This window comes from Talpa europaea (assembly GCF_964194135.1).
Source record: "Talpa europaea genome assembly, chromosome: 3".
Lineage (NCBI taxonomy): Eukaryota > Metazoa > Chordata > Mammalia > Eulipotyphla > Talpidae > Talpa > Talpa europaea.
Window position 1 is genome coordinate 22,069,594 of NC_140069.1, and position 72,089 is coordinate 22,141,682.

A 72,089-nucleotide genomic window follows, 5' to 3' on the forward strand; every position below is an offset into this window, starting at 1 on the left:
TCACTCTTCGATAGTTTAATAAACTTAAGTTTGCAGGCCTCAATTTGTTTTAGTTGACAAAACGAGTTGATTGGATCATGCAATTTTTCTTCTTTCTTCTTAACATGATGGATTACATTGGCTGATTTTTAAATGTTGAAGCTGTCTTGCACTTCTGGAATAAACATCACTTTGTCATAGAAACAACCCAAATATTTTTCCACTGTGAATGGATTATATAGACTGTGGTATGTCCTACAAAGAAATACAACTTAGCAATATAAAGGAACAAACAACTGGCAAATGCAAAGATATTGATGGGTCCAAAGGCCAATATGCTGAATGACAGACAGAAGCCAATCTCAAAGAATACTATATTGCATGAGTGTAACTATTAGGGGAGTAGTGAGAGTTTCTTTGTGATATAAAGTTCTATATTATGATTGTGGTGATGGGAACATGAATCCATACATGCAACACTTCATAAAGAGAACAAGAGGGCAAGTAAAAGTTGTAAAATCCCAACAAAGTTCTTGATAATATTGTCCCAATGTCAATTTCATGGTTTGACAATGTACTGTGGTTAATAATAGGGAGAAGCTGGTACATAAGGACTCTACTGTTCTTGCAACTTCTTGTGAGTTTTGAAACTCATTTAAAATAAAATGCTATTAAAAATATGCAAGTAGGAAATAGAGGGGCCTGAACTCAGGAAAATGAATTAAGAAAGGTTCCGGGCAGATGGAACAAGTACCAAATTTGTGGAGGCAAAACAACTCCATGGAATTTACATGTGGCTAAAATCAGAAATCAAGGGGAAGAATTCAGGGATAGTTTACAAGGAAACTTGAGTCCTGTCTTCCTGATTCTGATACTGTAATCACAACAGACAGGTCTAGGGCAATAAATGGGAAACACCTGAAGAGTTTTAATAAGATGGATAAACTGGCATTAACAGTGATGTTTAGTCACCTTCTAACTACAATGGAGAACAGACTGGGGAGGGGTGAGTGGAGAAAAACTAGGAGGAGTAAAGATGCAGAAATCTGAATACTGTTACTGTTAATGGTAACAGACTGGGTGGTGATGGCAATAAAACCGAAGAAAATAGACAGATTTGAATTGTCTAATAGAGCATAAAAGAACATGGTCATAGAGATTAAAAATATCCATTATATTAGTGACATGAAACTATACTATCAAAGGAAAAATGAGAGGGGGGATGCCATGCTGGAGCAATTTAAAGAATGGGGGGAAAAGAGATGAAGACTTTAGATAACTAAAGAATTTTGGCTACTGGGGAGGGCAAGAGACAAATGAGGGAGAGTAATAGGGTAGGAAAGGATCTTTTAAAAAGTGGTATTGAACTGTGCACACTTTAGAGTTAATAGAAGAATCTAACTGAAATGAAAAAGAAGAGATAAGAAAAGAAATAGTGTAAATGTGAAGAAAGAGATGTTGTGAAGTTTGGGGGCAAGATGCTCCGCAGTAGAAGGGAGCATGGCAAATTCATGGAATTGAACTATAACTAAAGTACAAAGAATGAGGGGGACAGTGATGGAAAATGGCTTGGGAAAGTGCAGGACTATTTTCATCTATTATAAAAGGTAAAGTGGTGAAGTTGAGCATAAGAATGTCTGATACTGGTTAATTTTACATGTTAACTCCTTTTTTCTCTAAGAAATATTAAATGAGCTACATTTGTTTGAAAAGGATTGCTTTAAAAAAGTACACAGAAAACTGGGTATCTTAAACAACAGAAATTTATTTCATCACAGTTATGGAGGCCAGAAGTCCAAGTTCAAGACGTCAGCTGAGTTGATTTCTTCTAAAAATCATTCCTTGGCTTGCAGATGGAATCTTCTCTTTCCATGGGCTTCCCTCCATGTGTCTGTGTGCTTATCTCTTCTTAGAAGGATATTTACCATAACAGACTAGGGCCCATCAATAGGACCTAATTTTACCGTAGTTACCTCTTTAAAATTTCTATCTCTAAGGACAGAGGAGTGGATCAGAAAAATGTAGTGTCTGTATAAAATGGAATATTCCTCAGCTTAAAAAAAAAGGATGAACTTCTGCCATATGCAACAACATGGATGGAACTGGAGAGATTAATGCTGAGGAAAATAAGTCAGCAGGAGAAAGACAAATACAGGATGGTCTCACTTATATATAGAATATAGAGAAACATAACAAGAGGTCAGTCAAAACCAATCCAATAATAAACTCTTAAAATCCGCCTACAAAACAGAGGCAACTGGAGGGGGGAGGTGATGTGGAGGGCATAAAGAGGGAGGGGCCCAATCGAACAAGGTGGAGGATTGCTGGGGCACTGGTGGTGGGCAGGGTGTGGCAATACATTTGTAGAAGTTTGAACTATAAACCCAGGAGCAGATAAACATATAAACCTATTGAAATTTTACCTCAATAAATATAATTTGGGGGAAAAAAATTCTCTCTCCAAATCAAGTCATATTGTAAAGTACTAAGGGTCAGGACTTTAAGATGTGAACTTGCAGAAGATACAATTCAGCTTGTAACGAGGTTAGTTGCCAAGAGAGAGAAAAGAGAATGCATCAGAGGTTCAGAGTGAAAGAAACCTGAAATAGTTTTTAAAAATATCCATAGTTTGAAACAGTTCTCACATTGATTATAAGTGAACATCCTAAATAGGTAATTAAAAGTGAATATAATTAAAAATGAAATTCTGAAATTATTTCATTTGAAAATTGTTTTACAAGTCAGATTAACCTGAATTTTGATTCCTGATTTGCAAATGTCCCTTATATATATCTGCTCTCATTTTCGTCACTCAAAAATGGGAACATTCACAGAATACACATATGCCTCAGAAGTGTACCAGAATGAGCACTGACATGTGAAACTGATGTCCTGGTCCGACTCCCTGCTCTGTCACTGAAGAGTTTACTTTCTTAGAACTTCTATTCCTCATCTTAAAATGTGAGTACAAGTTCGTAAGAAAGAAATGGAAGAAAGAGCAGCTATATAGGCCATTGTCTGCCACAATAGGATTATCAGTATATTTCAACTGACATTTATACATCATATGAACAACATACTTAAATAAAAAATTCTTGGTAAGACGGTATTAAAATTAGAAAAAAACAAAGGGAAACTAAGAAGACTGAGAGTTACAGGAGACACTAAGTTACACAATACAATCACTAAAGTAAACATTATTGTAATGATCAATGGGAGAAGGTTAGAGGAAAGAAAGGTAGTGGAATAATATGTGCACACTACATTTTCTTTATAGCAAACAAATCTGAAATGGCTGATTATGCAGAAAATGCAACTGCTAAGAATTATGTCTTATAGGAACATACTCATATCAACTTATTACTCATGTCAGAACAAAATGAAAAAGACTGTAACATGAAAGAATTAGACTAGTTATGGAGATTAACAGAATTATTCAAAGGCTAAAAAGCTAATGGTTTCTTTCTAAAAATACCCATGATTCACATTTGTCCCATTCTAGTAATGACAGGTACACATGAGTTTCTATAGAATGTGGAAATACTTACACACATATACATATAATTGTACATATACAGAGTATGAAATATGCAATTTGTATATATTAAATTACAAACCAATACTAACAAAAATATTTGCCCTGAATTGCCTATTTTTAAAATTGATTTCTGTCTGAATAGTTTTAACTCTTAACTTCTATTTTATTAACACACACAAAATATTATTCAAGGTAGTATAATGGCCATTTACTATAAAAAGAGAAAAAGGAAAAAATTTAAATATTAAGTAATGAGATATGAGTTAAAAAATTTTGCTACTAAGATTAGATTTTATTTTTCCCTAAAATAACTCAGCCACTGAAACACTTTAATCTCTATTCTGTGATCTCTAAATATTCTACATAGTATACAGTTAAAGATTCAATAAATAAAACTTTCATAGAGGCTAAATTTGCTATTGCATACATGAACCTTAAAGCATTTTACAGGGAAAAATCTGTTATGTCTTATAGCAAAAAAAAAAAGAAAAGATACTTCTAAACTGTCAAGAATGACAAATTTTAAGCAAGATTTATCAGAATAACATTGCTGCACATAAAAAGCCCACCTGAATGAAGAACAAAAATCAACCTGACACTGTAAACAGTCAAAATAACTTGCCAGCATTTTGCTTTCTATTATTTATGTATTCTATTAATTGTGTATGCTATGTATTTCCTATCACAAATCAAATAAAATAGGAATTGCGTTCTAAAGCAATATACTCATTATTTGAGTATAACAAAGAATATAACTTAATATACAAGTTTAATAAATCATCATGGTTTATTTAACAAGGTTAATTCTACATCAGATTGCGGTTTAAAAGCAGTTATATATGTGTGATATGAAGAGAATTACGTACAAACAGTAAGAGGCTTCTTAAACCTTTCTTCCACAGATTTTCCCCACTTTACTGCTTATTGGTAAAAAAGCATTTTAGGTTTATATAAACACATTTATTACAACTGCCTTCTTAACAGAAAATTAGTATATAAATAGCTGGGCATTTAGTAAATAAGTCAAAGGCCAATTAAGTTCAAGTTCACAGCTCAGAAAGAGTTTATGAAACCTTAAGACTGGGTGATCTGCAGTGTTTCCAACATGTCTTCAACTGCCTTAAGAGAGTACTTAGATTCCTTCTTACTCCCACCTGCAAACTAATTTTTAAAAAATCCAGTTAGGCTCAATTTCAGTGACACGTTCAAAAATCACAATTCTACACCCTTCACATTGCTTAATGAGACTTAATATATGTATTTTATCACTTGCATGAAATCAAATGTGTTCTTTTTCTTCAGGAACAAAATTTGGGTTTTAAGAACATTTTCATTAAGATTTCATCTTCAGTTGACAAGTACAAAGATTTCACAGCATAACTGGTCAGTTTAAAATATTTAAATGGTATAAAACATCTAAAAAGCATACTTATTTTAAAAACCACCCTCTTCATACCAGAAAACTATATGAAATTAAAAATAGAATTTATAAAAGAAATTCAGTTTATATTTATATAGGAATGTGAACCATTTCATCTGGCATCTAAAAAACTTGACAATCTCAAACAAAGATAAACTAAAATGTACTTTTTTATTAAATGTTTTAAAATTGCAGGCTATCTGTAAAATTAGTGAGTTATAATTTTGCAAAATTTTTAGATTTATTATTTAACCAGATAATGTTTCTGCGGTAAAGAGCTGTCAAAAAGTATGTTACATATTAAAATGAGGTAAGGTAAACATGTTTTAAAATATGCATTTCTAATATTTAGTAATTTACTCCATAAAAACAAATATTCACTAGGGTGTTATCAGTGATAACAAAATATAATGCATTAAATACTATCTTTGTATATTTAAAGACAAACTCACAGCATATTAAACACAATATACTACATGTTGTTTGTGAGGGAAACACTGTTGAAGACCCCATGATTTCAAAATGAGTTTTCTACCTTGACTGACAATTTTTTTTCCATTTATCAGTTTTATTTAACACCACAGACTTTCTTGATATCTAGGCAAACATTCCTTGTGGAGGTAGTGCAAGGGTTATTTTATCTCTATTACCCATTTTTCCCCTGCATGAAGTATTGATCAACATTTGCTATGAGCAAAATATAGTACTTTCAAGTTAACATCTAAGCCCTCAATACACTGTCCTGTGACTGATCTTTCCTTCAAACACCAATGCTATCTTAAGTACTTAGTGCTTGATTTATGATGTGTTCTTTCTCTTTTGTAATTAACTTAATTTGGAAAACTTCTGGTGACCTGTTGAGAAAGATTAAGAGATCAAGCACAGGTAACATCATAGAAGCAATAGGCTTCAAGAATTGCTAACCTGCCTCTGACCTCTCTGGCGGAAGATTAACATTATGAGTCCCCTACTTCCTAAACTATTAGGTTCTGTGGTTCAATACTGATTTGATAGAGTAAATAAAGGGGATTTCTAAAGGGAAAGAAAAAACTTCTAATAAGAATCTAAATCACTTCGGCTTTAACAGGTCATTACTAATATAAGAAGTCAAATATTAAATATACAAGTCATAATGGCCAAACCTGTAACAGCAACACCATATTTAAAACTGCCTTTTCACAATTTCTGTTGGTGAGTATAGGATGTGAGGAGTTCTTATTGCTCCTACTGTTCAGTTGATAGTTTCACATATACTGCCTATTCCAAAGTAAACAGGAATGTTCCTAATCAGATACTTATAGGTGCAACTCTAAGAAAAAGCTTTGATGGATTGGGGGAGGGAGTACAAAACAGGACACTTCATAGTAACACTTACTCTAATTTTTAAATATCAAAAAAGAGAAATTTCTGTAGAGTTGAATTCATAGTATGCATTTTAAAATACAGCACTTTCCTTGGTATGTGCTGAGACATAATAGAAATAGTAAATATATATTGTGATTTTAACAACTAATTTAAAAAAAAAATCACCAAGATTTTGTCAGCACTACTGACAATCTGTGCAATTTAGAATAAACCAAACAAACTTATTCATGTCAGAACAAATAAAAGGAAAGCTGGAAATATATATCTATCACTTCAAATTCTGCCTGATATGCAATTATTTTGTCTATTCTAGAATTATATGGCAATTTAACTGACTGAGCTGGAATCCTATTTTCCCCTCAAATCATGATTTAATTTTCTATTTCCCACAAGGAGAGTAACAGAATCACCTTCGCAATCATATATAACATATGGATCACTAGCACATATGAATTTGACAGTACACCAAAGAAGCACTTATCTGGAAAATTATTGTGAGTAGGTTCATATTAAAGTTTTTCATGAGCATTAATCAAACTTGCCTGCCTCTACTGAACATGCTAAACCAATTATTTAATTGAAGAGCAAGGAGCAGCCACATCTTGTTTCATTATTAAGTAGAAAAAAAGAAAAGCAGTTCTTAAAATTTCATTTTCTCTAATTTAAAAATATCTAGAAAAACATTACAATGAAGAATAATTATATTTTATACTGTGTATATGACTAGACATGAGCCATGAAGTTCCCAATTAATTCTGAGAGATTTATCAAATTACTAAAATGTCAATCTCTGAAAGTTATATCTTCCACATTAATCACAAATTCTGCAGTTTTCTTTTCATACAGTTAAAATTTTACTTAAACTTTTCTTTATAATTCCCAGTAGGAGCTTAAAGAAAACTCAGTAATAAGAATACTCAAATAATAAAAAATTGCTAACCAAATTCAAGTATCAGTGATTTATCCAATGTGACAAATGGAAGAAGTTAGGCTAAAATCTGCTTTTTTAATTTGTGGAATATAGTATCGGTAGACAAAATAAATGAATACAATGGAATGGTGGATAGCTGAATCTTAGAAAGATACTAAATGAAAAAAGCCAGCACAAAAGAGAACATATGATCTTATTTACACAAAGTTCTTCTACAGGGAAAACTAATTGATTGAGATAAAAACCAATTTGTAGTGTGGAGTGTGGCTGACTACAAAGTAGCAGAAGGGAACTTTCTGGGATGATAGAAAAACTGTATCTTGAATGAGGTGGTGGTGAGAAAAAAGTAAACATTTGTCAAAACTCAAAAAGTACACTTAAAATGTGTACACATTTTTGTATGCAAATTATACATCAATAATCAGATAAAGGCTCAATAAACAAAAAGAGAAGAATATGAATTAAGGAGGTATGCAACAGTATAATAAACTCCAAATGACCACATATTTCTCCTCCCACTGAAAGGTAAAGTACTGCATCCCCTGAATCTGGGTTTACCAAGTGACTTGCTGTGCTCAATGATGTATTTGCAACAGATGATACAACCAGACTTGTGCATTAGTTTGTTTCTGCTCTTGAAACACTGAGACAAATACATGAATTAAGTACAAGTTAGCCTGCCAAATGAGAAAAGCAAGCCCTGTACCTTCAGCTGATAGTCAACCATCAAAAATTTAAGTAAGATGATCAAACACTAGCATGTCAGAAATTTTAATGAGCCCAGCTGAGATTTAGCAGAATTACTCAACTGAGCCCAAGTCTAATGGCCTACCTATAGAATCATAAGCAAATATATAACTATGATAAACCATTAAGTGAACAAAAGGTAATGGACACAAATATTTATGGAAATTGACTCACAGAAAGAGAACCCAGAACCTACATAGAAAAAGCACTGAATACAAAATCTTCAAAAGCACCAAGAAATTTTTTTTTTAAAGATTTATTTATTTATTTATACAAGCACTGGGTACAGTCTGAAGCACGGAAGGGTGAGAGAATTCACCAGAGCCAGAGCAGGGAGCAGAGCAGGCAGAAGGACAGAAGTACACTGCTGAGGGGAGCAGCGGGCGGCAGGAGAGGTCTGCACGCCATGTGGGACCCTCCTCCAGTGGCCGGGGAGCAGCCGGGGATCGAACCGGCGCTGCAGAGGCTGCGGGCAGCTTTGCAACCCAGCGCTCAACCACTGCGCCACCGGGGAGGCCCATCACCAAGAAATTTTTATTTAAAATTTGTTACTGGTGTCTAGAGGCAAAAATAAATTTTGTTTTATGTGATTCTCAGTTGAAAAGTACTGAATGTGACATAGGCAACTGAAAGATGTATTATTTTTCTAGAGTGGTCTCCAAGATGATAGAAACTGACAAAAATTCCATAACTATCCTTTCCTATAGAATCAAGAAAAGGGAAAAATCACATCCTCAGTAATGATGTGCAAAACATCTTTGGGGACTCGGAAGTTTATGGTACAAAACTCAAAAGACTGAGAGCACAAGTGATACCCTCAGAGCTCTTTCCAAAGAACACTGACTTTATAAAATAAGTCTGCTCCCTAAAAGAAAAATCCTGACACTTTGAAGAAAAAATAGTACTGGAAACTAAATCAAATTGGACAGGGCAGAAACACTGAAGGTAAGAGGGAGAGAAGGCTCAGATTAAGGGAGGATTGGGGGTTTGAATAAGGTAGTGATGTCCAAAGGCAGCAGATCCCATAAAAAGAAGGGAATGGGATATGAGAAAGAGAAAGAAGAGAAGAAAAACCCTGCTACATCTAAAGCTGAGAGCAACACCTAAAATTCAAGATCTACAGAGCTCTATCAGTAGGACAGAGAGATGGAAGCATAACACCTTTCTGAATCAAATCCAGTAGTGAGAAAGATTAAATACATAGAGGTAACACAGTTCTCTGTAACAGAGAAAAAAACAAATAAGCAAACTGAGAAAGTTACCCTTCCAATCTCCAACACCCCCTATTCTATAAAAGGCCCCTCCTAGTAGCCTCATTTAAACATGGAGAACAATCTCATTTAAAAATGTAGAACATGTTCTACTTCTTATAACAGACTAAGTAACTCGACAAAACATTGTTATGGAGAAAAAAGAAGAAAATAAAATGCAGAAAATGACAAAAAAGGGTTTGGAAGAAAAATGAATGATATAGAAGGTGGGAAAGAAGATCCAGTTAACTTATGATTGGAATCTTTAAAGTGAAAACTTATGCATTCAAAAAAAAAAAAAGTTTAAAACTTTTCTCAAAAGAGGACTAAGTTCGCCTATCGAAAGTCAATTTGTGTATTTTGGAAAACTGACCCAAAAATAAAAACAAAAACATATAGTAAAACTACTGATTTAATTAAAAGATAAATGATTCCTTTGGGCAACCAGACAAAATGTCTATGTCACTTTTTACTGAAAGAAAATCAGGATGGCATCAAGACTTCTTGACAGCAATATTTTATCCTAAAAACATTGGAACACTATGCTTAAGATACATAGGTAAATGTAAGCCAAATATTGTATAAAAAGCCAAATTAGGGCTTCCCCAGTGGCGCAGCAGTTGAGTGCTGGGTTGAGGCGCTACAGTGCCAGTTCAATCCGGGGCCGCCAGGCGAAGGTCCCACATGGCGCGCAGAGCTCTCCTGCCGCCCACTGCTCCCCTCAGCAGTGTACTTAATTAGTCACTCTGCCTGTTCTACTCTCTGCTCTGGCTCTGGTGAATTCTCTCACCTTCCCGTGCCTCTGACTGTACCCAGAGCTTGAATAAATAAATAAATAAATCTTTAAAAAAAAAAAAAAGCCAAATTACCCTTCAAATATAAAGGTTATACATAGGTAAGTTATAAAGATGCAAGACATAAGAAGGAATATTTTTCCAGGAGCTCTTCCTGAAGACTGTCCTAGGGATGAGCTTCAGAAAACTAACACATAAGTGAGTGGGGAAGTTTCAGAAATGCTATGATGTGTAAACAGAATAAAAAAATGTTGTTCTACAGTCTGGTTAGTTTGCTTACAGCATTTTTTCTTCCACCTTTTTTATTATTTAAGATACCTATGATTGAGAATACACTCGAATACCCACTCTCCTTCTCAAAAGCATCATGCAATTTGCTTATCTTTCTGGAATTTTAAAATAATTGCTTTCTAATTTTAAAATTAAAATTTTAATTTTAAATATTTTAAAATATTCAACTATTTCTGTCAAATACAGATGTACTGAGATTTCCAGATGGTAAGGCTAATTATGGGATTGTAATAGTTACAGACTCCTTTTGGTGGGGAGGGGGGAATGTGATCTTAAAATTGTAAGTTAAAGCTATACAATTAAAACACATTCAGTAAGTGTTTTATGCCCAAAACAGATAAAAGGGATCCAGAAGTCCAATGAGAGACATCTAGTTTAGAAACAAAACAACTAAAGAAGATATTAGCTGACCCATATGATAACATAAAATTATCAGTACTAACCTGATAAGCTCTGTTTATTTGACTAGCTGCCCAACTAGCATATTTCATGTTGTCCTTTTTCGTTTTTGCGCTTGCTTTCGGATTAGAAGCAATATGACTTGCTGCCTAAAAATAAAAAAGAAACATCAAGAACAAAATTCCCTCTTTTCTAGCCAAGATAATCTAATACATATAAGGGTCAGAGTTACAATGGGACAACATTTGTAGTGGTTCCTCTTCTGTCAATGAGAAATTTATATCCCAAAACTGATTTTTACATCTGTGTCTTTAAAGTCTGCCACCTTCTTGATATGAATTTCAGAAAATATAATAATTAAGAGAATGACCCAGGAGTTAACTGGCTGTGCTAGTAATCCCAACTCAATCACCCTGCAGCTATCTGTACATCCTTGGACAAATTAATTAAATCTCCCTTAATTTCACCCACTATAAAATTGTAGTAAAAATAGTACCTTCTCCATAGTTTATATAAGAATTTAATGACTGGGGGCCTCCCCTGGTGTCACAGTGGTTGAATGCTGGGCTGCAAGGCTGCCTGCAGCCTCTGCAGCACCGGTTCGTTCCCCGGCCACCGGTGAGGGTCCCACCAAAAAAAAAAAAAAAAAAAAAAATTTAATGATTGGGCCTCCCTTGGTGGTGCAGGCGGTTGAGCGCCACGCTATGAAGCTGTCTGCAGCCTCTGCAGCAGTGCCAGTTCAATCCCGGCCCCTGCCAGCCAGCAAGGGTCCCACATGGCACGGCAGACCTCTCCTGCCTCGCCTGCTGCTCCCCTCAGCAGTGTATTTCGTCAGTCTGCCTGTTCTGTTCCCCACTGTCTCTGGTGAATCCTGTCACCCTCCCACGCATCTGGCCTGTACCCCGGTTCTTGTATAAAATAAATAAATAAATATTTTTTTAAAAAAAGAATTGAATGATTTAAAATAGAGCTCAAAGTTCAAGCTATGTCTGGCACATTAAGTGTTTTATGTATAAACCATTATTAATTGTTGTTAGATAATTTTTAAGTTAGCTTTTATTCTATTGGTAAAGAGAAATGCTATGATACTGTATGTCAAAGCTACTAAATTTGGCACTGGTAAAATACAGGAAAAACTTTCTTGAAATGTTTTGAACTGCTTTCTAATTATATTTTGCCCTTCTTTTCCTGAAAATGATCTCATTTATATTTCTTCCTGTATGCATTTCTGCACTCAATCCTTTGTCATTGACATTCACCCTAAAGTCCAGAAAGACTAGGACAATTAAAATTTAAAGAACTGGTCTATCAAAATTTATTTTTCCCAGCCATACTGATTGTAGAGAGGGGATCATTTTATATATATTTTAAAGTTCACCAAGTTCTTCCTTGTTCCCACAACTCTTGTTATTTGACTTTTCCTAAGCTCACCATTTGGCATACATAAAGAAAAGAAATATTTAATTATGCTTCCCACAATTTCCAAATTGTTTTCCTATCCAATAAAAAAAGGCCTTACTTTGACATATTAGACATTTTATATTTATTGGTATAGTTTAAAAATAGCTTACACAATTATAAGTTAAGGTAAAAATACATAATGTTAGACATAAACTTAAGAAAATCAAAATAATTAAGAAACATAGTATGATTTTTATGTTACTATTTAATTTTAAAGGTAGAGAACAATAATGATACAATAAATTTTATAATAAATATCATAGAGCTAGCATATAATAACAAAGATAAAACGTATTGCCTTATAACCTATTGCTCATAATCAACCAGAGGGCAAAAACATATGCTTATCCATGAAATACAAAATTTATGAGGAAAGTGAGAGGAGAGGATAGCTAATGGATTTTAAATGACAGACTTCATAAAATAACATTAAACATGCACCTCAACTCACCATGTAAAGCCCAAACAAAGCTCTCATATTTCTGTTGTTCAATTTCAATGCCTGTGCAAAATACTTTCTTGAAAGTTCGAGGTTTTCAAGTCCACCTTGGGTATATTTAACCTGTTAAAAATTGCAGAGTGCTGAAACCTGTTTATTTTACTACTTTGAAATATAGCATGTTTCATACCATAAGCATTAGTAATTGAAACAGATACTCTGTAAACAAGTGCAAGATGTTAAAAGAATTCATCTTACAGTTGTTAAAGCTAAACCAAATTTTAAAACATAACCTCCTTCCCCAAAACTGTTCTATTCTATGAACATTAAGGCCACTGAGTAATTTTTAAAATAAAAATACTGCCAAAATAAAAAAGCCAGTAAAATTTCTACTTCAGCTGCCTTGCAAATGCTTCACATTATATTTTCTGTTACCAGCATTACAAATCTAGACTACATTCTGTAAACAAGTGTAAAATGTTAAAAGGATTCATCTTAAATTTGTTAAAGCTAAACTAAATTTTAAAACATAACCTTCTCCCCAAAACAGTTCTAGTCTATAAACATTAAGGCCACTGAGTAGTTTTTAAAATAAAAATGCTGCCAAAATAAAAACCTACTATTATTTCTATTTCAACTGCCTTGGAATGCTTTACAACAATACATTTTCTTTTACTACCATTATAAATTGACTCAAATACTGAATTTTTCTTTTCTAGAGCACTGAAATTCCTTAATAATGAAGTCCTTCTAAACTTATAGCATTCAATTTTATGCCTATTTTAATACCAAGCTAATGATATAAATACTTCCTACTTTTTAAAATATTGAACTTAACATGAATTTCCCAGAATGTATGTTTAAATATTATAATCATTGTACATGTCTCAGAAGCCAATAAAAGATAGCAACTTTGTTGTAATTAATTCATAATTAGTAAAGAGAACAGTATAAAAATATTAAAATATTTTCACTGTTTTAGTTTTCAATCGAAAAGTTACCATTTCCATTAAAATGTTAAAAATTCAGAACTTTTACTCCCACAACTTTCATCAGATGTTTTAAATATATATATATGTGTGTGTGTGTGTGTGTGTGTGTGTGTGTGTGTGTGTGTGTGTGTCTAACATTGAGGACATATTCTTATTTCATAATAATGCCCACAACCAACAAAAATAAAAGTACACAGAACTGTTTTTAAAAACACTTACTTCAGCATATTGCTGACAGTATAAGTGGTTGTGTGGATTTGTCATCATAAGCTCCTCTAAACAAAAGGCTGCTTTAGCATAGCTGAAAAATATCAAGAACGGAAATTAATTTTAGAAATAAAATTTTATCCTAGTTATGCCTTTAAACAATTCGAAAATAATTTTACTGATGTTAGATATTTTATCCCCCAAATAATTTCAATTATTTTATTAATAAACTATTATCTTGATTTTATAAATAGCAATATTAAATTTTCTAATGAATTGAATAAACAAACAGGTTTACATCATAAAACAGCTTATGAATGATAACTACGTGTGTGAAAATCGGTCGCTAGTATGACACCCAAACATTATTAACAACATGAGCTTCAAGACCTTGGAACATTATATATGAAGTAACTTCTGTAAGTCCACTGATCACTTGATAAAAATACTCAAATAGTTAAAGTGTGAGGTACAAATTAAGATTTTATTAAATATTCTCTACTCACTAGAACCCCTTTGCAGATACACTTACCAACATATTCTACTACAAAAAAGTTGCATTAGTTCAGTTTACTGTCAAATGCAAAATTAAAATGAAGTAATAAATTTCAAAACCCATGAAAACTAGATAAAGTTAGTAATTTTGATATGCATTATATTAATCAATCATATGGTAGAGAAATAAAATCTTACTGAAAACCAAAGGAGAGAACTGCTGTACAGGGTTCTGGAAAAATGTTTTTAAACCATGTGACTACAATTCGCCTTTAAGTATTTTATATTTTAAGTCATGAAAATATCCTCACTACAGGAAATCCCAAAGAACATAGGTGTTGTAAGATTTACTCCTTGTTAGAAGGTAATGACGGTACTTAATAGAAAAAGGCTACCTACAGTTTTTCTTGGCATGTATCACCAAAATACAAAGGAACCTATGTTTATACTAATGTCTGACATACTTACTTTTTAAGTATTGCAGTTTCACATATGTACTAATAATAGCAACCTTTTATTACATGCTTAGTATATGTACCATGCACTTTCCTAGCGTATTAACTCATTTAATCCTACCAAAACCATAGGAAATAGGAAATTATCACCATTCTATAGTTGGGAACACTAAGGTACAGAGATGTAAACAAGAACCCAAAGAGCCTATGCTCTTAACCACTGTGCATACTGCACATATGAAATACACCCCACACTGAAAAACTTTGGTGGTAATGACAGTGGTGAAGAAGTCAATGGTAACATATAAATGGATACGACAATCAAATCCAAAGAGCCTGAGGAACAAAATACACCCTGCAGATTACCCCCAAATCACAATAATTTAGACTTATGGAAAACATTATATATAGATTCTCATAGAAGATCATGCAGCTATTTAGTCTCTTTCATTTTGATATCTAAACCCTGTCTTTGGTTTTCAACAGATGCTAGATATGTAAGTGACTAAACAAATGAATAACCAAATGATTAAATAAATGTCTAGAACAAAAGTATTACTACCACCTATTTAGTATTTATAGTTATATTTGAGACGGGGAAGAAAATGTTCTCTATCTTAAACATCCAACTTCACCAAAGGGCAGTTCTCATCTAAATGTGTTCCTTTTACCAGGATTGCATCAAAAATTCATACTGATGCTATGAATAACAGCTCTCAGAGATTTAAATGTAATAACTCACTCGGGTTATTACACAGCATTAAGATAAGCAGAGAGGTGTGTCTATTGAAAAATAAGTGCCAATATATTTTTTACAAAAATTATTTGGCTTCACAAACATGAAGGGAATTCTTTCCTTTATCCTTACAAACTATAAATTTAAATTAATTTTGTGGATAAAGTATAAACTTAGAGCTGGATGCAGCAAGCAATGTAGTCTAGTCCAGTTTTTCCTCAGCTAGGGGTTGCCCAATGCTAAGCCCTATGGAATGTAGTGTGAACGACTATTTTCTCAATTCTCTCAAGGATGGTACATAGCTGATACCATTTCAAACATATAAAGAAGTCAGTTCATTATGTACAATAACTTCATGAGACTAAGATTAAAGAAGTTAAAATAATGGAATCTATTTAAAATAGAATAACCATTATGCTAGCATTAATAATTAAAGTTTTTTCTGTTTCTCACAAAAGCAAATGTATCTATCTGTCTGTCAATTTTTACAGTACTTGTCCCTACACTGCTTTATTATTTTCTTTGTAAGATTCTGACCTATAAAAAGGTATATAATCACAACTATATTTTATACTAGCTGTTCCTTGCTGAAATAACATCCAGATTTATCTACGAATCAATTAAAAAAAATAAAATGTTTAAAAATGCAAATTTTTTGTTATAATATATTGGTAATGCAAAAAATTATAACTAATTGTTAATATTTAGAACAAATTAGTGTTTCAATATGATGAATTGGTGTGATGTTCAGTTTGGAATAATGAAAGACAAATTAGAATTTACACATCAAAAACAAACTTAAAGGCTACTTAAAGTATAAAGTACATGGCCTAGTTCTAAATTCCCTTTTCTTTCTATGAAAGCACTATGTAGGTTCATATAAACACAATACTATGGAAATTTACGTGGAATAAAAAATCCTAACTTTAGAATAGCAATGCTGCTGAGACCTATTATATTTAAAATAGCTTATGAGAATATCTAAATGATAAGTATCTAGTAATCCCTAATGGCTACATTTTGCCACTGTGATCACATGATTAGTAATAAACAAATATCACTTAATTTACAACTTTTATGTACTATAACAAGTTAAATTAAATGAACACATTTTGATTTCCATATAATTTCAAAAAATCTGGATATATTTATTTCTACTCTCCCTAAGTCTAAATATTCCTAAGTCTTCAAGTAGAAAGAATAAAGGGTTATTTTATAAAATAGTTTTAAGGTCAAAATAAGTTTTGTGCTTAAAGACAAAAAGGTTGGCTGAACACAATTACCATTTCCCCTGAACACCTAAAAATAAAATGCTTCTACAAGTTAAAAATACCAATATTCAAACAATACATATTAAGCAAAGACAATGGTTCATGTCATTTAAAGAGCTCTTAAAAGACTAAAAAAAATAAATAAATAAGTGCAGCCAATTTTCACCTATCAAAATTTGCAAAGATTAAGGGGATGATACCACTCAATGTTGTTAAGGGGGCACTAATAATTGCTGGTTGGAGAGTAAACTGCTATTATCTTTCTAGTGAATAAACAGGAGCAATTTATCAGTCACTGATAATGCACATATCATTTAATCAAGTAATCCTACCTCTATGTATTTAGCCCAAGGAAACAATTAAAATAAAGATAATCAGTACAGCATTATAGTGAGAATGAAAAACCACCTTTGTATCCCCCTAGAAAATTGACTGATAATAGCAGTATACATTAAAAAGATGGGATAATATAAAGAAAGCCATTAAATGACATTGTGGAATGTTTACTGTAGAGGAAAATTTTGACAAAATACAAATTAATGAAAAATATAGCTGTAAAAGATAATTCTATTTTAGGTTTCTGCTTGCTTCAAAAGATACTGAAGAATAAAAATCAAATTCAAACTGCAATTAACTTAGGATGATGCAAATACACAGCATTTTTGTCCCATCGTTAGTATTTATTGTTTTTTTCCAAATTATGTGCATTAGTTCTTATTTTAATTGAAAGTAATTTCCCTTGATGATTTGAATAGTTTTAAATATTTATAATCACAATATCATCAAATAGCACAAAAAATTAAATGATTGCTATATATTTTAGGGATAAAATATAACTAATTTTTTTTTTACTATACTCTGAAAATTGTTTCATGTTTTTTTAAAATATATACTGTATACTTTATGAATGTTAATTTTAGGCACATGAAAAACAGAAATACTACACTTAAAATAAATACACTGCACTCTCATATACTTAAGAGAATCCCAAGTATGTTTTCATATGTGACAATACAAGCACATATATATCTAAACTGAACATGAGTCAGGGAATAATTTCCTGACAGAAAACAAAACCTGATAGTGAGAGTATAGTAGAAAACTGAAATACGGGACACAATCATTAAATGATGGCTATTAGTTTTATTTTACATCTTACTTTTATTAAAATTATATAGATAATTACCTTAATTTTCCACTCCATATATATATATTATATATATATGGATATATATATATATAATATATATATATATATATCCACTCCATATATACACATACACACACACACATCTTGCCTTGGGCAAAGGCTAGAGGAAAGTATCTACATTCTATTTTATTTCCTGTGTCAGCTATCTGTAGCATGAGAATGAGGTTAGCTATTCATGCACAGTAAGACTACGTGCTTGAGAATCCAATTCTATTCTCTTATAAAAAGGAAAGAAACAATGTGATATACTTCAGACAACGAAGAACTAAGGAAAAAAAGAAAAAAATGCTATCTCTAGATGGAGGTTAGCATTAATGCTGTGATATTAGAAAACCTGCACTAAGACTGGGCTAATCCTCTCACAACTGGGATTTCCTCCTGTCACTGCAGCAATAAAAAAGCTAACAAAAACATTAAATATCCAATAAGCAAGTTCCTACAGCATTCAACATTCTTGATTATTCTCGGTTTTTTACCCAGGCAACAGAATGCTTCTACTTTGGTAGAGCTGATTCTCTTAGTATTAAGTCTAATAAATGCATACAATTGACAGAATTTTTAAACAGCAGGGAGTATAATACTCTTTGTATAAAAGAACAATTTAAATTCTAAAAATTCACAATTTTGATTCGCAAAAATAACCTTAGTTAAGCAAATGTTAATTGCCAAGAATTTTATCCGTATTTTAAAAAAACTTATTTTACAAACAAAAATAAAACAAATTACCAGTTAAAGCAATTCACATTGTAAGCAACATATTGGTGATTTGTTCTTTTTCCTTTATTTTGTTCATTCAAAATTATACATGATTTATAACTTCTTACCAATCTTTCAGAAACCATTATGACTTCTGAACTTATATAGTGATGTATATTACATGCCTAACAAAGTTTTATATGTTTTAACAACTCACTCATGTTCATTGATATAAAGTTCCGCAAGTTCATGCCAGGCTTCTTGGTCTCCAACAAATCTGGTAAAAGGAAAGGGGAAAAACTGTAAGTGTGTAGATATTCTGTAAATGAACAGCATGGAGGAAAAATGGAAAATCAAATGCAAATTCCATTTTAATTAAAAAAGATTTATCAGAATAACAAAACACAATCCTCTTGTAAGACACTCACTGTTCCAGATACTCATTCAGTTCCCGAATGGCCTCCACATTTTTCCCCTGGGCTTTTCGAATGGCAATCTTACGCTTTCTTGCAGCCTATGGGTTGACATTAATAAAGGATTAGGCCCTCATGATTCCCTGGGTTTTTGTAAAGAAGGTAATTTGACTGTGCAAATTATTATCTCAATGCCAGTGAAATTCCATTGTAGAACTACTGCTTAGTGGGAGTTTATAAACATACCCCATGATATCCCACTGGGGAATTCAAACATTCCTCTAACAATCACATATGCTTTACTTTTGATGCACACAATGCATGCATCATTTCATTCAAATAAATAACCATCCAGATTCTGATAATTACAAGTCAGCAGGGTATCCTAATCTTTATTCAGCCTAAAGTCCTTTACTCTGTCTCATTCATAAGATCTGTATCTTAAGAGATAAGAGGGATAGTGGAGATTAGAGGGGAAAAAAAAATCTCACAATGGTCACTTGAATGTGATTATACAAATATTGCTTCTGATAACTTTTTTCCAAATTATAAGAGAAAAATCTACCTATGAGTCTTTGAAGAGAATAAAATTGGCCCTGAAAGAAAATTTTATAATAGAGAAAACATTGAAAAATGTGCATTTTCAAGTTTTTTAAAAGATAAATATAAAAACCAATGCCACTTACACATTCATCAAAAATACACTGAATAGCTATTGATTGCCAGGTAAGAAATATGTAAGAATATGTAAGAATGAAAAAAGGAATAAATAATTCCTTGCAAGAGTTCAGTCTCATGAGAGAAAGACATAGCAAATAAAAAGACAATGATAGAGATATCTTGGTTGTTATGTCACAAGAAGATCCTCACTGAGGATTTGGCACAGTGGAAAAGGTGGAAGGAGAGGAAGCTAAGAGGGTCCCCAATGTGATACCTCTACTGAAATAAAGGACAAGTAGATATTAAGAAAGCAAATGAGAAAGTTGCATAGAGGACAATGCATAGCAGGACTGTGTAATAAAGACTATACCTTTGAGAATGGACTAAACAGCAAGGAAGTGTAGAATACTGTGAATAATTAAATTTATATTCTCTCCACTATGCTTAGTTCAAAGCAGAAGGCTAAACAATGAAACACACTGTAACTAGGGTCATTGTCACTTTTAGACAATGCAAATAATCACAGCATAAAAGCTTATATTACAACTCTGAATGAGGATAAAACTGGACTTCAGTTTTATCTACTCTTTTTATAGTTTTATCTATTGTTAACAACTGTTACTTCTACACAGTAACTAAACTATTTAATATAAACCAAGTCTTTCTCTTTTAAACTTTTTAAGTTCTAGGTCTTACTTGGCTTTGTTTTCTCCCTCAAAGTCCAAGATATGTACTCAATAAACACAGAAGGATAGGAGGGAGTGAGATAGTAAAGATTTAGTCAAACTTCGTTCTAAAATATTTGTATAACAACTAAGGGATGTACTTACTTCCAACTCCTACACAGTATATGAGGGGAATCATTTGGATTTCACCTTTAGTCAGTCACAAAGTTATAAAACATGTAAAATAGTAGAAAGACAGAATAATATTTAATTATATATTATCTCAGACGCTAAAGAAGGGAATTTATTACAAATATCTGCAAAAATAGGATGGAAAATGTTTTGACTCCTAATTGAAAGGAAATAAATTGTTATTTTTTAATTTGGTGTTAGAAAAATATATATGAAATTCATACCTTTTTTAGAAACCTGATGTCATTTTATTTTAATATATGGCTAAGAGAAAAATTAGTATTTGTGAAAATGTAGTGAAGTTTTACAATTGAAATAGTAACATGAAAAAATCTTCAAGAAGAGAAAAACAGTGCATTTTTATAAACAGTTGCTTTATTAGGACATTTGGGGAGTTAGTAAGATAGTTAAATTTTAAAAATTACTTCAAGCTTTCCAATTAGCTTTATAGGAGATAGCTAGATAAGCTAATAGAGTGTTTTGTTTTATTTTAATAACAGGTAGGCTTGTAGCTATCAGAACTTTTCCCTAAACTTTCTATACACTGAGAATGAACACAAAATAATAAATCCTGTCATTTAAATATTTACCAAAATAAACAGCACAAAAGCAAAAACCAACCTACAATATTTGCACAGAAAATTTCCATAGGGTAAGATATTGAAAGCAAAAAACTAAACAATTTCACAACACACAAATACACGAAATTACCACACGGTATAAAGTTAAACTTACATAATGTTACTTTTCAGTAAATTTCAAATATGTTGGGAAAAAAAAACCTATCATTTAAGTCACATACATATTTCTACAGAGATCAGGGGTTTATGACCAGTAAGTGCCTGGGATAAATGCTATCTAGAAATAACGCACTTCAATAATAAATAATTTCTCAACTTATTATTATAGCATAATTTATTTAAAATTATTCTAGTTATTTATGTTCAAGTATTTCTGTATCTTATACTCCATAAATATACAGACTATGAACTTTTTAAAAACTCTTTTCATTGAAAAACTTGCCAGATAAGTTATTATTATATGTGAATATAACAATTTTTTCTTCTATAAAAGAAGAAAATTAACTCAAACTGATTTTTGTTTAAAAATTCTAAAAATATTAAGCTTTAGGTAATTTTCAGGACAAAATCAGCTAACTTACAGTGTTTGTTGGATCTTCTTGTAAAATTCGATCATACAGCTGTATAGCATCATCATATCTATTTAAAAAGAAAAAGAAACCAATTAAAAACAAAAAAAAAATCAATGTCTCTTTTAGAGAGTTAATCTTTAGAGAGAGCAAAACAGATTTTTAAAAACTTTTATAGCACCGTTTCTACAACTAGAAACCACAAAGAATCCAACACAGAGAGAACAGATTGACGGTTGCCAAAGGAGGTGGACTGAGAAGTAGAAATGGGTAAAGGTGATCAAAAGAAACAAGATTTCAGTTACAAGATAAATAAGCCCAAAGAGATAATATACAACATGATTATTATAGTTAATAATATTCTATTGAATATTTGAAAGTTGGTAAGATGCTTAAAAAAATTATTTTGTAACTGTGTAGTGAAGGATGTTAACTAAACTTACTGTACCAATGTTTTCACAGTATATACATAAATTATTCTGTACACCTAAAACTAACAATAGTATATGTCAATATAACTAAATAAAAAGATACCAATAACTTTTCTACCTTGAGTGCTTTAGAGGGTCTCACACACGTATATCTTCTAATTCAAATACTTGTTTTACAGAGGGGCAAGGTTGAAAAGGCTTAACGTAGTTAAAAATTTGCCCTGTCAACAGCAAACAAATCTTAGAACTAGGATTTGTTATGGCAAACATGATCCCATTTCACTAGAACAGAAAGTGTAGATTACAATTAGGTCAAATCCTATTTATTGGGAGTAACTAGCACTAGATTTATGCTAAGAAGCTCTCAGACACTATTCTGAAGCTCAGTAACAAAAGATCTTGTACAATTAATGATGTTACCACAGGTATAGGCAGATCCAAATGTAGGCGTCAGGTATGCCATTTTTAAATGGAATCAAACTGCTAACAAGATTCGGTTACCTTTCCATGGCTTCAAATCTCATGCCAGTTAGTCGCTTGACTCTGTGACTGCCAGGGAACTGTCTTCTCAACTCCTGAAGACAAAACTGAAAAAAATGGTTAAAAAAAGAATTGAAGAGTTGTAATTATATTATATATAGTAGACGATCTTCAAAGAATGGTCTACATAGTCGTCAAGGCACTTCTTAAACAATCTCATTAGTGCAGTCTAATGACATGGAGTTATGTTAAACAGTAATGGATAGTGGGATGAAAGAATTCTGAAGTTACAAGTGAAAACAACAATCAGTTCTCAGAAACTGATCAATGTCTTAATTGGGAAAATGAGCAGATCATGAGATCCACTAATAATTCCACAATGCTACTACCACAATGTTCCTTAAAAAAATTGCTTCCATAATGGGTCAGGCACCACTTAAACGCCTACAACAACTTTCTGTCCTTTTTCTCCCTATTATATAAACATTTTTAATAAAAATTAAGTTCTTTGATAGTACCTATAATACTTTCAAGTTCCTAGCAATTTCTATTAATGCTTTGCTTAATCTTGCCTTGTTGAAATCATATATTTAGCTATCATCTTGTCAGTACACATAACCTAATTTAAGGTCTGAAAATACAGATACCACACATCTTTAGAGTACCAATTTCCTCTGAGCAGGTATCCATAATTCATCAATTCTACTAAATAATCAAATATGTTCTGAACATCTACTATGTACAAGCTGATTATCTGAATATTGAAAGTGTTAAAAATGACAGAGATTATAAAAATAGTCCACTCTAGTTCTCCAAGCGTAAGGTACCAAAAATTGCCTTTATCTCATACTGAAACTATTAGCCAACAATAAAGGAAGTTTTTATATGATCTGGATGTATAACTTTAGTCTACAGCTAAAACTTTGCTGCATTAACAAAAAACTTTAAGTGAGTCAAAACTGAAGATGATGTTTATTTATTTCTTTGACTTCATGCAAAACTCATACTACTTGGTCAATTATCCAAACTACCTAGAAATTCTGTAACACAGAATAAATATTGTATTACAAAAAAACTTACTGTCTAATTTGATCTGCTTTGTCTAACATTGTTATTATCTAACTTGATCTCCTACTTTATCAAATAGTATTTGGTTTTCAAAAAAGAAAACACAAAATTTTCCTCAAGAAATTAACTGTCACCTTTGTGGATATGTCTTGTAAGTTTTAAACACAATCCTTAAAGAATTTATGATATATTTTTACCACTGGCAGTTCCAACAGAATTATGTGGATAGCCAGAATAACACAACTTCCTCGAAAAGGACAATACTAATTAAGGCATATGTATGTTCTCCTGGTATTTCTACTTTGTTTTTATGTATTTCTTTTTAGTTTAAATGAGGAAGCTGCATGAAGTAATACTTAAGAACTCAGGATATAGGAACAATAGAACAAACTGCTTCCTGATTTATAAAATGAATATAATAACATCAAACTCAAATCAAATTTAGAAGCAATTGTAAAGATTAAATGATATAAAACATTTAGCATAATGCCTAGCATGACTGTTCAAAAATTATAGCTATTATTATTTTAAAGCATTAATATTTTAAATAATATTCTGTACATAACAAGATTTGCAAATAATTTAAAAAGCACATTTGCAATATGACAAAACAGTAGCTAATGTTATACACTATGAAAATTAACAACACAAAAGATAAACTGGTTTTAAATGATTTGCTTCTTACTTTAAACTGTACATTATAGCATAATTTATCTGTTGAATGGATAAATTTCCTCAATTAATTTAACCTTTCTGGGTTACTAATATCCCAGTATTCTAGGATACTAAATACTAAATTCTCAGAACTGTTAATATTTAAGAACACACTATGTCTCAAAGTATCTGTTAATCCCACCTACTCTTAAGAGTAGCATTTGAAACCAGCTATAGAAAGCATTCCATGTAAACCATGTATTAAGACATATATAATTCATGAAGCAAACGTAACATAAAATAAAATTAGTTTAAATACTTACCATTGCCAAGTCATCCCGACCACAGTCGAGGGCGGCAATCATAACTTGTTCATATATGATCCAAACTAAATATATTGAGGGGGGGGAAACTGAATTTTAATACATAAATCTCCCAACAAATATTTGATAATAAATTCATCTAGTTTCTGATAATTTTAAAGAACATTACTTATCACTGAAAATTGATTTATTGCCACATATTTGGAATTAATAAAGCATCCTAGATTTTCAGTAACATAAAATAATTTAATATGAGGCAAAAATTTTTGACTTTTTAATACTTTTACTGCCCTAGAAGATTCTTAATGAAATACATTTTGGTCAGTCTAGGCCTGTGGTCCTGCGAACTTTAAAACAAAAAAAATCTAATTGATAACATTACTACTGCCAGCTATTATAAATCCTTCTCAAAATAAAGTATTAAATCTCCTGAGAAGTTTTTAAAAAGTTACAGATAAATTGAACAGCGGGAAAAACACAAAGTTGGTTTAAGAAAAAAACACTGGGGCATCCCTGGTGGCCTAGGGGTTAAGTCTTAGCACTATTACCGCCAGGGCCTGAGTTCAATCCCCAGCCGGGGAACTAACCCACATATGGCATAGAGGACTTCTATCTTGCCTGCTGCTCCCCTTAGCAATGTATTTTAGTAAATCTGCCTGTTCTAGTCCTCACTTTGTCTCTGGTGAATCCTCTTACCCCCACACCTCTGGTCTACAGCCCAATTCTTCTATGCAAAAAGAAAAAAGAAAAAAAATAAAGAAAGAAAACACTAAGAATCATAAACTAACATGTGGTGAGCCTGAATATAATAAAGAACTTACTGTCATCTCCAAGCTTAGAAGCATATTCACTAATTAATTCCTCTCCAACTTCCACAATTTGCTCACTATTTCGCGAGTTTTCTTCTCTCCATTTTCTCATTTTATCTCGCATTTCTGGAAAAAAATAACCATGTCTTTACATATATATTTGATCAATCTCAAAAACTGTTAAAGATGTAATTAATATCTTTAGATAAAAATAAACTCACACTAAGGTAGAAGTCTATGGTATCTCAAACTTTGTAACACGGAAAATCAAGTTAACAAAAGCAGCAGATCCTTTAAAAGACTGAAAATGACTTACAACCAATATTATAAACACATTTAAAAGTAGTGAAAGGGCATGGATCTCCTACAAATATCCTCTATCTATCTATCTTTATGCAAGATTTGAAAAAAGTAAGGGTCAATTTTCCCAAATAAATACATCAAGATGTTTCTGAAGTTCATCCCTTGACTCAAGAATTGAAAATGCTCAAAACACAGTATAATATCATATAAACTGAATAAGTACTCATCACAAAACTTCCTTATAGTTACTACAACAGTACATAATGTAATATACTACCACGCAAGGAAACAAAATTTAAAAACTTAGAAACAAAGATTTGATTATATAAACAATAAGTAATATGACCAAAAAGTCTAGACCCTAGTTGAATTCATAAAATGTTAGAAAATCTTTACAAGTTAACATATAGTTTATTCCTTCTTCAGAAACCTACAAAGCAGCTTGCCTCTTATTCTGCACAGGAAGTAACATTGAATTGAGTTTCAAAGCTTGAAAAGAAATTCAGCAGGCAAAGAAAGTAGGTTATTGCACATAGGCAAAACTGCTGGTAAATAAAATTAATGAAATAGAGAGGGATTAAGTGATGAATGAGCATGAAGTAGAAACACTGAACTTCTTAAAGGCCTTTTATTTCATACTAAAGAATTTGAAGTTTATTTTTGAAGGTGGAGAACAATTAAAAAATGGTAAGCAAAAGAAAAGCAATATGATCAGATGTGCATGACAGAAATATCATTCTGGTGTAAACAGTTACAAAAACTGCAAAGAAGTAAAATTGAAACCCGTCAGGGAGCATATACAGTCTAGTGAATCTAAACGGTTGTATCTAAATGGTTTCCTATAATTTAATCAAATCTATAATTTTCCACACCTCTGAATGGAGATAATAATACCTCCCATAATTCTGAAATATACAGTTACAATTAAGCAAAGTGTATATAAAGTTCTCAGCAAAATACCTGGCACATGGTAGGGACTTAGTAAGTTCCCCTCCCCAACCCCTGCAATGAAACTGTCCAAGTGAAATAGAATGAATCAAGCAATGGCAACAGATATAAAATGAAGTCATTAGATACAAAAATTGTATATAAACTATTTCATTTATTTTTTTAAAAAACATTCTCCAAGGATGATAGCAGATAGTACAGCACAGTCAACTGTTGTTATAAAACTTGTATAACCACCTATGGAAAAAAAGCTAAAGCAACAAGTAGAATATGAAGATTCTAGCAACAGAAGAATCCCAAATACGAATATGAATACTTGTGATATTAATATTGTTTTTCTATAACCAGCAGTTGTAATAAAACAAATAAGTATGGGATATTATAGATTTTTTTTAATTTCATGTCTTGAAGAATTAGGAGTAGGGGGTCTCATGTAAAAGGAAATACAGATATAAAAGAGAAATTGAAATAAATCTTCTACACTCTGACATTTCTAATGTTAATGTGAACTCATCAGGTACTCTACATTTAAATACACACACACACAGAAACACTTTTCACTCTAGAAATTCCAGTGGTCTTAGCAGATCTTTCATCAGGACCTCAGGACTAAGAGCAAATAATATAAAGATTATACAGGAAATTACAAGGGTGTAGGAGCTCTGTGCCAGTAACTTATGTCCGTTACTATATCACAATGTATGTTATCTTTAGTCTACAACTTTGGTTCTCAGAAATTCCATCCATATCCCCTATATCAGAGTTCACTTACACTATTGAAGTCCACATTCTCTTTCAATTTGGCAGATAATTTGAGGAGATAATTTGAGGAGGAAAAAGAGTTTTGGGAATATATTTAGTATTTTGCACATGTGTTCACAACACTTATTCCTTGCCCTTATTCCTGACATCCAATTAATACTAGCACAAACAAATGAATAAATATGCTTCTTGAGTTTTCAAAAATTATCACTTAAACTATTAAATATATTCTTAGATGGGAATTCTCAGTGCCCTTTAAGAAACGGAATTCCTACCTATACATGTCAATTTACCAGCAGTCTTCAATTTTCCATCCATCTCCCATTTATTCACAATCGAGGTCTATTATTAGAAAACCTCTGGTTTTTAAAACATTCCCCTTTCATCTACTGGTACATTCCATAACTTCTTAGTCATTCAAAATAAAGCACTACATTATTTCTGTAATATATGCTAGAATTATAAACATGAGAAAAGAATCATTTTTTGTACTTGCAAAGTTCACAAACAGAAAACTGTATTTACAAAATAATAAAAGCTAAGATAATGATATGTCCAAAGTACTAAGAAAGTAAGGTGAGGGGAAAAATTGATCCCAGCTGGTGGGGAAAAGAGGTTAAAGACACCTGTGATAGATGAGTTAAGTTCTCAAGATCAAAGGGATTTTGGTAAGATGAAGTTTAGAGCAAAAAAGCTTAAACCATGGTGGAGGAATGGAATTTATCAGATGAGCTCAGGATGGGAACTTGCCCAACCCACCAAGATTGAGGGCTAGAGGGAGAGGGAGAAAGGGAGAATGGAGGTGAATCAATTTCTTCAGGCCATTGCAGAAAGAAGTACAGGTAAATACTTATTAACCTCAAAAAAAGAACAGGGAACACATTTTTTTTTTTTTTTTTGTCAAGGACTAATGACACAGACCCCAAATAAAAACCTGAAGCATCACCCACCAGAAAAAGGAAAATAAGTACTTTTTCTAGAGATTAAATGGTGGAAACAAAGAGCCCTTTCACCCAAATGTTTCCCTATTTATCCACACTCTAAATTTTAAAAGAAAGCTAAATTTAGTATAATATGTACTTCTAGGTATCTTTTAGTTTTTAAATAAAGGCATTATCTATATATTGTTATGCCTCCTTCGAAGACATTTTTAATGTGTTACAAATACTTCAATTTTGCCCCACAATTCTCATTACCAAACGGTTTTTCCTTTGTTTCCAAGTTTTACATTTTTATCTTCTTCACTTTTTTTTAAAGGTAGTAGTAGTGTGTTGTGGTCACTCATGGACATGCAAATGTCAAACTGCTTCAATTCAAGTTCTGCTGTCACTTTCTAGCTACACCACATTGGGCAAATTAATCCTTTGCACTGTAATGATCTCAACTAAAATGAGGAAATGAAATAGTAATACCTATATCATACAGTTAATTGTAACTATCAATTTTCTATCCTCTACTTTCTTCCTAGTCTTATACCCTCTGTGGATTCTTTATTGTTTCTGAGCTAAGAGGCTTTGAAGATTTTTCCCAAGCTAGTTATGCATTCTATAACCAAACGTTATTTATCTTTTCCTAATCCTACCATTTCTGGCCTTTTTTTCCCCTTCATTTTTCACTGAGAGCAGGGGATTTAAAGCAGAGGTCAAGAAACTACAGCCCTATGATCAAATTTTGCAGCCACCTGTTTTGTATTGTAAGTTTGTTCAGAATATAGTAGGCACCTTTATTCATTAAGGTATTGTCTAAAACTGGTTCTGTGCTACAATGGCAAAGTTGGACAGTTGAGACAAAGGCAAAATATTTACTATTAGCCTTTACAGAAAACCTATGCCAACTCCTGATTAAGAGCATTAAGTGGCACAAAGCGTGCAGAATCTGGAATCAGTTTATTGCATATTCTGAAATATTATTTAGATATATTCAATTACATGGGCCAGAATACTCCTTTAAAAGGTTAATACCTGTGGGGTAACAGATAAATTTTAGATTTTTCATAGTCCCACAATTAATCTAGTCAATTGGTCTCATGTGGAAAATAGCCATTCTAAAAGAAAAGGCTATTTCACTTTAGAAAAAGAAATAATTTATTTCAATGCACAGAAAACTTCAGAAGTGTTTTTCAAATTGTATATTATAACCCATTTTTGGGGCATGAAATCAACATGATGGATTTATTCCAGCATTTGTTGCGGGGAAAAAAATGAAACAATAAACAGAATGAATGCACTGGTCACACTAAGTACTTTTTAAATGAAACTTCGGTTTCAATTAATACACGTTAAAATATTTGTGTATTTTATTGAGTAAATTTATAAAGGGTATTTCTTATTGTGTATTATGGGAAAACCTTGTAGTTGTAGGTCCTGGACATACTTTTTATAGCCTAACAAGTAAGAACAACAGTTTAACACACAGTCATAAACATCATTATACAATAATACAAATGAGTGAACGCAAAACAATAAGCATTGTTTACATACAAAATATATATTTTGCAGAATAAACAGCCTCTTACTTGAAAACACCTTAAAGCATATGTAAGCAGCTGGCCTTGTCACACTCCAGATGCTGCTATAAAGTGTAAAATTACTTAAAACATAAAAATCTGTTCAGAAATATCTTAAATAAATTAATCTAAAAATCAGTAAAATAATCTCTTGAAGGAAACATGTTTTCACCTTTGATAAACCACTACTGCAACAATATTGGAAAACCAAAGTTCTTTTTTTCCAAACAATGTGGGTTACCTTCCTAATGTTTAACTTACATTTTTTGTTAATGACACCTTAGGATTACAATTTTTACTACTGTTTCTATCTTCTCTTTTAGTATCTCAATCTTGTGATTCTTTTGAACTGTTTCTAAGATTTATACCTTTCACCCTTTTTCACTGCTCCTATTCAAGTACAGGTTCTTATCATCCCACTCTAAAATTGCTAAGTTATCTTTCCAACTGGTCTCTCCACTCAAATTCAATCTGCAAATCACTACCTGATATTTCTAGAAAGATTTATTTCATTAGGCAATTCAAATTCTTAAAATGCCCAATAATTTGCCTTTTGAACAATACAGTGTAAAAATTAGAAGCAAAGCCTTTGGAATTAGTCATCATCGAACTAATTTACTGAATGCCTACTATGTGTGGGGCCTAATCTGGGGTAAAATGTAAGAAACAAGATAAAATTACTGTCTTGAACGTTAGTAGGGCATAAACATGGCAAATCAAATAATTTCTGAGAGTGAGAATTCCTATGATGGAAATTAAAAGGCCACGTGATAAAGTCAGAGGGATGGAGGAAGGAAGAAGCAGCCTTTCCAAGTGCAGAGGAGAGATTTCATTTCTGAGGAAGCCCTTTTCAAGCCCATGGACGAATGAGGAGCCAACCACAAACAGCATAGATAAATTCTTGAGTCAGAAATCAGGCTGGCAAATTCTAAGACAGTTGCATGAGTGGATGAACTTAACTAGTTTATAGCCTGGAAGACTAGTGTAAGAGCTGCTCAAAACACAGTACTTTTACTGCTATGTTGTCCGGGACAAGCTTCTTCAGTTCTCTAGTTTCCTTAGTCATTTGTCATCCATAAAATGGGAATAAAACCTATCTCATAAAATATGTTGGGATTAAATAAGATTATACAAAATATTTAACAAGCTAGCATTCACTCATCAAAGAGAATTTACTGAAAGCTTCTTTTCTAAATCTCATCACTCTGCTAGACAATGGAAGGAATGAGATCTGTGTGCATAAAGGATATAAACAATAATTAGAATATGATGGGTGGGATTAATAAGTTTCAGTAAAAACCATAACCTTCTTTCAGTTAAATTACCTCAAAGAGTTTCTTTCTGCAAATCATACCAATGATACCTCAGCATTATAGAAGTTCTTGGTTAACAGGCCTCATCAGGTAGCTTTTAGTTGTTTCCATCAGTTATATTTAAAAAAGCTGTCTGTATGCAAACCAGTTCACACTAGTTAAAAATTAAAATAATTATATACTACAATTAAATATTATATAAACCAAAGAAAACTTGAGTGCAAAAAATACTAATTTATATGGGATGCTTTGAAAAGACTCCACAAAGGTAAATACCTTCGAAAAACTGCTGTCATGTTAACATAATTAAAAATATGAGGAAAATGATAAGAATCAAAAAAGACCGATGTACTGAAGCTGCCACACAAGGGACTTAAATACTCTTGTTCCATATTAAAAAAAGTATAACTGAGTATGGTTATTAAAGATGGCATGGAATTTCAATCAGGGAATCTCTGTCAAAAAAGAGGCCTAGCCCCAAATCAATACATATGTTGTAAATTTTAAGTTTAATGAAAGGATCATTATTATGTATTTTTAATAGGAAGGTGGTTCTCAACTATATACAAAACAAAGCCCAAACTTCTTACCTTGCCTTCCAGGCACTAACCTAGGCACTAACCTACCTTTCTGGTGCTTAATTTCTAAAACAGACTTTCACAAAACATATCCAAATCTATAATCATAAGTGATCAGAAGTGAAATCTCAGGCTATGCTCCACGAGATCTGGGATCATGCCTATTTTGTTGAGCACTATATCCTCAAAAACTGGTAACAGGGCCTGGCGCAAAGTACTCAATGAACATTAACAAATTTGCGGCGTAGTTACTATTTACTTATTATTATAACTCTAAATACATCACTTCTCTTTAGAATGTTCACAGGGTTAATTCCAAGTTTCTTAGTTAAATAATCTTGTCTGCTGGCACTTACAAATCTACTTAGTCCCTAAGATTCTATACTTGACATTGTAATCTAAGAAACCTATATTGAATATACCTTCAAATTAAAATTTTTCTAAAAAGCATGGAATACTTGAAACATTTTTAAAAAGCATTAAAATAACAGCCACATATCTGCCATCCAATTCAATATATCCTGATACAAGTCTTTAAAAACTATGAATTCACAAATCTGTCTTTTCTAATCATTAGACTATGAACTCCCTGAAGATAGGGGACGTATGTTAATTACATATCTAGTCTTAACTACATAAAACTTTTAATATCATGTTTTCTCCCAAAACAGGTAGAAACACTGAGGTTCTGTGAACTAAAGACCATAAAACCAATCATAAATCACTAAATCGGTTCGAGTATAAAAGAATTTTACTGTTCTCAAACATGTTTGCACTTGCTAATCCTGGAGAGACTTATTCACCGTCAAATAATCAATATAACTTTCACTTCACATGGTATCATGTCATTGTTTAAATATCCAAAGATCTGTTCCCTGACATCCACTGTTAAATGCCGGGAATATAAATTTCAGTTACCCAAGTTCATACCTTAATGAAACTCAAGACTCTGCTCTTAAACATGCCTCCCGCAAAAAGTTAGAGAAGGGAAAATCTTTCGTACACAATTGGTCTAAAGTTTGGGTGCTTTCAGATCTGAAGATTAAAAGATTTAAAACACCCTCTACCTTAAACTAGGATAGGAAAAGAAGTACCTCATACTTGAGTACAGGTCCAAGACAAACAGTTCTTTTCTCCTTCAGAAAAGGAACTAATCAAAGGTGGCAATAAGGAAATTGAAAGGTATGTGTAAAAGTGCTCTGAAGGGGAGTGGACGCAGAATAATTTAAAAGGGGAGCAATCAGAAACCCAGCTCTGAAGAGAGAATGAACATAAAGTAGTATGTGAGAATAATCACATTAGTCCACGGTCCTCTACACATCTTTTATGCACAGGTGTAACTCTTACACAGCATTAAGAAAAGGCCTCAGAGGCCCTGCATTTCTTGGCTGCCAAGAAGCTTCAGGGGCACCTATTCTGCCTCCTCCGCGCCGCCCAGCAGCCACAGGAAACATGTGACATTCCAACGCCAGCGCCCTGAGCCGCTGGACTGGCGCGAAAATAGCGGGTCAATCTATTTACAGGCGAAAGCGGTGGGAAACACCGCAGAGTCCAGTCGGGGGCCGGGTCAAAACGAGGGTCAGCCTCAATCTCCACCTCAGCCACCACCTCATCGTGGCCTGTGTAGAGAGCTTTCGTGCGGAAGACAGACCAGAGAATGCAGCTCTCCGAGAACAGCCTAGCATCCCCGCACCGCTTCCCAGAGCCTTCGGTCTCTCCGCACCCTCCCTGCCCGCAATTACCTTCCCAAGTGACATCGTAAAGCTCTGAGACCTTCGCCATCTTCTCAAACCTAAAGGCAGCGGGGTGAGGAGGCGGAGGGGCGGGGGGGCGCGGTCACGTGATCTGAAACCGGGCGGCGGCAGATTACGACATCGTTTCTCATTGGTGGAGAGAGCTCAGAGGGCGGGACTCGCTGCCCAAGTGCACGCGGCTCGGGGAGGGGCTGCTGGGAAAAGGGGCGGGGCGACCCGGGCGCGCTCAGAGGCTGCGACAGCTGGGAGGCCCGCCGAGCGGTGGGGCCAGCTGCGGGTGAGCTGCCTTTTACCCTGGGTTTTTAACACTTACTGGGGGTTGAGTGTGCACCACTCCAGTCTTTCAAAATTTTTCTCTTCAACAGTGTATTCATTTTTTCCCAGTGTATTCATTTTCCCCCTTTCCCTAGTCAGTATCGTGTTCTCTTCACAGCCCGCTGAAACGCAACGTTCTACATGAATCGTGTCCCTAACTTTGCTTCCTCCCTAGGGGAATCCACGTTCCATTTCCTTTTTAATATGTTCGGCTAAGCTGATGCACTCGAAGTCTTCGTTTTTGAGACTGAGTGCGATTCTGAGATTGCGCTTTCTATTTCTGTGGCCGAGGACTTGTTAATGTTTACATAATGTTTTCGAGCCACATTCTATCTTTAGTTAATGGTCCTCGTGGATGTGATTATTTTATCTTGTCGGCCTGCCTCTCTAGATTTGAGATTCTGTAAGAATAACCATTATGTAACCGCTTGTAAGTAAATGGATGTGGGACTGAGAACTACCAGCCCCTACTCTTCGCTCCTCTGCCAAACCTCAGGGGGGAGCCTCCTTCCTCACCCCTTACTCACAAAGCTAATTGCTCTCAGAATTTTGGACCTAGTCCCCTGAACTAGGGAGAAATTTGTTGGCGTGAAAGCAAATATTTGAGAGTATGAGTATATATTTTGTATTTGAAACAATGAGAGCATAAGAGTGTGAAGGGTGAATACGTAAAGTGAGGAAGGAAGGATAAAAATCCCTATCTTATAGCATTAATTAAGAGTCATTTGAAGAGGCGATATCAGTTTGCAACGAGAAGGGTGTCCTATCCCGATAAAGAGTGTCCTATCCCAATAGTCATATCCCAATATTGCTATCCCAATAGCAAGGAGGTAGTTTTTAAGAAACGAACTATCAGTGCCACTGCCACAGAGAAGTCGTATGAGGACAGAAAAGACTAGTGAATTTATAAATGAAGATAAGATTTGAATAAACTTCATTTTCTCCAGGCAAAACAGACCTTAAAAAAAAAAAAAAAAAACCCTTCAATAGAACAACTTGGTGTCACAAAAAGAACAAGAATTCTAGCAGACAGATCTGAATTCAGATTTAGTAGCTGGGTAACTTTCGGTACGTATATATAAGCAATAGAGTGATTTATATATAAAAGGAAGATAATTATATCTACATACAAAGATCCCTATATACCTTGAATTGTTATCAGGATGGAGGTGCCAATTCTATGACTCTAAATATTTTTTATATGCTATGACTCCCAAATTCATAAATCCTGCAATCTTTACTTCTCCCCTGAAATCCAGTTCTGCTTTCTTGATATTCACTTAGCTGGTCAATATGCATCTCAGAGTTAACATATCACAAACAATTCTGGATTCCTGTCACCAGCAACCCCAGTTGCTCTTCCCCATTGCAAATAATGAAACCATCCACCTAAAACTAAAAAAAGTATTTCCTTCAGCCTACCTATATACGTCTATCTGCAAATTCCATGTTGTCCTTCTAAAACATTCCAAAAATCCATTTATTTCTCTCTCCATTAATCTTTTTTTTTAAAGATTTATTCATTCATTCATTCATTCATTTATACATACATACAAGCACTGGGTACAGTCAGAAGCGCAGGAGGGTGAGAGAATTCACCAGAGTCAGTGCGGGGAACAGGGCAGGCAGAAAGACCAAAGTACACTGCTGAGGGGAGCAGCGCAGCGGGCGGCAGAAGAGGTCTGTGCACCATGGGGGACCCTGCTCCAGTGGTCGGGGAGCAGCCGGGGATCGAACCGATAACCAATGCTGCAGAGGCTGCAACGGCTGCAGGCAGCTTCGCAAACCAGCGCTCAGCCACTGCGCCACCAGGGAGGCCCTATCTCAATTAATCTTAATGTAAGACACAACTTTCTCTTGCCTGAATAATTATTAACATCCTTAATGGCTTAGTTTAATTCTTACTGTGTAAAATCTGTTGTCTATGCTGCAGCTCTTTCGAGCATTAAAAAAAAAAAAAATCAGACTACAAAAGTCCTTTGCATACAGTTCGCAAACGGCTCCCCCTTGCAATAAATATATGCTTTAAATTCTACCTAATTTACAGGACTTTACTCATCTGCTCCTCACCTACTCTCTTTCCTCAACTCTTTTCACTAGATCCCAGCCTACTTAATCCTCAAACCTACCAAACTTCCATCTGCCTTGAGTATGGTATTTGTAGATCTTTGAGTGACTCTCTTTTTGTCATCCATATCTCTGTTTTAAATGTATTACTTATAGTAGACCTTTCTTAATTTTCCAATAAAAAGTAACCCCTGGTTAATATCTATTACATCATTATGATACATTACTATTTGATATTTTGTTTGTTTACTTATTTTTGATATTTGCCATTATTATATAGGCTCCTTAGACTTTGTCATTTTAGCCTTGGAATATCCAACCTAGAAGAACACCTTCCACACAGTTAATGTTTGTTGAGTGAATGACTTAATGAATTAGAAACTCAAAAAATGGCAGTTTGTTAGGATAATGTTTCATAGTAGTGTGTGTTTGGTTATGGATTAGATGTTTTCTTTTTGTATCTGTTACTTTTCTAAACAAAAATTTAATGAATATGGGAACATGTCAGTTCATTTTATACTTCCTAGTCCCTTACCACAGTATACAGCATATGTATTTTGCCATACATATACAAGCAGTATTTATACTAAATTGTTGAAGCCCAATATTTTGTTGAATTTTTTGAGGGAGTGAAAGTTCATGAAGTTATGGTCTTAAAGACTTAAAATGAATCGTAATGTTTACAGCCAATTAAGGGAGTATTTTCCATTTTCATATTTCCATAATATTTTCTAGTCACTTCATTTAAAAGACCTGTACCTAACTCCTATTATCTATCAATCAATGAGCCTTATGATATTTGGCTAAAAGAAGTCATTTTCACATGGAAATGAGAATAATTTTAGACTAAGAATGTACCTATGATTTCTTTCGAACAATATTTTTCAAACTTTTTGCCTGCAACCATTGTAAGGAATACATTTTACATCATTATATAGTGTGCATATATATATTTAAAACAGACAAAATTTAGAAGCTAGTCTTACAATGTCTCCTATATTTCTATTAAAATTAATTCTATTTTATTTTCTAAAAATACTGGTTTTAACCCCCCCAGTTAATGACCCATATTTTGAAAAATCCTAGTGGAAGTTATACATGTTTCTTAATCTGAAACCCTGAAGTGAAATGATTTACTTAATTTCTTGCCAATAGTAGGTAACAAAGATGGGAAATCCATGTAGACAATATGACTTACCTAGATCATTAGTATTCTTTGAAGTAGGGGAAGTGATTGTTTATATATGAAAACATTTCAAATGACATAAATTCTGCTTTACTAGACAAACCCGGGGGGTGGGGAGAACTGGCACATCAGTGAATAAAGTATATTCTTAACATTTTATAACATATTCATAATTATAAATAAAAAAGAAATAACTTCTACCTATGTAGCTCCAAGAACATAAACATCAGTCACATTTCCATAAACCCACCTTTGCAAAACATTCTCAAAGATTTGCCCCTTACTCTTTCACATCTTTAAAAAGGAAGAGCTTTCATTCCTATATAGTAAAAGTATTTTATTGAGTTTCTCTGACTAAGCTGCCCAGCATTGGTGACAAATATCAAAAAATAGTCAAGGAGCAAAATACTAGATTATGTCATATCAGACACCATGGGGAGCATTATCTTATTTAATGATCTCAAAATCACACTTAAAAAGGCAAATGAATGTGGTCTATGATATGCATTTTTATATGAAACTATATTATGATTTTCATATTTTTCTATAAGACTGTTTGAATAATTAGAGTGATGCTACATTAGAATGAATAAGGATCAGAAAGGAATAATTTTAAATAAGCCCACATTTTCTGTGTGATGGGATAAGCTTTGATTATTTATCAGCCAAATTGACCCACAAACTACTTTAGAGTACTCTTTTGTGGCCAGGATTTACTTAATTCAATTAATATTTTCAGACATTATGAAAGATAAAGCAACTTCTTAAATTTAATAAACCTAATGGCATTTATAAAATGGATTATTTAACATTACAGAGCATAATACAATTTTAATTGATTTTGTAATATTCAACATCTTCCTCAAATCATTTATTTAGAATCTACTATTTTCTTTGTTCTGTCTTACTCATAGTGAATTAAAGTTTCCCATTCTATGTAGCGCAGTTTATAACCTCTGTTTACTCTGACAATTACCTATCAAAGTAAATTGGTCTTGCTACAACTCTTACAAAATTTACCATAGCATTTAAATCATGTTATTGCTTCTACTTAGTGAACCATAACCATAATTCATTTATGTTTTAGAGAAAACATTGCTTATTTCATATTCATTCTATGGCAATAGATTTTTCACTTTGACACATTCACATTTGGAAGTTAGTTTTCCTTAGAGCTTTATTTACCAAAATCTAGGTTAACGTGAGGTTGTGTTAGGAATCTTCTGAACACTGCATTTTATAAGATTATGTAATTTAATATTGTCTTCCAAAACACACCTCCTATACCTCCTTTAGTGGCACAAGCATAGCATTTAGGCACTTCTGATTTTTCCATATTTGCTATCATTTGTAACATATGTCTTAAAATGTGACAGCCATTCACTTAACATCCAATTACATTATTTTTTAAAAAGCAAAGGAGAGTCTCCCGGAAATATTTCCAATGAGATCACTTTGGTCTTTTCACAGTAGAATTCACAGACTGATAATTAGTCCTCTGTGCCATAGCTATAACACTGAAGAGGAAAGTACATCCAGAAAGAGTACACCCAGAATTTCTCCCATGTGGGCAATAAATTAGAGCTGGTTTTCTTTTTTTTTTTTTGTCTTGGGTTTTTTTTTTTTTTTTAGATTTATAACCATGTTTAATAGTCTCCTTTTTTAAAACAATATTTATTTACTTTCCCCAAAGTGCATATTCTGTTCTTATACACACATACATCTGTGCATATGTAACTGTCCTTGTGCAAAAATGCGTTTTCATAAACATCCCTTTGGGGGACCATTCAAAGGTCCCTAAGTACTATTATTGTGTCCTGATGGTTTCTGGAGCACATCTAGATTCCATTTTTTACCACAGAACTATAACTGAATTCTTAACCTGAAAAATGTTCAAAAAAAAGTATTTATTCACAATAAATTGCATTATGGGTAAACCCAGAGGAAAATATACTATTATTTTATACTTTTTTTTATAATTACATGTTATTCTGTTATTGATATAGTTTTTTTTTCCCACATTCCCTCTTTTTGGTGACTTGGTAGCACAAGTCTAGCACAACTGGAATATGTAATTTTATTTATCTGTAGTTCTGAGATACCCTTGCTACAAGGTCACAAAGTCACACTTAACTGATCATCTTTTTCTTTCTGTAACCATTCTGATTACTCTTGGCTAAAATTGGCTAAAAAGGGTAATGATCACTCTGTTCACAAAGTACCTATTTCATCTTTCAGATAATAACTTATGCGCTTTTGTCCATAGAAGGGCTTGTTTAATTAACCCTATAGAATATTTAGGGTTAAGACTGGTTTCCTGGCAGAATGTCTCTAAGAAAACTGCTTACCCCCTAAATCCATTTCTTCAATCCTATCTGTCACTTCCTCATTTCTGAGGGAAACCACAACCTCAAATGGTTTAACTTTATGCAACTTAATTTTTTAAATTTGTACTTGAAATTCTTTATCTTGAAACTCTGAGTTAAGGAATAATATAGGTATGTTCCAAAAGCTTCCACTTGTGCCAAAATTCTACCACCTCAGTAGAAATTCTTTCAACATTATAATAGTTTAATTTGCTTCTCCTCAAATATTTCTATTACACATTTCTTTGCATCTTTTAAGAATAAGCTTAAACATTTGTCTTGTGGACAGAATAGCGATGGGGATTGGCAGAAGAGAAGTGATCTCCACTGATACAATTTTTCTAGCAATAGCAAGATAATGAAATTTTAAACAGCCTCAGTCTAATCACAAAAAACATAACACAAAAACCAAATTGAGAGCTATCCTACAAACCAAATCAATGAGGGAATGTCAGTGACAATATAAATTGCTATTCTAAGCTTTTAGCCAATACTTAGTCTTAAGTACCTATTGAAAGATTCTAATATCATGTAGTACAATTACAAATATAAATATAGTTATGAAAGCGCTCAAAAGTATTTTATATTATAAATTGTACATACCATATCATAGAGGACGTGGTGCTCCTTTGTGTTCTTGTAGCTGCAATGAATTCTTTGCCAACATACATGTCCATTGCTGTCTTCTGCAGAACTCACTAGGTTTTAATCCCACATTACACATTATAGCTAGGTAAATTAAGTAATTTGAATGAGTTATTTTAACTTGATTGAACCCTAGTTTCTTCATGAGCATAATAATAGTTACTCATTATAACAAGATTTCAAGGAATGAACAGAGCTCTTCCCCAGAGTCTTGCATTTGGCATAATACTTTTATGCTATAACCAATGACTGAGAACTTACTATATACCAAACACTGTTTAGATTTATAGATTTATATAGAATTATAGATTATTTCATTTAAATTTAGTTAATTCTTACAACAACCCCATTTTGCAGATGAGGGAGCAAATTAAGAAATATTAAATAACATCCCCCAAAATCCACTCTAGTATACTCCTTTACCTTGTGGGTTCTTAGTACATAGTGACTGTGTCATGTTAGTCCTCTGGGATGTGGACAATAAGATGGAGTTATTTTTGCAAGTGGTCCATTAGGAGACCCACTCCATATACAGCAAAAAAGGAAAAGGAAGCAGGATTAATTAAGGAAAGCATTCATACCACGATGTATATCGTACCTGCAGAAGAAAAAAGTAGAAAGCAGGGTCAGACAGAAAGGAAGCAGGAGCAACCAGGGTAGCCATATTTAGCATTTGGTTAGCTCTTACAAATTATCAGATGGGTCAATGGGAAAAAAAAACTGAGCAAAGATTACCCAGTAGAAGAGTCCTACTTTGGTCAGAAATATCCAGACCATAGAACCCAAGAGTTAGGTTGTTGAATAGGGGCCACCTGGAAGGCTTGGCCCACCTCCGAAGCTGATATAAATCAAATCCTGAAGGCTTTAAAAGCTAGAGGTTGTCAGCTCCCTGTACTCCTTGCTGCTGAATAGTAAGTTCTTTCTGAAAGGAAGATTTCTTTTTAACTGAATACTTAAATTTATTCACTTAACAACACAGATTTAACACCCATGATGAGCAAAACATTATGCTTAAGTTCAGGATTAAAAAAAAAAAGATATCATTCCTCCTCCCCTCATGAGGCTCACATTCTGGGTATAAGTGAACAAATTTTCCCCACACACCCCCCTCCATAGGTGACTAAAGTTGTAGAGGTGCTGTTTTGTTTTGTTTTAAATTGAGGTAGATTGTTAACAGTGCACCTTCATTGTGCCACAGTAGCCATGATCATTATTTTTCCATTTTGGGTGTAATGTTCCATTATTGATGAGATGCAGGGGTATGTGTTCTCTCTCCTGAGTAGTTATACTCAGAAGCTATTAGACATAAATAGCTCAGAAGCTATTTAACATAGCTATTTGACATATGGAAATTATATTTCAGCTCCACAGAATGACTTTTTCTAGTCTATGATTAATAGCTCAGCAATGGTTGCCTTGTGTTGAAGAAAACACATGGTAGAATATATTTATAGCCCACAAAGCCTTAACAATTTGCTTGTTTTTCATGAGAAACAAATCGGGAATAATCATTATTTTCTTGGGCTGGAAATTAATGGTACTACCATTGATAAATTACTAGAACTTCATCTTTCTTTTTTCATTCAAATTCCAAATATATCCAAGCATTTAGAATTGTTTTTTAAAAAAAGGTCTTTCCAAGAATAACAATTTAACTCTGAAAAAAAAAAATCAGCATTTTAAAAATTCTAGAATTCCAACTCTCTGTGTAGTACTGAAATGTTCAAAACTCATTGTACTCAGAATGCTCCTTGATAATTCACTGGGTAACTGCAATACTATCATTAATGATCTCTTTTAAAAAAAAAAAAGATTTATTTATATAAGCACTGGGTGCAGTCAGAAGCATGGGAGGGTGAGAGAATTCACCAGAGCCAGAGCAGGGAACAGAACAGGCAGACTGACAAAGTACACTGCTGAGGGGAGCAGCGGGCGTGGCAGGAGAGGTCTACGCACCATGTGGGACCCTCGCCAGTGGTCGGGGATCGAACCGGTGCTGCAGAGGCTGTGGGCAGCTTTGCAGCCCAGTGCTCAACAGCTGCGCCACTGGGGAGGCCCTTTGATGATCTCTTTTTAATAAACTTAAACAAGGTGAAATTTTATCAGCATTTTTCCACAACAAAGACAACTGGTTGCAATTCTGAAACATGAATGGTGTATAAATCTAGAGGCCCTCAGTGTCAGCCTGCTCTACTCCCTTCTGAATGCTAGGACAGCCATGGTTAATATTTGCTAATGCTACACATATGCCTTCCTGGGAAGGACATCACTAGGGTCCAGATTCAGGGCTGCCAGGAAGAATGATGTAATGAAGTCAGCACCTGATATGAAGAAGCAGAGTATTTTCCAGACTCACAGGAGTAGCAAAGTTATTAAAGGCAATTTTTGTGACAGAAGATGAGTGGTGAACAAAGAAAACTTTGCTGGTGATTTTCAGGTAGTGGTTGCATGGGACACAGTAGCTATGATTTTCAGTATACAAATTCAGGGGTGCAAGAATAAAATTTGCACTTTTTTTAAATCTCAATTTTTGTTTCAGTTACTATTTGAGGAAGAAACATCTCAGTTGATTTGGAGTTTGCCCCACACTGCTACAGCCTCCTGTGACTCATGTGAAAGTGATATTCAAAACAATTGATACCCCATAGGACAAGGTCACCAATAATTTCCACTTTTTGGTTAGCACACCCTGTGTAAGCCCCCCCCCATATTAAATAGGGCTGTCCTATGTTATAAATAGGATATTTCAGAAATGATGGAGTGTGGCAGTCATTAAAATATGGGGTTTTTTTTTGCCTTATCTCTCATAAGATAACTTTCTGGAAAAGGCAGCTGCTATGTCATGAGGATACTCAAGCAGTGTCACAAAGAGTTCTGCTTCGTTAGGAACTGAGGGCTCCTGCAACATCCAGCATCAACTTGCCAGCCATGTGAGTGAGACATCTTTGGAATGGTCCCCCAGCTACAGTCAAAACTGCAGACGCAACTGACATCCTGACAGCAAACTCAAGCCTGGAGCCTGAACCACCCAGGTAAGCTGATCCCACATTCATGATCCATAGAAACTGAGATAACAAATGTTTATTATTGCTTTAAGTTTGTAATTTTTGGAGTAATATGTTGTATGACAATAGGTAACTACCTACTTATCAATCAGAAAGGAAGCAGACACTGGTTTTAATGCTTTTAGTGCTGGTGGCTTCTCTGATATCCCAGGCATTAATCCTTTAGAATGGAGAGGATAGGAGATTCTGGGTTAATAGCTTTATCAATGAATACCAAGTACTTTGATAATTTATCAACTAGTACAGCCATGCCATGCCGGATTTATATCAGTTACACTTACGTAGTTTCAAGGTACTGGGAAGCCTACCTAGTCCTCCAGTTAGCCCTTATTTCTCTCCTCAAGCACTTCCTATGACTGTTAACTACTTTCATATCACATGGGAATTTGAGGTTTCCTCCCTAGATATAGCTGTCCATCCTTCCCCCTGACCCCCATGCTCTTATCTCCTTAAGACTTAGATTGGGGGGCCTTCTGGTGGTTCAAGGAGTTAAGCACAGCCCTGTGAAACCATCCCCTGCCTTAGCAGCAGGAGTTGGATCCCCTGCCAGCTAGCATGATACCCACTTAACTCAGACCTTTCCTGTCTCACTCACTCCTCCCCTCAGCAGTGTATTTCAGTCAGTCTGCCAGTTCTGTTCTCCGCTCTGTCTCTGATGAATCCGTTCACTCTCCCACACATCTGGCCAGTACCCCAGAAGACTCTGATTGGGCATAAGCCTTCTCACCCTGAGCACCACCAAACTCTGTTTTTATCCCCTTTAGTATCCTCTTTCTCTCTACCCCTTCTACTTTTATTCCCCAGCCTTGAGAAACAGCAGTATGTCAGTCTCAAGGGAAGTTCCTCCATGCTTTATTCCTAAGGCACTGTTTTACTTGTGATTTATCTAGCGGCATCTAACCTGATGAGTTTTGAAAACCAAAACCAGAGAGCTGAGGTTTCTGCCTTAGATTTTTATCCTAATATTCTCTCCCTCTGAGATACTGAATCAAGGCCTGTGAGACAAGTTTCATTCTCAGAAAGTGATTAGGGAGATAGAGACAAACAGAAAGGGACATAATGAGTCAGAAAATATCATGTAGTACCCCAAAAATATTTCCCCACTATCCCATGTCTAGAAAAATTAATACCTCCTGCCGAAAGAACTGTTGTTTGGACTAGCACATGATTTCTCACCAAAATTTAGTAGGCTCTAATTATAGTCATTTGCTCTAATTTCATGATGATAAAGCAGCCCTTTGGTCTGCTTTTTCAAGTACCTGTATACTTTGAAGGAGATACTTTGCTCACAAGACCAAAATAGTCTTTCCATGTTTTTTTATATCTTCCCTAGAAAAATCTTTGCCTTGCTTCCCCTTCCCAGGTGAGGGTTAAGAGCCTTGTCACATGCTCCAGTAATCCCTGAATTTCCCTCTCCCTAAAAACATATGTCCCATTCTATTATAATATATTCTTATTTGTATCTGTCACTAGAGTCTAACCTGTCTCAAATGTCATTTTCCCAATCTGTCCCCAGAGAATCAATAATTAATTATGGGAAGGCAGGGACTCCATTACATCAGTGTCCACTGATTTGGGGCTTTATGAATCAGTGAAATTTCAAGGAAAACAGTGGGCAGACCAATATGGTTGCCAACTTTTTATTTTGCCAAGATGGTACATTAAAAGCAGCAACTACAATTAGCTTCACAACATTTCATCTTAAAATTGCTGTTTTAACACAAAGGATTTGTAAGAATTTTCTAAAGAACAGACCCTGAAAATGCATACATTTAAGTTTTTAACAGAGACCAATGACATTTCTACCTGAATTGGCACCACATATCAGACACACTTGAGAACCACTGTTAACTTCTTAAATCCCTTCCAACTCTCAGATGAGTTATAGCAATTCTAGTTGGTAATTTACCTATTTTTAAAGTGGTGCATTACAGATTTTTTTTAAAGAACTCCCAAATTACTAAACTTTGTGTCCTATTCTTAATTTATATTTCTTTAAAAAAAAAGAAAAGAAAAAGGCATCACTGAACATGTTGGCATATGATTCTCAGCTGGGACTCATTATCCCCTTCAAGATTTTTTGCTCTTTCCCAGTAAGTCTCTAAAGGAGTAAACATATTAGAAAGTAAGAACTATCTTAATTTTACTTATTTTTAAAACATTTTGGGGAAGGGTTGATCCAGTCTGATCTAAGAAGAAAAATAAAATTATACATGAAGTATCTCATGACTCAAAACATTCTGGCAAATTTATTTTGGATATGGCTCGTGTCTCATAAATTCAGTAAATTTCATTTTAGTTAAATTTTACACTAAAGTAGAGTAAATATATCATTAGTATTTCATTTCACAAATCTCAAATTCTTGATCTCATTGACAAAATAATATATAAAGAATATTTTTATTAGAATTAGAGCAGAAGGCACTGTATCTCTACAAATATGTGTGATATCAACAAATGACAAAGACAAAGAAAACACAGAAGCAGTGTTTCTACTTTAAATTTCACTTATTTTAAGAACCCATGGGATAAATTACAGCAGCCTTTGGGAAAGCAGAGCCATTAAAATTAGAGATGGAAAAGATGAAATCAATGATGATGTAATCTGGACCTTTGATGACACAGGAGACACCCTTAAAATTCCTGCCTGCATGCTGTGTCTGTTGTAATGCTTCAAGCTACAAGAGATTTCTGAATCTGGCAAGTGCCTTCGCAAACTTACGCTTTTTCCCTTAATATTGTCTTTTTTTTTTTAAAGATTTATTTATTTATGTGTACAAGAGCTAGGGTACAAGCCAGAGGCACGGGAGGTGAGAGGATTCACCAGAGACAGAGTGGGAAACAGAACAGGCAGATTGACTGAAATACACTGCTGAGGGTTACAACGGGCGAGACAGGAGAGGTCTGCTTCGCCATGTGTGTTGCTCCATTGCAGAGGCTGCGGATTGCTTCATAGTGCGGTGCTTAACCCCTTGCGCCACTAGGGATGCCCCCCTCCTTAGTATTGTCTTATTTTATATTGTAATGTCCTTGCTGTCATTGGAAGGAAATAGAAAGAAGGCTTAATACTTTATCATTAGTCCTTTTTTTTTTTTAACAAAAGTAATATTGAATGTAAAACCATCTTATTTCTGTTATAAAACAATCTTGCAGGTAAATTTTGCAGCTAAAAGTCTTTCCTCTATAAAATGGTTGATCAGGGCCTCCCCGGTGGCGCAGCGGTTGAGCGCTGGGTTGCGAAGCTGCCCGCAGCCTCTGCGATGCCGGTTCGATCCCCGGCTGCTCCCCGGCTCCGGAGGAGGGTCCCACATGGCGCGCAGACCTCTCCTGCCGCCCGCTGCTCCCCTCAGCAGTGTACTTCGATCCTTCTGCCTGCTCTGCTCCCCGCTCTGGCTCTGGTGAATTCTCTCACCCTCCCGCACTTCTGACTGTACCCAGTGCATGTATAAACAAAACAAACAAACAAATAAAATAAAGAAATAAATAAACATGCCTCTATAAAAAAAAAAAAAAAAAAAAAATTTAAAAAAAAAAAAAAATGGTTGATCAAACAGTATTCATATATAGAAATAAAAATTAGAAATCTGATGAATTATAGATCTTTGTATACTGTAAGCTCTTAGAGAAGTGATTTTTAAATTTTTTTACATTTTTTTTTTCCTCATTAGAATTATTTGGGAAAAACAGAGCTGAGTACATGTAAATCTATTTTGAAATATACAACATATAAAGTCAAACCTTTGGAAACTAATCTATTTTAATGTATTGCATGCCCCAGTTATAATACTACGTAACATATTAATTTAAAGAACAGTTAATTTAAGAACCAGAAATCATACATATGAGTATCATCATTAATCTAGCCCAATTCAATATGAATATAGGGCAAAAAGAGGTCAGATTGGACCTCCCTGGTGGCGCAGTGGTTGAGCGCTGGGTTGCGAAGCTGCCCGCAGCCTCTGCAGTGCCGGTTCAATCCCCATGGCGCGCTAGTTCTCTCCTGCCGCCCGCTGCTCCCCTCAGCAGTGTACTTCGGTCCTTCTCCCTGTTCTGCTCCCCGCTCTGGCTCTGGTGAATTCTCTCACCCTCCCGCGCTTCTGACTGTACCCACTGCTTGTATAAATAAATAAATAAATCTTTAAAAAAAAAAAGTCAGATTTGCACTATTTACTTAAAAACTGTAATTTAGGCTTACAAGTTTTAGTTCCTCATTTCTTCTTTAAAAAATCTTTTTATGGTACATACTTTATCATTTTCACAATTACAGAAGAAATGGGCACTTGCCATTTCACGCTAACACAGAGACATTAAAATGTTGCTAACTAAAATTCCTTCCCCAGCTACTCTAGCCTAGAGTTAATGTAAACCACTAATTTTCCCCATTCTGAAAATGCTAGGAAATGAAAAATGAAATAAATGAGGCTGATGTTGTTTAGAAGTGCTTAGAAGATAAATACTAAGTACTTTTTAATGCTCAAGAGTTAAATTTGGTTTATCATTTATAAAAATAACTGGCAGCATAATATCATTGAGTAGATATTTTGTGTCAGCACAGGCAAGATTATCAATCTGGGTTGCACACTAAGCACAACTAACTGAAAAACAAAAAGTTCAACCAGAGTACACTAGGCTGATTTTGAGTTTTTCTCTAATGTTTCAAATTATAGTCACGAAGAGAAGTTATTGAAGCTAACTTAAATAGGCATTTTTTTATTGAAAAAGATAAAGTGTTTTACTTTGTATTATTCAATAAAACAGTGAAATTTTTTTTTTTAATAAAGATTCTTGGTGATTCTTTTTTTTTTTTTTAGATTTATTTATTTATTTATATAAGCACTGGGTACAGTCAGAAGTTCGGGAGGGTGAGAGAATTCACCAGAGCCAGAGCGGGGAGCATAACAGGCAGACTGACGAAATACACTGCTGAGGGGAGCAGCGGGCGGCAGGAGAGGTCTGCGCGCCATGTGGGACCCTCACCCGGCGGCCAGAGATAGAACCGGCGCTGCGGAGGCTGCAGGCAGCTTCGCAACCCAGCGCTCAACCCCTGCGCCACCGGGGAGGCCCCGAAATATTTTTTTATATATATACTCAAGTAGCACAGCTTTTGAAATGTATCTTTGGATTACCAGTGGACAAACCTATGAGCAGAAGGTTGTTTTTGAAGGAATTGTCACTAAGATATAGACACCCAAATGAAATTGTAGGGATGCAAATACTGAATAAATATATAACACAAATTAAAGAATGCTATTTCTCACTGTTACTGACAAAAGGAAATCATTGAATTGATTATTTGATGCAATTGTAGCTAATGAACTAAAATACTGATATTCCTTGGTATCCTAAAATTTTGACCTGGTTTCTGGCTTTGCCAGTCATTAATAATATGATTTTGCATCAATCCGTGACTATCTAATTTGATAGGAGACAATACCTCCCTCAGAGGGTTATTAAAAATAATTAAATGTGAAGGCAACTGAGAGTATAATACCTGACACATGAATAAAATAAATTTTAAATGGTTAAAAATAATCCCTGTAATTAAGTCATCATTTCATAGACAAGTTATATTTTCTTTTCCATTCATCATTCATCTCTAGTACAGGATGATCTAGCAAACTAATATTTCCTTGGTGACAGTTAAATAGAAACCTGATGTAGACTTGAAAATAATATCTTAGAAGAAGCAAAAGTAATTTGTTGTTACATTTTTACCCATGCTTTACTAATCTATCTACTTTAAGTTTTTAAAGTCTACAGGCAGTTTACTTCATCGGGGAAGCCCAAATGGTTTCTTAAGTTTATAAAATAAGCAACTACCTACTCTAAACAAACTTGACTATGAAAACTTGGAAAATAACCTGTCTCAGTCTCTTACCACACATAACCTAAAACTGAACCTCTTAAATCTATTTAAAAAATACTGTTGACAAACCATACTAACATAGTTTCTTTTCTTTCTCTTTGCTTTGAAATTCCTCCTGAATGTACTTAGGGAAAAAAATGTTTTATCTTTCTCAGATTAAAAGAAAATGAAAGTAGTTATCAAGAAGTGGAGTTGTGGGACATTTTTATAAGTGCTAACATGATGTTAGCTCAAATACCTTGTGTTTTAGAATCTAAATTTTTTTTCCAGCCTATCAATCATCATTCTAACCCTGCTACTTATTGCTTACCTATAAAGGATATAAAATAGATGGTAAGGTAAAAGTTGGCTTCATATAGTTGGAAATATAAATGTAACTTTTATTCCTTTAAAAATAAACAAAGCAACAATGGCTTGAACAATAACATCTAGAAAACTTTTCCTGTAACACAGGGTTCTAGTCTCATACCACTAATAGCCATAATGGAAATATTTCATGTAACATCTTTTATTACCAGGGCAATTGGCCTAAAGTACTTGTCAACTGTGCAAATGTCTCTAGAAGGAAAAATAGGACTAAGACATTTCCTGTAACTCCCTTGACTTAGAATTCTATTTCATACATGTGTAAAAAAAATTATTCAAGAATGAGAAGAGAGACATGTATTCACCTCTACTTATCTAGAAGCTAAAATGTTGGTATCCTGCAGAGTGGAAGGTGGGGAGAAAAGAAGGAATGAATTATCTGGTATTGAGTGTGGGGGATTAGATGAAATCTGGGAAGCTAGCCAATTTCAACCACTCTATTTTCAGCATTGCACTTCTGTACCAATTCCACCAGTGCCTTGTGCTTCTTCTATAACCTAAATTTCTCCAGGTTTCGGCAGGGAAAATTAAATTACAAATAAAAAAGGAAGAAGAAAAATACACAAATCATGTTCCTATGGATAGTCTTCTATATAGGCACACTGGTTTTAACTTCCCGTATTAGACACCGATCTATCTCCTTTCTTTAAAAAAAAATATATATATATATATATATATATATATATTTGTTTGTTTATGCAAAGAAGAACTGGGATGTAGGCCAGAGGTACAGGGAATGAGAGGATTCACCAGAGAGAGAGTGGGGAGCAGAACAGGCAGATTTATGGAAATATACTACTAAGAGGAGCAGGGGGTGAGATAGAAGAGGTCTGCTACACCATATGTGCACTAGCTACCTGGCCTAGCATTGACCTTAGGCTGTAGAGGGCATAGCACTGAGACTTAATCCCTATGCCACCAGGGAGTCCCCTCTATCTGCTTTCTAGCTCCCCAAAAATTCAGTATAAATCTCTCATCTTTTTCTCTCTTCATTTTTTTAAATTTTTTTACTTACTTTTGGGGGGCTTCAGGAGAATGAGGAAATGCAGGTACATTTACCAGAAATCTTATCATCACTTCGCAAAGTACAAATTCAGATTTCTTTCTAAAAGATGCTCTGCTCATTGTTCTTGTCAGATCCTGAGTTTATACCCAGGGTATAATACTATAGAAATTTCATCATGAGAAATTACTAATCAAAACACTTGGTATTGGAATAAAAATAGACACATAGACCAATGAAATAGAGTTGAGAGCCCAGAAATAAATTCACACTTATATGGGTAAATTACAGGAAAAGGATACAAGAGTATACAATGGAGCTTCCCAGGTTGCATAGGCGTTAAGTCTCAGCATTATCACCACTAGAGCCTGAGTTCGATCCCAGGTCAGGGAGCTGACCCACATAAGACACAGCAGACCTCTCTCTTCTGTCTCACTGGCTACTCCCCTTAGCAGTGTATTTCAATAAATCCGCCTGTGTCTCTGGTAAAACCTCTCACACAAACCCCTAACCTCTGGCCTACACCTCATTTCATCTATGCAGAAAGAAAGAAAGAAAGAAAGAAAGAAAGAAAGAAAGAAAGAAAGAGAGAGAGAGAGAGAGAGAGAGAGAGAGAGAGAGAGAGAGAGAGAGAGAGAGAGAGAGAGAGAAATCTTTAAAAACAGCAAAGAGTATACAATGGAGGAAGGAAATTTTCTTTAACAAATGGTGTTAAGAAAAAAGGACAATCATATGTAAAAGAATGAAACTAGACCACTATTTCACATGGTACAGGGGAATTAACTTAAAATGCATTAAATAATTAGATGTAAGACCCGAAACCATAAAATACATAGAAGAAAATATAGGCAAATAGTCCATGACATTGGCTTCAGTCATGTATTTGGGGACTTGACTCCTATGGTAAGGAAACAAAAGCAAAAATAAAGAAATGGAACTACATCAAACTGAAAAGCTCCTGCTCATTAAAACAAAGAGACTTATACAAAGAAAACTATAAAACATCGTTAAAAGAAATAGAAGACACAAAGAAATGGAAAGACATCCCCTGCTCTCTGATTGGAGGAATTAACATTATCAAAATGGCAAAACAAAAAGTCAGATAAAGCAAAGCCAATAAAAAAAAGTCTAGAAATCCAACTGTAGAACTGAGGCTACCAGATGGGGATGGAAAGGGAGAAAGAAAAAGGGTGTAGGCAGCAAAATGGACTATGCTGAGGGACTTTTCTGTGCCTTGGTGGCATGTGTGCTTTGATAACACATCTGAAGGGTATGATCCTCTATCTCTAAATCATATACAGTGTTGTGAACCATTGACCTAAATAAAAATTTTATTTAAAAAGTAGGCAGAAATTCTATGGGGACTCAATCTGAGGGGGTGGGGGGAAGTAAATATTGTCTAAAAAATGTAAAAAAATTGGGCCTCCCCGGTGGCGCAGCGGTTGAGCACTGGGCTGCAAAGCTGCCCACAGCCTCCAGAACCAGTTCGATCCCCAGCCACTGGCGAGGATCCCACATAGTGCGCAGACCTCTCCTGCCGCCCACTACTCTCCTCAGCAGTGTTCTTCGGTCCATCTGCCTGTTCTGTTCCCCACTCTGGCTCTGGTGAATTCTCTCACCCTCCCGCGCTTCTGACTGTACCCAGTGCTTGTATAAACAAAAATAAAATTAAAAAAAAAGAAACCATTTTAAAAAAAAGTAAAAAAATTGATAAATATAAAAATTAAAAAAAAATTTAAAGAAACGTGGGCAGAAACCTAAATAAATACTTCTCTAAAGATAATATACAGATGGCCAACAGGCACATGATAAAATGCTCATCACCACTTATCATCAGAGATATGCAAACTAAATACAATTAGATACTATCTCAAACTTGTAAGAATGGCCCATATCAAAATGTCCAGGAACAGCCAGTGTTGGTATGGATGTGGAAAAAAGAACCCTCAAGTACTGTTAGTGGGAATGTAGACTAGCCCAGTACTATGGAAAACAGTATGAAGGTTTCTCAAAATATTAAAAGTAAATCTACCATATGATCCAGAAATTACACTCCTAGGTATCTACCCAAAGAATGCAAAAACATTCATTGGAAGGGATATATGCACTCCTGTGTTCACTGCAGCAATATTTACAATAACTACATTATGAAAGCAGCCTAAGTGCTCAAGGGCAGATGAGTGAATTAAGAAGACATGTTGTAGATACTCAAGACTCAAATCTTAAAAGGGATGAACCTTGCCATTTGTGACAATATGGATGGAACTGCTAAGTGTAATAAGCCCGAAGAATAAACAAATACTGGTGGAATATAGGGAGGGAAAAAGAGTTAGACATCTTCAAACCAAAGTCAAACCCTAGAAATCTGACTGTAAAACTGAAACTGCCAAAGGGGAAAGAGGAGGGTAGAAGGGGCAAAATGGACTAGGGTGGACTATTGGTGCCTTGGTATTGGGTGTAGTTGATAACCTATGCCTGAAATGGTGGGATCCTATATTTCTAATCATATACAGTGTTGTAAACTAATATTACAGTAATGAAAATAATTAAAATTTTAAAAAAATGACATGTAAAATGTTCATGAATTTATATAGAGAAAGCTCAATTACAATGTCCTATATTTTTCCTCATCAAAAAACATGGTATTAGCCAACAGGAAAAAGCACACCATAATAATGGTACCACAGTTGGCAGAGTTGTAAATTTTTAGGCGGTGAACACACTGGCTTAGTGAGTGGAACAATGATTCAGTTAATTTGATCAAGCTGAATGATGAAACTCTGGGGACAGCCCCTGAGGAGAGGAAAGCCATGTGTTTTCCACAGATCCTATGAGATGTGGCTCTGTCCTTTAAACTGCAGTCTTAAAAATACAATAAAAATTTTTAGTTTACCATAGTCACTATCCACCACTGGTAGTCATCTAAATTTTATACAGTGGCCAAAGCTTTCAAATTACTTTGTGAGAGTCCTAAAAATATCATGTTGTAAACTATTTGGTAATATAAGTACTCAGATTAGTTAGGAAAATAACTTAGTCCAGATTACCAAATAAGTCTGTCTATTTCTTATTTTATTTTCCTTCCACCATATCATAGATGGCAACCATTCTTTATGGTCCTTGAAAAAGCATTGTGTAACTGTAAACTTAGGCCTAAGTCATTCATTTAGAAAAACTCTTAAAACTTATGCTGACTCTTTGAATCTCCCAAATTCAAGCACATAAATTTCCCTTTACTATTTTCTTTTCTAGATGTACCATAGCGTAAATGACCATTAAATGAAGAATAAGGAAACAAAGCTTTAGATGTAGCCATATTTTCAAAATTTCTATGCTTGTCAATTTCTCAGAGCTGTGAGTCCCAAATAAGAACCAGTATATGAAAATACCTTACATATTTTAAATATATATAATCTACCCCATTAACTTTAGTTCCTAAAGGACACTGAACATTTTGTTTCAAATGATAAGAACTGAATATTTGTATCATTATAATAAACAATTTCAATTGATTAATAATTTCATGGATCTATTCCAAATATAGAAAATAAAATAGAAGGATATAATATTTGAAATAAATAATACAGACTAAAAATATTACCCTGTCATATATTCCTATTGATAAATTACTCTTAGGAAGTATCCTGGTTACTTTTCTCCTGATTAAGTGAAACAAGAAAGTGGCTTGGAAAGTCCTCTATGAATTCTGAGTTATTCTGCCACTTGAAATAGTATTGCAGCAAACTGGAATTGCTTGAGCTGCGAACAATTTCTTTGGACTGAAAGTGGATACGCCAGAATCTAGAAATCTGTAGCTTTATATTTAAAAAGTAAAAGAATAAAACAAAAGGGAGTTAATTTTAAAGTAATAAAGGTATAAATCAAAGATAATCTTTACCCCAGATATCTCTTATCAAGGATACAAATGACCTTCACCTTCTTAAATCCATTAGTTCATTTTCAGTCCTAATTTTACTTGACAAATGAGCAGGATTCATTCCAGGGACACAAGGATGGTTCAACATCCGAAAATCAATCAACAGTATCCAAGACATCAACAAAAAGAAATATAAAAACCATATGATAATATCAATAGATGCCGAGAAAACTTTCGACAAAGTGTAACACCCATTCATGATAAAAGCCCTTGAAATTCTTGGGATACAAGGAACATACCTCAACATCATAAAGGCCATATATAACAAGCCAACAGCTGGTATCATTCTCAATGGTGAAAATCTGAAAGCATTTCCATTAAGATCTGGAACAAGACAAGGATGTCCACTCTCACCACTGCTTTTCAATATAATACTGGAAGTCCTAGCCAGAGCAATAAGACAAGAGAAAGACATACAAGGAATCCAGATAGGAAAAGAAAAAGTCAAACTATCACTATTTGTAGATGATATGATAATATATCATAGAGAACCCCAAAAACTCCATAGAAAAACTAATTCAACTCATCAATCAGTTCAGTAAAGTGGCAGGATACAAAATCAACGCGCAAAAAGTCAGTAGCCTTCCTATACACAAACAATAAATCTGAAGAAGAAGAAATTAAAAAAAAAATCCCTTTTATTATCAAAACAAAAAAAAATCAAATACTTGGGAATAAATCTAACAAAAGAGGTAAAGGACCTATACAAAGAAAACTATAAAACACTGTTAAAAGAAATAGAAGAAGACACAAAGAAATGTAAAGACATCCCCTGCTCATGGATTGGAAGAATAAACATTATTAAAATGGCCATTCTACCAAAAGCAATATACAGATTCAATGCTATTCCAATCAAAATTTCAATGTCATTCTTCAAAGAAATAGAACAATTATTGATGAAATTCATATGGAATCACAAAAAACCCCGAATAGCCAAAGCTCTCCTGAAAAAAAAAGAAGGGAATGGAGGCATCACATGCCCAGACTTCAAACTATACTACAAAGCCATAATCATCAAAACTGCATGGTATTGAAACAAGAACAGACACACAGACCAATGGAATCGAATAGAAAATCCAAAAATAAACCCACAGATTTATGGTCAACTAATCTTTGGCAAAGGAGCAAGGAATATGCATTGGAGCAAAGAAAGTTTGTTCAATAAATGCTGCTGGGAAAACTGGGTCGCTACATGCAAAAGAATGAAGCTTGACTACTACCTAACACCATGCACAAAAACCAACTCAAAATGGATTGAAGAACTAGATATAAGAACTGAAACCATAAAATACATGGACGGAAATACAGGCAAAATGCTACATGATATGTACATCAAAGACATCTTTACAGACACATCACCCAAAGTAGTGATAGTGAAGGCAAAGAAAGATAAACAGCTGGGACTACATCAAATTAAAGAGCTTCTGTACAGCAAAAGAGACAATAACAAAAACAAAGAGAAACCCCACCGACTGGGAGAACATTTTTGCACACAACACTAATGACAAAGGACTGATCACAAAAATCTGCAAAGAGCTGATGAGACTCAACACAAACAAAGAAAATAATCCAGTCAAAAAATGGGCAGAAGAGCTAAAAAGAAACTTCTCTGAAGAGGAAATGCAAATGGCCAACAGGCATATGAAAAAATGTTCAACATCACTTGTAATCAGGGAAATGCAAATCAAAACTACAATGAGATACCATCTCACACCAGTGAGAATGGCACATATTAAAAAAAAAAAAACCAGCAACAACAAATGTTGGCGAGGATGTGGAGAAAAAGGAACTCTCCTGCACTGTTGGTGGGAGTGCAAACTGGCCCAACCACTATGGAGAGCTGTGTGGAGATTTCTGGACCTACTAAACATAGAGCTTCCATAGGATCCAGCAATTCCACTCCTAGGGATTTACACAAAGGACACAGAAACATCAATCCCAAAGAACAACTGCACCCCTATGTTTATAGCAGCACTGTTTACAATAGCTAAGCCTTGGAAACAACCCAGATGCCCAAAAATAGATGACTGGATCAAGAAGACGTGGTACATATACACCATGGAGTATTACTCAGCATTCAAAAAGATAAACACATGCAGTTTGCAGCAACATGGATGGAGCTGGAAGGGATCATGTGCAGCAAAATAAGCCAGAAAGAAAAAGAAAAATACCAGATGGTCTCACTCATAGCAGGAATCTAGAAAACTTAAATAAGGGACCAGGAAAAAGAATAACTATAAGAAAGAAAATATCAAAATCAACAAACAACTATGAACCAGAGACACTCTATGGGGGGTTGGGGGGCAGGGAAAGGAGGGCTTGGGGTCAAAATAAGGGGGTTGTAATTGTATGGGGAATATAAAAATAAAATTTAAATTAAAAAAAAAAACAAAAGAACACCTGTACCCCTATGTTTATTGCAGCTCTATTTCCAATAGGTAAAACCTGGAAACAACCCAAATGCCCAAATATAGATGACTGGATCAAGAAGATGTGGCATATATACACAATGGAATATTATTCAGCAATCATAAAAGATACTCATGCCTTTCGCAGCAACATGGATGGAGCTAGAAGGAATTATGCTCAGTGAAATAAGCCAAAAAGAAAAAGAAAAATATCGGATGATTTCCCTTGTAGCAGGAATATAGGGGAATCAAATAAGACATCAGTGTAAAAAAATAATAGCAGTACGAAACACAACAAAGCAAAAATGGACAATTATAAATCAGAGACATATTGCAGGGGAGGAAGAGGGAGAGGGATCAAGGGAGGGAGGGAGGAGCACAGGGGACTGAGGTGATGGTGCACAGGTGCATTGGTGAAGGAGACTATGGGGACTACACCTGAGGGGGTGGGAGGAAGCAAATATTCTTTAAAAATGAACAATGATGAAAAAAATAAAATAAAAATGAGAGATTTAAAAAATAATAAAATTGGACTCAATATTGTCATATTCTTCAATAACCATCCAAACCAGCAGCATCTCCTATAGTCTTTCCTTGTACAGTAATGGCAACTCCAACCCTTCAGGTGCCCCCAAAACTCTTACAGACTTTCTCTCACACCCCACCTCCAATCTGTCAGCAAATCCTCTTGGCTTTGCTTTTGAATTATATCCAGAATATAACTACTTCTCACCACATGTATCTCTCACCCGAATTATTACAACTGCTTCTTACTAGTTCCTATTTAACCTCCTTGTTCTCTTATATTCAACATAAAAAGCAAAATGGGCCTTTTAAAAGGTAATTTAGATTACATCATTTCTTTTCTCAAAATCCTGCAACAACTTTTTTTTTTAAAAGATTTATTTTATTTATTATTAATTTATTTATACAAGCACTGGGTACAGTCAGAGGCGCGGGAGGGTGAGAGAATTCGCCAGAGCCAGAGCGGGGAGCAGAGCAGGCAGAAAGACCGAGGCACACTGCTGAGGGGAGCAGCGGGCCGCAGGGGAGATCTGCGAGCCATGTGGGACCCTCCTCTGGTGGCCGGGGAGCAGCGGGGGGGGGGGGGGGGGGGGGGGCGGGGGGGGGGATGGAACCAGCACTGCAGAGGTTGCGGGCAGCTTTGCAACCCAGAGCTCAACCGCTGCGCCGCAGGGGAGGCCCCCTTGCAACAACTTTTATCTCACTCTGAATATAAGACCTTACAGCAATCTGCTACTGTAATACCTTCCTATTCTTATTACACATAGCTCATCTTTTAAATCAATATCCAATTTGTGTGTCATAATATTTGGAAGGTTTATATTTAATTTTTTGTCTAATATGCTTCCAAATCAGTCACTTCTCAAGAACTATTAAAATCATTTTCCATTCAGGAAATGGAATACTTTCCAGTAGACTTGAAGATATACAGAAGGGTATTTCAGACAGGATGTTTTCATTTTGTTTGTAAAGTGAGTGGTGAGGTCTTCAACTGAAAATGACAAAGATGAGGATAAGAATAAGCATTTGGAAAAAATGGAAAAGCTTTAGAATAATGTATGAGAACAATAATGTAGAAAATTTAATAAGAAATACTTTTCTTAAATGTATATGAATATGCAAAAACTTTCATGGAAAATATTAAAATAGCAATAGGATGTTCTCTATAGAAGAGTAGATTTTTTTTTATAAATAGTTCACATTTCTTTTTTTTTAAAGATTTATTTATTTATGCATACAAAAGCTGGGGTACAGGCCAGAGGTGCTGGAGGGTGAGAGGATTCACCAGAGACAGAGTGGGGAACAGAACAGGCAGATCGACCAAGGTACACTGCTGAGGGGAGCAGCGGGTGAGTCAGGAGAGGTCTGCTGCGTCATGTGGGTTGCTCCCTGGCCGGCCAGGGGATTGTAACTCGAGCTGCAGAGGCTGCGGATTGCTCATAGTGCTGTGCTCAACCCCTTGCGCCACCAAGGAGGCCCTAGAAGAACAATTATTTTTAAGTACTTAAAGAAATAGTTTATCTGAAAAACGTTGATATTATTAAAAAGAATTTTATATTTTTATTTTAACTGACTATTCAGATGTATAATGTTAGATATGAAAAAAATAAAGATACTGAGCCTTTAATCTTATAGTCTTTCACATGCTTGGCTCTTACAGCTTTGAAAGTTATTTTCTGGACCTTTGAAACTTCTTGAAATTCTATTTACAAATTCTCTTGCCTATCTAGTCTAAGAATCTGCAATTATAAACATTTAGGTACCTATTACTTCTAATGTTCATTCATTTGGTCATTCATCAAAAAAAATTTTTTGAGATCTGGTTGTTGAAAAATAGAAGAAATTATAGTAAATAAAAATGTACAAATACTGTTTTGTGCTCTACTAATAAGTTGAGAAGACATCTTATTTGAAACTATATTTAAATGTTTTCTTAACAAGACCCAGAAAAAACTCCTTCTCCTTCACCTTCAATGTCAACTCAGCCTTTGAACAGTGTTAAGTCTACCTTCTAAATGTCGTTTGTCTCATCTTTTCCTTGTTTATTACCACTACCAAGTTTGTTTCCTAGTAATTTCCCACCACAAACACTGCAAAAATGTTTTAGTCTTATCTCTTCAATCACCTACAATTACAATTAGAAATTACTTTCCAAAATCCAAATTTGGTGTCATTTCCCCAATTAAAATTTCCACAAACCCTGTCTTCCAGCAATCTTGAACCAGTTGAATTTTCTCTCAAAGACCTCATGATTTACATGTTTTTTTTTTTCCTTCTGTTGCAGTGCTATGCCCTCCTCCTGTACTACATACTATACCTAGATAAATTCAACCTGTCCTTCAATATCTAATTCATGCATCATCAAGTAATCCTTCTTTTAGTTATCCATACCAACCCTCTCTGGTGAGAGCCTCTTAGGTGCTTCTATATCACTACATAAACATTTTTAACATTCCATTTGCTGAATTTTTAAAAACTTGACTTGCCTATCTTTCACATTGATTTCTGAGCAACTTCAAGGCTAGAAATGTGTCTTTGAACTCTATTCACAATAGGTCTTGCAGTGTCTAATGAATAGTGGATGATAGTTAACTGAGAAAAAAATTTTACATAGAAACTGTACTATACTGCTTCCCTGAAGGTAGTACTCAAAAACATGCAAAGTTATATATTTACTATATATTTATAGTCCTCAAAAATAACTTAAGAAACTTTCCTTCATTTTAAATAAATATGAAATACATAAATTATAAAATATTTAAAATATATTTTGAAATATGATTATATGTAGTATATATAAACACTACAAAAACTTCTATAGGATGATCAAAGATGTAACCAAACATTTTAGTAAAAAATAACCTTGGAAAACTTTGAATTACAAATATTTCAAACAGTTTCTTACTCATGTATTTCTAAGAGAATGTTTCTTACTTAAGTTCCTTGAAGTACAATTTACTAGCAGTCTAACTTACCCTGTTAAAGTGTGGTATTTCAGAAGTTTTGACAAATGTTTCAGTTGTATAACTACCCCTACAGTTGAAGATATAAACATGTCATTACTCTAAAAAATTTCTAAGATCTTTATAGTTAGTGCCCTCTCCTCATTTCCAGTGCATATCAAATCCTGCTCTTCAAAAATTACCTCTGTAATTTTTTTCCTTCCCAGAATATCATTTAATTACATAGTTTTGTAACTTTTTGTGTTTGATTTCATTCACTTCACATGATGTTTTCAGATTCATCTTGATGTTACATGAATCAGATCAGTAATCAGTTCATTTTTGTTGCTAAGTGGTATTAAATGAGAATGTGCTACAAGTTGTTTATCCTTTCAGAAATTAGTGGGCTGAAATAAATATATATTTATCTAGACTTTGTTCTTTTCCATTTATTTTTGTTTATGTGTTTATCCTTAGGTTTGATGCTATTATACATTAACTACCATAGCTTTAAAGCTTTATGATCTTGAAACCACGTACCATGAGTCCTCCAATTTTGTTCTTTTGCCCAATCTTTTGGGTTATTCTTGATCCTTTGCATGTCCATACAAAATTTTAAATTGCTTGTTAATTTCTACATGAAAGTTTGCTTGGATTTTATTGGAATTTAGTTTAATCTAGAGGTAAATATGGAGAGAATTGACATCTTAACAATATTAAGATTCCAATCCATGAATTTGGTATATGTTTCCATTTACTTCAGTGTTCTTTAATTTCCTCAATTAAATTGTAGTTTTCAGTATATAGATATTATACATTTAAAAATAAATATTCCTAAGTGTTTCATGTTTTTTAATGTTATTGTAAATAGTTTCTTTTAGATTTCAAATTCAAATTGCTTCTTGCTAATATTTTGAAAAAGTGTTGATTATGTGCAATTGATAATCTATCCTGCAGTGTTACTGTATCTAGAGAAAGTATTCAGTCTTTCAACGTAAATATTATAGGTAATGCTGGAATTTTGTGAATTCTCTTTATCAAATTGAAGAAGTCCCCTTCTAAGTTTGCTGAGAGGTTTCTTTATGCATGAAAGAGATCATGTGGGTTTTCTTTTTCAATCTATTGATAAGCTAAATTCTCCTGTCCTTTGGAGGAACGTGATACAAAGTTTGATGACAGTGCCCTCTTTTTCATTGGATATTTGTTAGTGCAACTGATGTTTGAAACACACTGGGAAATGCTAGTGTAGAAAATAAATATATAATATGTAATAATTTTTAAAATCATAAGATTATTAATGAATGTAGATAAAGCTCTTAATGTCAAGCACATAATAAATGCTAAATAAATATGCAAACATTAAAAACTAGGTCATTAATTTGAGAATGAGTTCTGTATTTCCTGTAAGTTTACTCTTTTAATATTATTGTTAGTGATATTATAAATAATAATGTGAAAAATTCAAATGAATTGTCTAAAACATAATTAAGTTACCTTTCATTTTTGTTTGTTTGTTTGCCTACCCTACAATTAAGATCAGTGTCTATTGTGTCAGAATTATAAAGGACAGCTGTTCTCACAGCTCAGATTCACCAGATTTCAACTTTATCCTACAGGAAAAAGCCTGATTAAATGAAAAGTTGTTCCTCAGCACTAAAATGATTATTATTGTAAATTATTTCTCAGGTTGGAAATAGCCTTTGGGTAAGTTTGTCTTCTATATGAACTATTCTTGTTCATGTAGAATAATCAGACAGCTGACCCTGTCATGTTCTCCTGTTCATCATGCATATAAGACAATTTCAAAGATGTGGGAAATCTTAGAGAGCATTACCTGCAATTCTGATGATTTACTATCTGAGAGATATTTCCTGATATTTTAGAATAGCAGTTTATAATGTTTATATATGGATTTGATATTAGATGTTGTTGAAAGAATCAGCAGGTCTAGATTGAAGTTTATTTTTTAAGTACATGGTAATGAGCAGCTGTATTCCAAACAGATGGCATGTATTCCCACCTCAAAGCAAGAATAAATCAGTACCAGGAAATGCTCATATGGCTTTATGCTATTGGACAAAGGTGTGTTGAGAGGAAAAAAGGATTCATCTGACTTTCATCCCTTAACTTGTGGTATATATAAAGGAAAGGTATCTGGATCAATAAACAGCAGTGTACTTTATATAATTCAGCCTACCAAGTGGTCATAACAGCAGAAGACAAGCCTCAAAAATCAAGAAATGTACTCTTGGTCCCTGGATGGGCAGTGAGGGAGTCTGGGTGATTTAGTGGGGGCTGGGTAGGCATTCCTCCTGATGAACTGGCTCACTGTTTCTCAGTCTTTCCTACCCTTTCCAATGGCTTCTGAGTCACCCTGCTGAGACACCGGTCTCACATTCCCAGCTCCATTCTAGATTTGGCTGCTCCTTCCACATACCTCTCCTCAGTGTCCCTAAAGGAAATGATGACTCAAGGATCCTGTCCATCTACTATCTTCTGCCCTTCCTCCTGTTATGATCATTTTTAATAACATTTAAAGAGAAAAAAACAGGCCAGATTTTCCTTTCAAATTTTATCCTTAATCTAAATGACTGCAAATCTATTTCTTTGAAATATATATCAGCATTTTCTGCATTATATAGTCGATGTTATGAATCTATAGCTTCTAACTTTGTTATTTTCCTTGCTTGTCGTTATAAGCACTTATATAACCTAGCCTATTGGCATTTGGCCAGTCTCCCCAGGTTTTGAAAATAATTGATAGTGATTTGTAATGACTTCAGCTAATGCCTTAAGAAACATAAGAAGAGAGAATTGGAATGATAAATTGAGAACTTCTCAGTTTAGAAAATAGCTATTTTCTCATATACTTTAGTGTAATCTTTTTTCTTTCTTCCTTCCATTTGTAGCCACCTATGTGACTCAGATCACAAGTTTTTCTAAGTTAAGGATTTAAAATAAATAATAACACTTCATTCTAATCATTAAGATAGTTTAGATACTTTTAAAATTTTCCATAATATTTAGTATGCATCTTCCTATTTTCTTTTTCTGCATAATTCTAACTTTTTTTTTAAAGATCTATTTATTTATTTACTTATATAAGCACTGGGTACAGTCAGAAGCGCGGGAGGGTGAGAGAATTCACCAGAGCCAGATCGGGGAGCAGAGCAGGCAGAAGGACCGAAGTACACTGCTGAGGGGAGCAGCCGGTGGCAGGAGAGGTCTGCGCGCCAGGTGGGACCCTCCTCTGGTGGCCGGGGAGCAGCCGGGGATCGAACCGGCGCCCCAGAGGCTGTGGGCAGCTTCTCAACCCAGCGCTCAACCGCTACGCCACTGGGGAGGCCCTCTAACTTATTTTTTGACTTCTTATTTGAATCCTACAAGAGTACTTCAAGATACCTTTAGTAGTCTTTAATAAAAATGTTTCCTGTGGGCATCTGAGAGACAGAGTTTTTTGAGTGATTTTAAATGTTAACTTCCAAGTTCCAGGATATTTTATGTCTGATTTCATTTGTGAATATACAATTCTTAATTTTGTGTTCATCAAACTTTTAAGTAAATGCTCTCAAAGTACTGCTACTGGGACATTTCTTTTGTCCTTAAGAACTATTTGAGTAGGGTTTTTTAAAATTTATAAAATATTATCTTAAGATAATACTTTACCAATTTCTTACTACATTTTAACTTCCATGTTATAAAGTGGGCATATAAATACCATATTTTTATTGTATAGTCATTGTGCATTTTAAAACTCAGTGAAATCTAATTAACTGAGAGTGTTTGACATCTAGTAATGTCTTGGATAACTCATCTTATAAGTTAGACATTCTTGGATGAATGTTTCTGTTTTAACTATATCTTGTTAAGATGGTTAATGGTAACTTTAAGAAAAATGCCAGATGATTCATTCTTGTTAATAACTCTCAAGTAATTTCAATTAAATTTTGATAATAACAGTACAAGTAATATATTTTGGTAAATGTAGTCAATTTTCTTTCACTCTATGCAAGCATTTTGGATTCTATTTCTATTTCACAAACATTAGAATCATTTATTTTTTTCTCCATTCTTTACTTTTCCACCAGGAAATTATTCCAAAATAAAAAAGGATTATTTAGGGCCTCCCTGGTGGCCTAGGGGTTAAGTCTCAGCACTATCACCTCTATGGTCTGAGTTCGATCCCCAGCCATGGAGCTCACATATGACTCAGTGGACTTGTCTCACCCAACGCTCTCCTTAGTAGTGTAGTTTAGTAAGTACCCCTTTTCTACTTCCCACTCTGTCTCTGATGAATCCTCTCACTCCCCTCCCTATCACACCACACCACTGGCCTACACTCCAGTTTTTCTATGCAAAAAAAATAAAAGGAGAGATTATTTACTCTTAACTTTCTCTAAATGAAGACATTAGTCACAAACATAAAATAATTTTATCAAAAGCTCCATGAAATGATAATATCACAAGGAGTGCAACAGTTATTACTCAGACTTAGCAAGTTTTAAGTAAAAATTAATAAAGCCAGGATATGGCAAAACCAATACTCAATTCAGGTCTTCAGATCCTTAAACCTACCCTTGAATTCCCTTCTTGACCCCTCAAAAAGGAACCTTTAGTAACCTCCCTGGTGGCCTAGGTGTTAAGTCTCAGCACTATAACTGCTATGTCCTGAGTTTGATTGCCAGCCTGGAAGCTAACCCACATATAGCTCAGCAGACCTCTCCTGTTTCACACGCTACCAGTGTATTTCAATCAATGTGCCTGTTCTGCTCCCCACTCTGTCTCTGGTGAATCCTCTCACACCCACCCCTCCACCTCTGGCCTACATCCCAGTTCTTGTATGCATAAATAAAATAAATTTTAATAAAGGAACCTTTATTCTTGTCTTATCACATATATATTCAATGGTAAACCTTAGAAATTAAGAAATTAAGATTAAATGAGTTTTAAATTATATATGCATATATATAACATGTTAAATCATATTAATTATATGTGTTTATATGCATTATATATAGCCATATAAATGTAAAAGTAAATTATATCTATATATTTGTATGCCTAGTATAAATTTATATGCCTAAATCTCCATACCTGTCAACATTTATAATTAGGAATAACTTTTACTAGGTCTGTTATTATTTTCTTTGAAACATCTTAATTATGACAAATTTTTCACCACACAGACCATTTTGAAACCACAATAATACATTCCAGGGTGTGTTATGCTGGGAAATTGCCATTCTGGGAAGAATGAAGTCACTTGGCCTTTAGGTTGGTGCGTCAGAATTTGCTCAAGGAAAATAATATCTAATCAGAAATTATGTATTATAATGACTTCTTGCTTGATTATAATTTACAAAATTTGAGTTCCGATAACACTTATTTATTCCATAACATTTATTTAAAATATTGTGTTCTCTAAATGAAATTTTTTACTAATCATTAAATTTATTTTCCTTAAAGTACCAAAACTTAAGAAATATAATAATAAGCTATTAAAAAAAAAAAAACAAACAGAAACAAAGCCTTGCTTAATTGTAATAGAATCTAACTAGCTGGTTTCATCTTGGGACTGATGATCTCTAAACTTTGAGCTCATACATACTCAAATCCTGTGTTTTATGCCCATCCTGTAACATGACCAGAGGCAGTACTACTTCAGTATTTTCCATTAGTTTTAATGAGTTTCTCAGAGATGATCTAATCTCTGTGTGACAGCCCTGAAGGAAAAGAATTTGAGACAGGTAAAGTTTGATAAGAAATAAACACTGAGGGCCAGTAAAGGGCGGAGCTCCATAGCTGGAATGAGGTGGACTTAGGGAGGAAAGGGCTGGGTAAAAAAAGACAAATTAATATTTTTACATTAAACGGGTCCCTTTGTGAGATATAATGATGAAAAGCAGTATAAGTTTATTGATATTTAGTTTTGAAAGTTTCAAGAAGGTAAGATATGGGCAACTTTGATACATTAAAAGAGTCTTTCCAACCTATCTGGTGGGAAGTAAAATATGAAGAAGGAAGACATTCCAACAATAGAGATTAAAAAAATATGCTTAATAAATGTGGGCTTGTAACATAGTCACTTGGAAAGAAAATGAATATTTATGTAAATATTTTGCATTCTAACTCTAGCACCGAGGTGGGTTAAGAGAAGTTTTTCATAAAGAAAGGTTAAAGGGGCCTCCCCGGTGGCGCAGTGGTTGAGCGCTGGGTTGCGAAGCTGCCCGCAGCCTCTGCAGCACTGGTTTGATCCCCGGCCACCAGGCGAGGGTCCCACATGACGCGCAGACCTCTCCTGCTGCCCGCTGCTCCCCTCAGCAGTGTGCTTTGGTCCTTCTGCCTGTTCTGCTCCCTGCTCTGGCTCTGCTGAGTCCTTACCCCCTCCCGGGCTTCTGACTGTACCCAGTGCTTGTATAAATGAATAAATCTTAAAAAAAAAAAAATTTTAAAAAAAGAAAGGTAAAAGATCATAATTATAGTAATGAAGTTATTTAGATCACTTATATGTTAACTCATAGAGCCAAAGATGAAATTCCACACTTTATGAAAATAGAACTGTTTGGAGACCTTAGTTACAACTAAATCACTCTCACTGATGATTAGAAACTTAATCTCCAGAATCATCTTCTAATATGTATCAATAGCAGTTTGTTAAACAAAATGATAAAGGATTCCAAAAACTGTAGTTATTGATTCAACATGTATTTTTTTTAAGTTTTTTGGCAATAAATGAGTAATAGCAATCTTATAAAGTAAAAGGTATATACTGGCTTTCAGGAAACAGGCTTAAAACTTATCATTCCTTTGACTTCTGTTTATTTTATTGTTTGTGCTTCATTTGGGACAATCTATTATCTAAGTTTAGCTTATGAACTAACCCTGAAAGGCTAAGTAAATTTTCCATGTGCACTTAATTAGTGTGGTTTCTAAAGTTCCCACCAGTAAGTAGGATGTACTTTTTCAGTAAAGCAATTGCTCAGAAGCAAAATGTCATGGCAATATTCAATTGAGAATAATTGAAATACAATTTTGTGTTCTTATAATAATGATGCCACAGTATAAGATGAGCACATTAGTATTAGATTCAGAATGTAAGAAAGCTATACTGACTTCCAAAAATAAGTCACTTAGAGAAATTTTAGTTTATAAAAGTTTAAAATTTGAGAATGGCATATAAATTCTCCTCTCAAGCTCTTTTTAAAAAATTGACATGATTGATAAGTTCCTTTGTGAAGAGAAAAGTAAACTTTTTAAATTTATAGTTTAAAATTCTGTAATTCCATAATTTTAACATATTTCTAAGAAACTGTCATTATAGAAACTTAATTCCCAGAATTATAGAAACTTAATCTCCAGAACAAAGAACACTTTGTTCCTTTAGAAGAAATTAGAATTCAACAAAATTTAACCTATCTTATAAACTTTATCAATTTTTGATTGACAGTGTTTTCCACGATATGGAGTAATTCCAGTAGATACAAAGAATAGAGATGCAAATCCTTTATATATGTATGTGCTTGGCAATCACAGGAGATTACAAAGGTATAATGTTAAAAAGTTGTCATAGAAGAAATGACTCCTAACTATAATTTTGAACAATGAATGAAAGCATTAGGTAGGTAATGAATATCAACCTCTTACTCTGTGATAAACCCTATTCTCAGTGCTGCTTACATATTAACTACTTTAATCCTACAAATTCTTTGAGGTAGAAAATATTATCTTGACTTTATAGATAAGAAAACCAGGGCTCCTACCTCAAAGATTCTCATCTAGCAGACAAAAAGTCAATCCCAGAATGCCTGACTCTAAGGCTCCATTAGAAGTAGGTGGAATGACTTTCAGCTTTTTGCTCCCTTAAACCCACCCTTTAAATAATGGTCAAGTTAATTAAAGCTACCCACTTCTACCTTGCTTCACCCCTCATTCATATTTTTCCACAATTCATTTTCTATCACAACCAGTACCTTTCAGTCTATTGATAAAACTGTCATATATGAGTAAACTGAAAATACCTCAAAATTTTAGGATAAAAGCATTTTCCTCCTCAAAATCCATTTTCTCTTTAAAAAATTTCTTCTAACTCAAAAGGTTTTGAATTCACTGAAATGGGCAGAGCCCTGAGTCTGGTTTTCCTCACATTTATGCTACAGTACCCTAATCCTCCCTAAGAAGATGAGGCCTCTATCTGAAGAAGGCACAACTAACAAGGGTAAGAAAACAAAAACTTGTTTATAGAATTTAAAATATTTTTAATTATCAGTAGTACTAAGATAAGGAGAATGAGGACAAAGGGATACTTTAGGCAGCACTATGTATAATAGACAAATCATGGAAACCCATATGCCCATCAGTAGAGCAGTAGATTAAAATGATGTGGCATATATGCAAAATGCCATACTACTTAGCTATATAAAAAAAAAAACCCATGAGGGCCTCCCTGGTGGCACAGTGGTTGAGTGCTGGGTTGCGAAGCTGCCTGCAGCCTCTACAGCACCGGTTCGATCCCCGGCCACCAGGCGAGGGTCCCACATGGCACGTAGACCTCTCCTGCCGCCCGCTGCTCCCCTCAGCAGTGTATTTCATCGGTCTGCCTGTTCTGTTCCCCGCTCTGGTTCTGGTGAATTCTCTCATCCTCCCGCGCTTCTGACTGTACCCAGTGCTTGTATAAATAAATAAATAAAATCCTTTAAAAAAAAAAGCCATAAAATCATGCCAGTTACAGCAACATGAATAGAAATGAGATTATGCTGAGTGAAATAAGTCAGTAGGAGAAGGACAAATACCAGGTTAGTTCACTCATATCTGAAATAGAGAGGGGGAAATAAACTGACAAAACTAAACCAAGAAATATGACTGCAGAATTACAGCTACTAGAGGGATGGAGAGTCCTTGGGGAACAAAGTGGGGAGGCCCAATAGTCTGTGGTGAAGGACTGTGGATGCTTTGATATTTTGATGGTGGGGGTGGTGTGGTAACACATCTGAAGAGGTGTGAACCTTTCCCCTAAATCTTATACAGTGCTGTAAACCAATGTTACTCAATAAAGAAAAAAAAAGATTCTTTAGGGAGAACGCCTGAGAGGGTAGTCTTTGCAACTTGCCCCATGGGATAAGGATAAGCAAGCAAGGGATACAAGGAAAAGCAAAGTAGTCTAGCAGTAAGTGTAAAAGTCTGAAAAGAGCAAAAACTTTAGTTCCTCTAAGGAAGTGAAAAGAAAATCAGAATAGCTATGAGCAAAGTCAAGAGAAGGTGAAGAATTAGAAGTTAATCATCAGAATTCATGAAGCAATTTCCCCTTAAACATTAAGCAGGCCATATTGAAGTTTATTCTAGAACAAATGGAAGCTACTCAGGAAATTTAACCAAAAGGAGGCATGATCTTGTTTACATTTAAATTTTTTAAAAAATACATTAGATTCAACTGGATTCTAAATCTATGAAAATAGATTCTAAAATGGTATGAGATATCCACATGGAAATGTAAAAGACCACTGCAGCTTTAGTGAGTGGTCTGTGCTGGATGTGCTATGTATGATACTGTAATTGGGTAAGATTCCCTAGAGACAGTCTAGGGAGACAAAAGAGGATTCAGGACTAATTTTCCTGAATCTCTCTAACCTCGAGAAATTGGATAGAGATGGGTTTAGAAAGGTTCAGGCAAAATTGAACACTGTTTTTGGCCAGCCAAGACTTAGTTTTCAAAAAGCATGGACTATTGATGACGATAACTTTTGAGAGTTTGTGCTTACCTAGTCTATTACCATCAAATGTGACCTAATATGAGATTTTAATTTGAGTTTGTGTTTTTGTCTTATAAAATACTGACTACAGTAATACTAAAGCCCTTTTAAATGTTCAAATCTTTAAAATAACCATTCTGGACATAAAAGACCTCTTTTAATCAGGTTGAATTTAGTAACAGTTGCAATTATTGTTTGTATTATATAATAATATGTATCTTGAGAAAATGTATAAGCTATCCACAACATAACCACAATCTTTCTAGAATCGACCAGTGGCACCATGGATCACGCTTCTGACTACAGATCAGATTCTAGAAACCTTTGTACAGTGTCTGGTTGTCCAATTAGCCCACTCCACTGAAATTTTGTCAATTTTCCCCTCAAATTTTATTGTTTTCAAAAAGTTTACTGTTTTAAAGTTAAACTAAATGTGTGATAATCTGTATCAAAAAAAACACAAAGACATGAACAGCAAAAGTAATCTCATTTGATGCATAAATATCAGTGTAGGAAAAGCAACACTTTTTTTCCTCTCTCATTTTTTTAATTTCAATATCAAATTAAATTGGATAGAAAGTTCCAAATTTTCTTCAGGCAATTTTTTTTAAGCAGCAGTTTTCATTTAATACAAAATAACTCTGTGGCAAATGCCCAGATTTTATAATAACATATGTAATTTTCCAGAAGAAATGTCAAGTCTTATTGCTGGCCCTTTAATATGGATTGATTAGATGCAATGTCAGAGTTCTATTAAGAACATCTGAAATAAAGAATGCCTAACAAAGTGGTTGCATCAGTGGTAGCATTAATATTTTGTTTCAAGGGAAGGACTGATTTTTGCTAAAGTTGCACATTTCTCTGGACTTGAATGGATTAGATAGAATTTCAGACTGAATGATGAAGTACAAACGCTTGCATTCAGTTTGTTATTTTACCCATGTATACATGGCTGTCAAGGGAGTTTCTAGTTCCTTGTGATATTCATTAGCTTTGGGGTCTCTTAAATCATCCAGCTGTAACATAGCAATAGATGTGTACATCCAATTCCAACGCCTCCAGGTCATCCTACAACTCCCATGAGTCACATTTGTCAAAGTTAGTCTGTGAGACTTTTGGACCAGGAGTCTTTTCTACTTCAGTGCTGGATTAACAACCATATTGTACAGAGTTACATTTTACTTTTATACTGAAAGAGACTTTTTCCTTTTGTTGTAATATTTTCCAAGACTGGCTCATATTTGTAGAACAGTCCATGGCAATTACCTTTTTAGGTGATAAGCTAAATAAAATGACAACTATTTTTACCATAAATTAACCTTGAGTCTGATTTCTAGCCACAATGATCACAATGTAATTTTAATATATACTCACCTAAACTTAGATGTATACTCACTTTTGTTTCTTCTCTTTTTTGATTAGGCTCATTGCTAAAGAAATTAATTTCCCATATTTTACTCAAGAAACATTAGCCCATGTTTAAATCAGTTTGATCTGTTCAGTTTAAACCAATTTGATTCTGTAAGAACAAATTTGAGCCAGTTTAAGCCAGTCTGATGTGGTCAGAACTGGTTTGAATGTGCCAGAACTAGTTTCAGTTAATAACAAACCAGTTTGAGCCAGTCAGAACCGGTTTGCACTAGTTTGAACTTGATTTATCCCATAAGAACCATTCTAAGTCAGTTTAAATGGCTTTATTGTGGTCAGACATGGTTTAAGCCAACCAGAACTAGTTTCAGCTCATTATAAACCAGTTTGAATCAGACAGAACCAGTTTGAGGTAGTCAGAAATGATTTGAGCAGTTATAAACATCCTTGATTTGATCAGAACCAGTTTGAGCTTGTATAAAATGGTTTGATCTGGTCAGAAACAGTTTTAGTAAGATGAAACAAGTTTGATATGGTCAGAACCAATTTTGGCCAGTTTAAACCAGTTTGATCTGGTCAGAACTAATCCGATCCAACTT

General features: G+C 34.2%; 1 protein-coding gene across 4 annotated transcripts; it reads right to left on the bottom strand.

Annotated features, from left to right (window-relative positions):
* Positions 1-4,591: 4,591 nt before the first annotated feature.
* On the bottom strand, positions 4,592-33,713 carry EMC2 (ER membrane protein complex subunit 2; the record flags this gene model as incomplete). Of its 4 annotated transcripts, none has more annotated exons than XM_084229536.1 (11): positions 4,592-4,678; positions 10,759-10,863; positions 12,627-12,737; positions 13,826-13,907; positions 18,894-18,953; positions 19,105-19,190; positions 21,769-21,826; positions 22,689-22,774; positions 24,713-24,777; positions 25,534-25,647; positions 33,674-33,713. In XM_084229536.1, the coding sequence occupies 11 exons, from the start codon at positions 33,711-33,713 to the stop codon at positions 4,592-4,594; spliced, it is 894 nt and encodes a 297-aa protein (XP_084085662.1). The 4 variants fall into 4 exon arrangements, with proteins under 4 accessions (XP_084085662.1, XP_084085661.1, XP_084085664.1 ...); XM_084229535.1 differs by having other exon boundaries at positions 24,713-24,801; XM_084229538.1 differs by lacking the exon at positions 25,534-25,647.
* Positions 33,714-72,089: the final 38,376 nt, after the last annotated feature.